General features: G+C 44.4%; 9 protein-coding genes across 13 annotated transcripts in view; 5 read left to right on the top strand and 4 right to left on the bottom strand.

Moving 5' to 3' along the window:
* The first annotated feature begins 6,906 nt into the window (after positions 1-6,906).
* Positions 6,907-7,817, top strand: LOC125010332 (monocyte chemotactic protein 1B-like). Of its 2 annotated transcripts, none has more exons than XM_047588875.1 (4): positions 6,907-7,157; positions 7,332-7,437; positions 7,530-7,610; positions 7,703-7,817. In XM_047588875.1, exons 1-4 carry the CDS (start codon positions 7,094-7,096, stop codon positions 7,719-7,721), a joined length of 270 nt encoding a protein of 89 aa, XP_047444831.1. In that variant the 5' UTR covers positions 6,907-7,093; the 3' UTR covers positions 7,722-7,817. The 2 variants fall into 2 exon arrangements, with proteins under 2 accessions (XP_047444831.1, XP_047444830.1); XM_047588874.1 differs by having other exon boundaries at positions 7,700-7,817.
* A 1,486-nt stretch (positions 7,818-9,303) lies between these two features.
* LOC125010333 (monocyte chemotactic protein 1B-like) lies at positions 9,304-10,157 on the top strand. Its single transcript, XM_047588876.1, has 4 exons — positions 9,304-9,456; positions 9,620-9,725; positions 9,818-9,898; positions 9,988-10,157. The coding sequence occupies exons 1-4, from the start codon at positions 9,393-9,395 to the stop codon at positions 9,995-9,997; spliced, it is 261 nt and encodes an 86-aa protein (XP_047444832.1). The 5' UTR covers positions 9,304-9,392; the 3' UTR covers positions 9,998-10,157.
* Positions 10,158-11,263: 1,106 nt separating this feature from the next.
* Positions 11,264-19,012, top strand: capn10 (calpain 10). The gene is made up of 13 exons (XM_047588868.1): positions 11,264-11,557; positions 11,663-11,897; positions 12,529-12,660; positions 12,943-13,139; positions 13,227-13,465; positions 13,541-13,679; positions 14,106-14,272; positions 14,351-14,607; positions 14,679-14,881; positions 15,080-15,326; positions 17,796-17,989; positions 18,068-18,113; positions 18,523-19,012. The coding sequence occupies exons 2-13, from the start codon at positions 11,760-11,762 to the stop codon at positions 18,550-18,552; spliced, it is 1,989 nt and encodes a 662-aa protein (XP_047444824.1). The 5' UTR covers positions 11,264-11,557; positions 11,663-11,759; the 3' UTR covers positions 18,553-19,012.
* A 700-nt stretch (positions 19,013-19,712) lies between these two features.
* On the top strand, positions 19,713-24,163 carry eif4e2 (eukaryotic translation initiation factor 4E family member 2). 3 transcript variants are annotated; one of them, XM_047588871.1, is made up of 8 exons: positions 19,713-19,871; positions 20,766-20,877; positions 20,964-21,098; positions 21,240-21,344; positions 21,420-21,572; positions 21,676-21,812; positions 22,872-22,948; positions 23,045-24,163. In XM_047588871.1, the coding sequence occupies exons 1-7, from the start codon at positions 19,852-19,854 to the stop codon at positions 22,918-22,920; spliced, it is 711 nt and encodes a 236-aa protein (XP_047444827.1). In that variant the 5' UTR covers positions 19,713-19,851; the 3' UTR covers positions 22,921-22,948; positions 23,045-24,163. The 3 variants fall into 3 exon arrangements, with proteins under 3 accessions (XP_047444827.1, XP_047444828.1, XP_047444829.1); XM_047588872.1 differs by having other exon boundaries at positions 21,676-21,816; XM_047588873.1 differs by lacking the exon at positions 19,713-19,871 and having other exon boundaries at positions 20,766-20,881.
* Positions 24,164-24,255: 92 nt separating this feature from the next.
* LOC125010329 (phospholipid scramblase family member 5) lies at positions 24,256-28,042 on the bottom strand. Of its 2 annotated transcripts, none has more exons than XM_047588869.1 (8): positions 27,844-28,042; positions 26,780-27,122; positions 26,621-26,698; positions 26,345-26,537; positions 25,266-25,377; positions 25,084-25,183; positions 24,664-24,722; positions 24,256-24,389 (listed from the first exon to the last, which is right to left on the bottom strand). In XM_047588869.1, exons 1-8 carry the CDS (start codon positions 27,865-27,867, stop codon positions 24,363-24,365), a joined length of 936 nt encoding a protein of 311 aa, XP_047444825.1. In that variant the 5' UTR covers positions 27,868-28,042; the 3' UTR covers positions 24,256-24,362. The 2 variants fall into 2 exon arrangements, with proteins under 2 accessions (XP_047444825.1, XP_047444826.1); XM_047588870.1 differs by lacking the exon at positions 27,844-28,042 and adding an exon at positions 27,547-27,633.
* Positions 28,043-28,264: 222 nt separating this feature from the next.
* Positions 28,265-34,076, bottom strand: chrng (cholinergic receptor, nicotinic, gamma). Its single transcript, XM_047589744.1, has 12 exons — positions 33,849-34,076; positions 32,939-33,075; positions 32,812-32,856; positions 32,607-32,731; positions 31,915-32,070; positions 30,231-30,328; positions 29,939-30,139; positions 29,724-29,838; positions 29,524-29,638; positions 29,210-29,438; positions 28,994-29,127; positions 28,265-28,871 (listed from the first exon to the last, which is right to left on the bottom strand). Exons 1-12 carry the CDS (start codon positions 33,910-33,912, stop codon positions 28,668-28,670), a joined length of 1,623 nt encoding a protein of 540 aa, XP_047445700.1. The 5' UTR covers positions 33,913-34,076; the 3' UTR covers positions 28,265-28,667.
* Positions 34,077-35,198: 1,122 nt separating this feature from the next.
* On the bottom strand, positions 35,199-41,244 carry prss56 (serine protease 56). Its single transcript, XM_047590068.1, has 14 exons — positions 40,888-41,244; positions 39,508-39,666; positions 39,165-39,419; positions 38,868-39,057; positions 38,638-38,746; positions 38,352-38,508; positions 38,079-38,221; positions 37,828-37,987; positions 37,503-37,691; positions 37,219-37,410; positions 36,886-37,088; positions 36,138-36,711; positions 35,929-36,035; positions 35,199-35,847 (listed from the first exon to the last, which is right to left on the bottom strand). The coding sequence occupies exons 1-14, from the start codon at positions 40,988-40,990 to the stop codon at positions 35,674-35,676; spliced, it is 2,715 nt and encodes a 904-aa protein (XP_047446024.1). The 5' UTR covers positions 40,991-41,244; the 3' UTR covers positions 35,199-35,673.
* Positions 41,245-48,401: 7,157 nt separating this feature from the next.
* vwa5b2 (von Willebrand factor A domain containing 5B2) lies at positions 48,402-61,183 on the top strand. The gene is made up of 22 exons (XM_047589562.1): positions 48,402-48,614; positions 49,853-50,062; positions 51,258-51,473; positions 52,529-52,754; positions 52,846-53,003; positions 53,767-53,898; positions 53,977-54,101; positions 54,221-54,397; positions 54,495-54,605; positions 55,187-55,389; positions 56,265-56,379; positions 56,569-56,754; positions 56,848-57,064; positions 57,145-57,479; positions 57,575-57,797; positions 57,883-58,233; positions 58,315-58,452; positions 58,795-58,923; positions 59,001-59,051; positions 59,527-59,638; positions 59,886-60,009; positions 60,417-61,183. Exons 2-22 carry the CDS (start codon positions 49,924-49,926, stop codon positions 61,173-61,175), a joined length of 4,227 nt encoding a protein of 1,408 aa, XP_047445518.1. The 5' UTR covers positions 48,402-48,614; positions 49,853-49,923; the 3' UTR covers positions 61,176-61,183.
* A 462-nt stretch (positions 61,184-61,645) lies between these two features.
* Positions 61,646-64,231, bottom strand: part of alg3 (ALG3 alpha-1,3- mannosyltransferase) — a 3,714-nt gene continuing 1,128 nt past the window's right edge. The window contains exons 2-9 of the mRNA XM_047589560.1: positions 64,230-64,231; positions 64,001-64,148; positions 63,753-63,913; positions 63,538-63,658; positions 63,243-63,448; positions 62,736-62,812; positions 62,446-62,590; positions 61,646-62,341 (exon numbers count right to left, since the gene is read on the bottom strand). The exon at positions 64,230-64,231 is cut by the window's right edge and continues 98 nt beyond it. Of these exons, the coding sequence (XP_047445516.1) occupies positions 62,173-62,341; positions 62,446-62,590; positions 62,736-62,812; positions 63,243-63,448; positions 63,538-63,658; positions 63,753-63,913; positions 64,001-64,148; positions 64,230-64,231 (1,029 nt within the window). The 3' untranslated portion in view covers positions 61,646-62,172. The remainder of the gene's footprint in view (positions 62,342-62,445; positions 62,591-62,735; positions 62,813-63,242; positions 63,449-63,537; positions 63,659-63,752; positions 63,914-64,000; positions 64,149-64,229) is intronic.

Here is a 64,231-nt window from a genome sequence, read left to right as displayed (position 1 = left end):
CACGCCCATCGCCAGGCTGCAAGGAGACATCACCTGGCTGCGGCCGCAGGTACAGTGGTTTAGTGTGACGTGCCAAGAGGAAATAGGAAATGCCAAGGTGAATTCAACCTGTGTTTTTTCTTGTCACGGATGAGATGTTGCTCAGCACGTGTGAGTACTGCTCACACGGCGCTCAGGCGTCGAGGAATTTCCTGAATCAGGTGGTGGATTTGACTATGAAATGAGATGGAGCAAAGTTATTGTTCAACTTACATAATACTTTAACCTGTCTGGAAACAATGCAGACTTTCAGCTGGACTTTCTTGAGTTTCTCATCAAAGTGTAGAGTCTCTTTACTATCCAATACCCAACTGCAATTAGGGGACGTTGTTCAAGCTAACCACCTACAGATGTTCCAGATAGAGAAAAAAAACCTAAACCCCTTACCAGTCATTTAGAACTGAAGAGGCCACTTGAATGATGGTGACACGTCTTCAAGATGACTGCAGTTTCTTTGTTTTGGTTTTGTTCTTAGACACATGACCTGGATGACTTAGAATCTTTTGTCTCCTGTTAACTGCCCTTTAAGTCCATTTTAACTAATACTTTTGAAGCCAACACTCTTTGTACTCTTTTCGTATAGCGAGTCATTTTATTTTATTTTTAATTTCCACACCCCCAGGAGATCTGCCAGGTGCCAGCTCTCTTTCCAGACAACATCAACCTGGCTCACGTGAAACAAGGCCTGTTAGGAGACTGCTGGTTTCTCTGTGCGTGCACCTTCCTGCTCAAGAGCAAACAGCTGCATGTGCCGCCCTGGCGGTTGATGTAAGCTACTACAGTAGAGTTGTCCATTTTCACTAAGACATGACGACCGCTGAGAAAGGGCAGAAAATGTCACAGTGCTCAGAACACTGCTTGTAGCTCCAACACATTTATGTGAGCCTGAGCCATCCACTTGGACCAAACCCCGTTCACTGCTCTGCCCATCAACGTCCCGCCCCATCCCCTGAGGGACGCGTCCGTTGTCACGGTTACCCTGGATGTCACCGTCCCCAGTGGTACCCCTGAGGTGAGAGCAGATATTAGATAGTCGTCTGTATATGAGAATATTCTGATGCCGCTGTTTCTCAATGGGGACAGCGCTGCCTCCACACACTTGCTGAATACCCTCGGAGCTAGTGATAGACCGAATGGGATTTTCTGAAACTCATAGGTTACGTCTTGATACGCAAACCTGAGAAACTTTCTGTGTGCGGGATAAATGGCAATGTGAAAATATGCATCTGAAAGATCGATCGTCACAAACCAATCTTTTGGACGTATCGAGCGACAGAGCACTATGTGTGTTAACATTCTGAACGTGTACTTTCGCAAGTGCTTGTTTAATACACGCAGGTCTAATATGGGGCAAAGAGATGCGCTGTCTTTCTTTGGAATAAAGAAGTAACGGGAGTAAAAACCCTGTTGCGCTCCCTCATTCGGCACCTTTCTTGTAGTGCCCTCAGCAAACTGCCTGGCTGCAGAAATGTAATTTTTTTTATTTCCGTCTTCCCCAAAACAAAACCCTGTGCTTGGTGGAAGTCTAACGTGTTTGATGACACTGAGTGAATTGTGGAACACTTGTGCTTGGTGACACTGTGAAACCTGCCCCTGAGTCTGCTTTCCCTGAACCCGTGGGGAGGGAGACTGAGAGAGGACTCCTGGAAAACTGTGAACCATAGGAGCCTCTAAACACTGAACAATGGGGCTGATCTCCTCCCTTACTGTTTTTCTTCTTTTTAAGGAGAAGAAGGTGTAGGAGAAGACCGCGTTAGGATGGCTGCTTCTTCTTCCCCTCCCTGGGGTGAGACAGGGTTTTCCTTTTACTGCTGCAGCTATTGCTGCGAAGCCAGGTCTGGACGTCTGGGGTGGGTGAAGAGTGGGTTTTTGAGGTAAGCTTCTCCTTCCTGCTTCCTATGGGTGTCTCTTTCATCTTCTCCAAAGCCGGGCCAAAGAGACCCTTGGTGGGGTCATAGGGCGCATCCATGACCTTAGCCTTCTGAGAGTCACCTAAGCCTGACAGGTTCAGCCATAACGCTCTCTCACCTGAGACTGCAAGCCCCATCACACGACCACAGCCCTGGACTGCTCCTCTGGATGAGCGCGAGATTAAATCGTTCACAACGCATATTTCATCCCAGAGGGCTGGGTTAGGTATCCCTGAATCCAGCTGCCGCCCCATCTCCTCCAGGATCTCACCCTGATAGGCAGACAACAGTGTGACTGCATTGAGCGAACACACTGACTGCGCAGCATATTTATACATTCTCTGATAAATAGCCGAAGTGACGCGGTCTATTTTATTGGGCAGAGAAATGCAAGAAGAAACTGAAATGGATCGGCGGTTAGGGTGGAGGTGATAAGCCACTGAAGGTTCCACCGCTGGGGGTTCGATCAACCCCATATCACCCATACCCTCAATCTCTAGCTTAGAGCAGCCCTTGGTGGGAAGCTTGCTCTTAAACAGGGCAGACCAATAATGTCTAATTTCCTTCATGCATGCAGGCACTGCTGGTAAAAGCTGAGTAGCTACGGACGGAGCTGCTGGAAGCCTCTTACCATCATACAGGTCCTGCTCAGTCCCTTCAGGGCCCTGGGCACCCGGCCATGGGATAGCCAGCTTAGCCACAGCCCGTTTGCAGACTTCATACAAGTTGCAATCCACTGGGACGAACCATAAAAGCCCCACTTGGTGGCCTGGACGTCTGAGCCGGGAAACTGGAGTCATCCTCCTCTTCCTCCATGTCGTTCCAAATGGAGGAGGTCAGAGTTAGCGTCGCACTCTGCGTCCTCGTCTCCCTCGCCGATCCCTTCGAACAACCGGGGCAACAACGCGATAGCTTAACCCGATTATGTTAAGCCTACAAGAAAATGCTAGCCCAACCAAGACCAAATGAGCTCCTCTTGACTTGTTAGCCCAAGTTACACAGACTACCAAGTAGTAACACAGAGTAACCGAGTGACAGCTCGCCTTTACGCGGACACTGACCTTTAACCACTGCATAACTACTTCCAAAAAGACTTACTCAGCACAGTCCAAACAAAGCCAGAAACCTGTGTTCGGCGATGTTCTCCTTGACGGGACGCCTGAGAACTGAAATCCAAGCTAGCCTGGACGCGCTGAGGGAGCTGGTTGTAGTTTCTCACGGGAAGAAAGTGAGAATGAGTAAGGAGGGGTCGTTTGACAGTAATAGTACAAGGGGGCGGGGCCTGTATCACAGGTCAACCTGTCTGTCAAAGACAGACGTTGTGCCATTGGAGCTTCCGTAGTTGGTCACGCCCAAGGCGATTCCCGCAGTGAAACACCGAACGAAGTTAGAAAAAGAACTTTATTCGTGGCGCTGTTACTAACCACCCGAACACCTGCTTAATGAGCTAGAGGTTAGCATGGTTAGCATGGCATGTCTGGCCCCACATGTAACATACAAAGTGAATAACAGCAGAAACAGTACATTTGGCTTGACGTTTTGGCTGAGTGAGACAAGTCATGCACTTTGTAGCCATAGATATAAAACATGATAAGATGATGCTAATGGTTCGGAGTTGCTAGCTAGCACGCTACAGTGGTGCTAACACTACATACATACATTGTGCCTTACTGTTGCTGGTTCTAATATTTGTGGTGCAAGTTTGAAAATAAATGTTTTAATAAAACGTGATAAGATGATGCTAATTGTTCGGAGTTGCTAGCTAGCATGCTAAAGTGGTGCTAACGCTACATGCATACATTGTGCCTTACTGTTGCATGTTCGAATATTTGTGGTGCAAGTTTGAAAATAAATGTTTTTGAACTGCCAAACATGACTACCTTTTTATTTTAATAAAGTTCATTTTCCAAGTATCTTTTGTAGGATTATTTAAGAATTATATTGGTACTTTTTAAGTGTTATGGGGGTAACACTTGTGTAGTTAAGAAATGGTCCTCTGAAAGAGTTAATTTCTATCATTACATAAAAGTGTTAAAAAACACTGGTTGGTGTTAGGCAGTGTGTTAAATTTAACTACAAGAAGAGTCAAATTTACACTAACTTAGTGTAAAGGTACCAACAATTGAAAAAGTGTTAAATTAACACTCTGACGTGTGGACCCATATAGACACTTTAAAAGTGTTAAGATCAACTCTTACAGTGTTAATTTGGGTATGCTGATTTTACTGTGTATAGGCATGTTAATTTCCATCTGCCTTGGCTAAAGAAAGCCCTGTGTCTGAGCAGCACATTCTTGAACTTTACTTGTGCTACTGTCAAACAACTCATTCGACAGGTTTCATTAGACACCTATTCTGACTTCTTTGTACTGAGTTGCCACTATTTTCTAGTTGGAAGATTCTTGTTTGCGTAATCACAGACTCGCTGCTGCCACGTAGTACAAGACCCAATTGAAATCTTCTCATCAAGATTGTTGTTTTTTCAGATTGCTGCTCATTTTAAGAAGAACCTCTAGACCCATCTGTTCAGACTCATCTCATCTTCTACTACGGCTTAATCCTCACTAGGGTCGTGAGGGTTGCTGGAGCCTATCCCAGCTGCTGTTTAGATTCACTTTTGTTAATTTATTGTAAAAAATATCACGTCAGGCCAAAATCTGCTCTATTGTCAATTCTGCGGTATGTGCAGCACTTACAGAGGATTAAATTGCGTTACTCAGTGCATTTACATGAAGAGCTTAATCGAGCTATGCTCAAAATTCGACTTTCTCACTACAGTCCTTGTCCCAATTTACATGCGGCGCAAGAAAACCAAATAACTGTTCTCCTCTTTCACACTAGGTGGCGATACGTGTCTTTTCACATGTTAATACCACGTTAATACGGAAAGAATTTCTGGCTGACCTATTACATGAAATAATAAACAAGAGTCGTTCATGCAGCAGGCCGGCATTTCAAACAACAACCAGATGGATAATAGTAAATTTTTAAATCTCGTACATAACGTTCGCGCTACTTCTGGTGCAGCTAAGATCCGCGATATCCCTCAGACGGTTCTTCTAGCGGCTCCGTTTCTCTTCTTCTTCTTCTGCGACCAGCTTTCTTGGACGTTTTTGTTCTGGGGTCACATGCCAGCGCAATGGTTGTGGAGCGTGCGCATTATCCGATGAAAACTCTGATTCCAATCACATTATCTGGGTGTCTCAATCGGATAATGAGAACTCCAGCGTAACGTGTTTACATACACCTAAGTTCTCCTGTTATAGTCCGATTAAGGCAATAATCCGTTTTTTTCACGTGCATGTAAACACACTGACTGTAAGACCCGCGGCGCAGGAAGTTAAACACTTGAGATAAAAAAAATATAAGTCAAAGGGTATAAAAATAAAGGCACATAACACACAGACAACAGATTCAAGCGAGTCCATTGTCCAGTTGTGTCTAGATTAATAAACTGTTGCTGATAAAGTTGGAATGATTTTGTTTTTAGGCACGTTCCTTTTTATTCCTATTTACACAAATCACATTGTCACAATCATTTCATGAGAATAGGTAAATATACTATGTATTTTGTCTTATGATTCTTGAGAAACCCTCTTTAACTTTTATATGTTTCCCCTGGGGGACGTCATCAGGAGACATGGCGTAAACTTTCATAGTCGCACGTCGAACCTGTTTAGTCATTTCAAGAGGAAGCATCCTAAACAATATGCTGAGAGCCAAACAGCGAGGGGCCCAATGGCACCGGTACCGCAGGCGGAGGCAGCAGCTAGCCTAAGACCAAAACAGTAAACATTAACACAGACGTTTAACAAAGGCACTCCGTATGACGAGTTAAGCAAGCGATGGAAACAGGTAATAGAAGCAATTAGCCTTTATCTTGCACAAGATATGGTACCGTTCAAGACGGTAGAAAACTTTTTGTTACTACTTTTGCAAGAGTGCACTTTATTAGAATGTTGTTGTTGTTGTTTACCTTAAACTTGATTGTTTGCACATGCAGGCAAAACTGCAACTACTTAAGATAAAATCTATTGAGAAAGGTTCTTTGGACTAAATTGTCTGTTTTTCATTTTTCAATTTAAAATCGAAATCGTAATTTTATTTTTAAAAAATCGTGATATGACATTTTTGCCATATCGCCCACCCCTAATTTTCAAATATAAAAACAAAAGGTTACCTCTTGAAAAGTAAAGTGGTTTTGCTTGAAACAAAAGTATTAAAAAGGCACTTAAGGTATTTTTCTTTAAGAGTGTCCAACTGAAACCAAAGAAAGAAAACTTTTATTTTGATCATCCCTGTATTTCTATTTGGATAATTCTGTGCAATTTTATTTCATTTCAAATTTATTTTATTCTAAATAATAAGGCGCCCATAAGGTAAAGTCTTCCTTGCGTCAAGCCTCTGTGTCCTGCCGTATCTTACTGACAACTCTTAGTTTGTACACTGGATATTTAGATTAATAAACTGTTCCATAAAGTTGGAATAATTTTGTTTTTAGACACTTTCCTTTTTATTCCTGTTTACACAAATCACATTGTCACAATCATTGTCTTAAGATATGTCTTACCTGATCGTATGCATTCATTTTCTATTGTCTGTCTTTATGGTGAAGCACTTTGCCACGTTTGCTCCAGGAAGGTGCTCTATAAAGAAAATGTACTTGCCTGGATATTTAGTCTACCCATATGTTTGCAACTGATGCTCTGTTGCACACTATTGTGTTGCACTACAATGTCACCATTGTGCATTTGCCTTTTGTGGACCATGTCTTATGTATGTTTTTATACATACTTGTAGCTTTTCAGGGTTTCTAAATTTTTGGTATATATTTTAAATACAGAGCGTATATGCGATCTCAAGCACTGTGTTCTGTTCTGGGGTTGGGTGGGCGGTGTGTGTGTGTGTGTGTGTGTGTTTGTGTGTGTGTGTGTGTGTCTGTGTGTGTGTGTGGGGGGGGTTGTGGTGAAAGTAAGTAGCAAAGCAGCACGTTAAAGTTCCCACCTGACCCAAATACGCTGCTAATTACTGATGGAAATTTCCCTCAGCTACTAGTAAGTATTTAAACTTCACTACCAGAGACAGATCTTATCAGTTCATCCAGACTGACACTCCTGCTCTTAACATAATCCACGGCTGAAGAGAATGGCAAAGGTTGTTGCTTGTGTCTCCATACTGCTGGTGCTGCTGGCGACGCTCGGTGAAAGCAGTAAGTAGGACTTCACCTGTAATCATAGCGACATGATGATTGATGATGTATTAAATTTCACTATTAATATAGAGAGTATGGATTATATAGAGAACATGTGAGACGTTTCTGTGTCCGAAATGACATTACAGGAAATATGTAACTAGACTTGTGTGATTCTTCTTTTCTTTGAAGGTCCCATTTTATGCTGCACTAAATATCAACCAAAACCACTCAGTATCAGAGTACTCAAAGACTACACCATTCAAGACATCAATTACTGCAAACTTGAAGCAGTAATGTAAGATAAAATAATCAGCACAATTAAAACAATACACATGTCCACTGTTGGCACTGTCATTGTACTGAATGTCTTCCCTCCTGTGACAACAGTTTCACGACTATCAGGGGCAGATACGTGTGTGGTAATCCGAAAGACCCGTGGGTTCAGAGGGCCATGGAGAAGCTGCCACAGTAAGATCACTCAAACACAAGAACAGCACCAACACTCATTTAGTTGTGCTGTGTGACTCTGTCTAATGTGTCCCTCGTTTGTCTTTCAGAAGATCATCAGTCAAAGCATGAAGGCATCAATTCAAAGTGAATTAAAATAATATTTGTATTCCTTTAAATCTGTTTATGTGAATCCAATAAAAATATATATTTTATATGTAAATTGAAGAACCTGGGTCTGTTGTTTTTATGGATATGTTGAAAAATACCAAAGTATAATTTTTGCAACTCCATGAACAAGCAGGAGTAGTGTAGACACATGCGGAGCGTGAAGTAAAAATACTCACTGTAAAGAAGGAACAGAAAGGAAATAAAATACATAAGAAGACATAAGAAAACATGAGGAAAGGAAAGAAGTCAGAAATAAAAGAGAAAGGTGCTTAAGACATTATGAAAAGCCTGTTAGTAGATGTGTTTTCATATATAACTTGGAAAAACTGAGTGGTTATGGTTTAATTGTGATGTAGAGGAAAACACTGCTGCCGCAAGACAGTCTGTGTATTTATTTATTTATTTTTTAACTGGCTCGAATTAAAAAGAACGAGATCCTTACAGGGTCGGGAACAGGTTATGATTTTTAACTTTATGTCGACTAAAATACATTTTAAAAACAGGGCTCCAGTAGAGGCAGTATTCATCCGACAGCCCCATGTTTTATTTTGGGTTGTTTGACATAAAAGATACAAGTGTACAAATACCTGGACTAAGAATATCTCAGACAGTCAACCTTACTGTTTTTAATCATGATATACACTCACTTTATTAGGTACACGTAGTAAAAGGTTGGACCCCTTTTGTCTTCAGAACTGCCTTAATTCTTGGTGTCATACTTTCAATAAGGTGTTGGAAACATTCCTCGGAGATTTTGGTCCATATTGACATGATAGCATCACACAGTTGCTGCAGATTGTTCGGCTGCACATCTATGATGAGAATTTCCTGTTCAACCACATCACAAAGGTGATCTATCTACTGGACTGAGATCTGGTGACTGTGGTGGCCATTGGAGTACAGTGAACTCATTGTCATGTTCTAGAAACCAGTTTGAGATGATATGAGCTTTGTGACATGGTGCATTATCCTGCTGGAAGTAGTCGTCAGTAGATGGTCCACTGTGGTCATAAAGGGATGGACATGGTCAGCAACAATACTCAGGTAGGCTGTGGCATTTAAACCATGCTCAGTTTGTACTAAGGGGCCCAAAGTGTGGCAAGAAAATATCCCCCACACCATCACACCACCACCACCAGCCTGAACCACTGATACAAAAAAAAACACACATTGTGTGCTTGGTATATGAATCAGAAAGGAGATTGTGGTGGCCAAAGTAATGCACTGATTTACGTAAAAACTATTTAAATAAAATATGTAATTTGTTCATATTACTTTCTGCTTCTCAGGAAACTAATTAAAGTAAATACTTGTATATGTGTAGTTTATTGCCTAATATTAGTCTTCTGATATCATTGTTTTTAGTAACCCAGAGCATATATGCTATTTCTTTACATCCCGTGTGTCTCAAGTACTGTGCTCTGTTCTGGGTTTGGGGAGGGGAGAGGAGGTGTGGTTGTGGTAAAAGTAAGTAGAACGTCAAGTTCCCACTTGACCCAAATACATTGGAAATTACAGAGGGAAATTACCTTCAGCTACTAGTAAGTATTTAAACTTCACTACCAGAGGCAGACCTTATCAGTTCATCCAGACTGACACTCCTGCTCTTAACATAATCCACGGCTGAAGAGAATGGCAAAGGTTGTTGCTTGTGTCTCCATACTGCTGGTGCTGCTGGCGACGCTCGGTGAAAGCAGTAAGTAGGACTTCACCTGTAATCATAGCGACATGATGATTGATGATGTATTAAATTTCACTATTAATATTGATTCATGAGAACATGTCACACGTTTCTATGTTTGAAATGACATTACAGGAAATATGTAACTAGACTTGTGTGATTCTTCTTTTCTTTGAAGGTCCCATTTTATGCTGCACTAAATACCAACCAAAGAAAATCAGTCTCAGACTACTCAAAGACTACACCATTCAAGACATCAATTACTGCAAACTTGAAGCAGTAATGTAAGATAAAATAATCAACGCAATTAAAACAACACACATGTCCACTGTTGGCACTGTCATTGTACTGAATGTCTTTCCTCCTCTGACAACAGTTTCAGGACTATCAGGGGCAGATACGTGTGTGGCAATCCACACGACTGGAGGGTTCCGCCGGCCATGAAGAAGCTGCCACAGTAAGATCACTCAAACACAAGAACAGCACCAACACTCATTTAGTTGTGCTGTGTGACTCTGTTTAATGTGTCCCTCATTTGTCTTTCAGAAGACCATGAACATGCACAGAGGTCGCCTGAGAGCTTAAACACAGAAGATGAAGTCAACGCATAAAGGCATAAATTCAAAGTGAATTAAAATAATATTTGTAATCCTTTAAATCTGTTTATGTGAATCCAATAAAATATATATTTTATATATAAATTGAGGAACCTGGGTCTGTTGTTTTTTATGGATATGTTGAAAAATACCAAAGTATAATTTTTGCAACTCCATGAACAAACACGAGTAATAGACGCATGCAGAGCGTGAAGTAAAAATAGGCCTACTCACTGTAAAGAAGGAACAGAAAGGAAATAAAAGACATAAGGAAAGGAAGGAAGCCAGAAATAAAAAAGAAAGGTGCTTAAGACATTATGAAAACCCTGTTAGTAAATGTGTTTTCCAGTTCATTAAGCATGACCACTGCACTAAAACGCAGCCCTGAGATAAATTATACTTTATTCAAGGTTATAATGCTCTTGTTGACACTATCCCAGCTGCTGCTTAGACTCACTTTTGTTAATTTATTGTAAAAAAACAAAAAACAAACAAAAAAAAAAAATCACGTCCAAAATATCACATCAAGCCAATTATTGCTCTATTATCAATTCTGCTGTATGTGCAGCACTTACAGAGGACTTAATTGCGTTACTGTAAGACCCGCAGCACAGGAAGTTAAACACTTAACTAGAAATATAAACATCTGAGATAAAAAATAAATAAATAAAATAAGTCAATGAGTATAAAAATAAAAAAGGCAAATAACACACTACCAAATTCAAGTGAGTCCAATGGCCATTTGTGTCTAGATTAGTAAACTGTTGCCCATAAAGTTGGAATAATTTTGTTTTTAGACACTTTCTTTTTTATTCCTGTTTACACAAATCACATTGTCACAATCATTTCATAAGAATAGGTAAATACTATGTATTTTGTCAAATATTACATTTCCCAGCTGAACAACCCACAGAACTCATTAGGACTGTCTTCTTCAGACCTAGTTGTATGCATTTTGATTTATACATACTTGTAGTTTTTCAGGGTTTCTAAACTTTTGATATACATTTTTATATCTTCTTTCTTTGTTGTGGCCTCCACTGATTTTAACTTCACTGATGTTTATCTAAAATAATTTGAACATTATGGCATTCACTGAAGCCGTGACCTGTCACAGGGTTGTTGCTGTATTATTTTTTATTAATTCACACCGTGGCATGTGTCCACACAGAGTGTAATTCAGAGGTTCGGCGGTGGGGGGCACTGCCCCTCCAGCCCAGGAAGGATTCACCTCATGAGGGACCGGCTGGATGTCCGAGGCGGAAGGCACTTCCCGTGTGTTTAATTTCTCCAAGATGACTGCAAAGAGTCTGGTTTGGGTTTAACTCATAGCGAAATGTGCCACGCTGATAAAAAGTCGCTGTGGTTAGGTGTCTGAAACCATGATAAGATGGAGCGATATGAGGATGCCAGCACGCCCGGTCCCTGAACGCAGCACCAGCTAGCTGAAGCTAACTGTGCTAGCCGTGTCGATATCAATAATGACAGCTACGAGGGAAAGATGCTTACAAGGGAGCAAAGTAAGAGCCATATAATTACATTTGAGCCTTTCTTTGCAGTGTATTGCGTGTACAGCATCTCTTATTAGCCCCTGTGCATGTGTAACATCAGTGTTTTGTTTCTAGGTGTAATGCAGGTGTAATGGCTGCAGTGGGGGTGGTCACAGCTGGCTGAGGTACACCCACAGACCTGGCAGGTATCCAGGCCCAACGCGTAGCAGTCATGAAAGAGGAGGGCAGGACAGAAAGTGGGGGTCTGTTTGAGGACCGGGACTTCCCCGATGAGGACGCGTCCCTGTTCTCTGACAGGTTCACGCCCATCGCCAGGCTGCAAGGAGACATCACCTGGCTGCGGCCGCAGGTACAGTGGTTTAGTGTGACGTGCCAAGAGGAAATAGGAAATGCCAAGGTGAATTCAACCCGTGTTTTTTCTTGTCACGGGTGAGATGTTGCTCAGCACGTGTGAGTACTGGCTCAGTAACACCCATCACAGGATGACGCGCTCAGGCGTCGAGGAATTTCCTGAATCAGGTGGTGGATTTGACTATGAAATGAGATGGAGCAAAGTTATTGTTCAACTTACATAATACTTTAACCTGTCTGGAAACAATGCAGACTTTCAGCTGGACTTTCTTGAGTTTCTCATCAAAGTGTAGAGTCTCTTTACTATCCAATACCCAACTGCAATTAGGGGACGTTGTTCAAGCTAACCACCTACAGATGTTCCAGATAGAGAAAAAAAACCTAAACCCCTCACCAGTCATTTAGAACTGAAGAGGCCACTTGAATGATGGTGACACGTCCTCAAGATGACTGCAGTTGTCTTTGTTTTGGTTTTGTTCTTAGACGCATGACCTGGATGACTGAGAATCTTTTGTCTCCTGTTAACTGCCCTTTAAGTCTATTTTAACTAATGCTTTTGAAGCCAACACTCTTTGTACTCTTTTCGTGTAGCGAGTCATTTTATTTTATTTTAATTTCCACACCCCCAGGAGATCTGCCAGGCGCCAGCTCTCTTTCCAGACAACATCAACTTGGCTCACGTGAAACAAGGCCTGTTAGGAGACTGCTGGTTTCTCTGTGCATGCACCTTCCTGCTCAAGAGCAAACAGCTTTTGAACAAGGTACACAAACTGCACTGCTGTGTTATCTGACAGATTTTAATAGGTCTTTAGTGATCAAGTAATCAAGAGTCTTTATTGTCACTATGAGAGCATAAGACCCCTGTGTTAAACGCACACAATTGTTTGATTGTCAGCAGGAGAGCGTGTGTGTGAGAGAAGGTGTGTGGGTGTAAAAGGCTAGCGGGGTGAGGGTGCATGTAGATTAGGATCTGCAGCTCTGACTTTAAACTGAATCTGAAGAGTGGGCATTAAAAAGGACCTTTTGCGCTTCCCTTGCTGTAGGTGTTGCCTCCAGACCAGCCGCAGTGGGGTGACAGCAGCTACAGGGGCTCCTTTAGGTTTTGCTTTTGGCAGCGGGGACACTGGACAGAGGTGACAATCGACGACCGACTGCCTTGTATTAATTCCTCTCTTTGCTTCTCGCGCTGCCACTCCCCCACTGCCTTTTGGGTGGCCTTGCTGGAGAAGGCCTATGCTAAGTAAGTAGCATCTTTAAACTGACCACATCATGAATTTTGTTGTGTTTTACTGCATATCTCACCACTTATCCACTGGATCCTCTCCAGGCTTTATGGTTCATATGAGCAACTGTGGGCAGGGCAGGTGTCTGAGGCCCTGGTGGATTTGACTGGAGGTCTAACTGAGCACTGGAGCCTGGGAGACTTTGGTTTAGAGGAGGAGGAGGAGGGGGAGCGAACAGAGCAGGACAGTGACCAAGTAAGGAGGAGAAGGCTGGACCTGAACCTCCTGTACCCCGTGAGGGACGACTGTGCGCTCAGCTGCTCCACTCACAGCACCCCTGGAGGTCAGGAAAGGGTTTCCTTCTAGTTGATGCGTTGAGTGGTTCCCTGCTACCTGTCAAACCTCTTGTCTGTCGTAGGAGTGAGTGAGCTGGATCAGTACCACGCTCTGACTGTCATGGAGTGGCTGGACGTGAAGAAGCTGTCAGAGGGTGAAGTGCGGCTGCTCAGGATCAGAAACCCTTGGGGAAGATGCTGCTGGGGAGGGGCCTGGATATGGTAGGCGTGTGTGTTTTAGAGTCAGCGTCTTCAAAACGGAGTTTAGCTGAATCTAGATGTCCATCAGTCAGCTTTAAATGTGAAAAGTAAGCCAGGCTTAATTCAAGTGACGGCGTGTTTCATCTCATTGTCACTATGCATTTAAAGCTTTTCTTCAGTTTCACAACCATTTACTGAAGAATGTTGACTGTGAAAGTAGTTTTGATAGAGACGATCCACACACTAAAAGAATAAACAGTTATAAATAGTCAAGTTTAATAATTGAATAAACAAAAACTCTGAATGTGGTTGTTGTTGGCAAGTATTGAACCATGTGAAACAGTGACTTTAAGGCGTTCATAGTCACACACCCGTTATATCAACAAGTTTGTAAGTGGTGGAAAGTCCAGACAGTCAGATCCATCTCTTGTCTACGTCTCTCTGCAGTGGAGCAGGTTGGAGCACTGTTGACCCTGTTTGCGCCTCAGACCTACGAGCCAGGGTGGCCGAGGGCGAGTTCTGGTTGGACGAGGCCGAATTTATGACCCACTTCGATGATGTGACGGTGGGATATCCCATCAGTGAAGAAGGGCACTTAAAGAGCATTTATACAGGTCACTTCAAAATCATTTAGCTAAAGATATTTCCTAATCTCAGTCTCAGATTTTAACCTCCTTTAACCTTTTTCACAGGAAATCTGCTGCCACACAGTCATCAGCTGACTGGTCGCTGGGTTAAAGGACACTCTGCTGGTGGCAGCCGAAACAGCAGCGGCTACAGCAGCAACCCCAAGTTTTGGCTCAAAGTGTGTGAGAAGGGAGAGGTACTGGTGACCCTGCTGCAGCATCGGAAACGGAAAAACCCTGAGAAACACGCACAAACGCCGCTCGAGGACAGCAAGAACACAAAGCACCAGCACTACCAGGCTATCGCTCTACACGCGTGGAAGGTTTGTGCCGCCTTGTGACGTGCCCGTGGGCGGCTTTGTGCCATTTCACTCAAATGTGTAATTCTCTCCAGGTGGAGAAGAAGCGTTTTAATCTGAGCCGGATGTTGAACAAGCCCCCTTGTGCTTCTACTCACTGCCATGCCTACGAGAGGGAGGTGGTTCTCCGCAGGCAGCTGGAGCCTGGATACTACCTTCTTATCCCCAGCACCTACCAGCCAGGAGCAGAAGCTCGCTTTCTCATCCGGGTCTTTTCCTCCTCTGCCACATCCCTCAGGTTCGAATGACTTGCGAGGAAGAGAGAGTCAACAAGTCTGTCTTATTCCTGTAAAAAATGAATGAAAACACTGAGAATATCAAGCTGCTGAACACATGAATTAAGAGACCAAACACTAAATGTCATATTTCTTCGTGTAAAGGATGTTTGCTTGTGATTATATTAGTCACAACATAACAAAGGTCATGTCATCCTCAGTGCCCTGAAAAGCCCAGCACCCTCACTGCCATTAACAACAGATGGTGAGTGGGAGACCAGTTACTTCCGGGGCTCGTGGGTGGAGGGAAGGACGGCCGGAGGAAGCAGGAACTTCCTGTCTCACTGGCAGAACCCCAGCTTCCCGTTTACAGTGAGCGATGAGCCATCGGGGGTTAATGTCAGGATTACCCTTCAGCAGAGTCGCCCTGACACCGACCTGCACCCTATTGGCTTCCACGTTTATCAGGTCAGTCACACATTAAAGGGAGAATGTCGATGTCGGCTAAAAGCAATGAGGCATCAGTCATTCTGGAGTGAGCTGTCTCTTAGTGGGCAGCTGAATCTCTAAATCTAGCTGTTTTTACAAAGACTAATTTATATATATATATACATATATATATTTACACCAATCAGGCATAATATTATGACACTCATGTGACGATTCAGTGTTCTGCTGGGAAACGTTTGGACCTGACATTTGTGTTAATGTTACTTAGACATGTAGCACCCACCTAGACCAGACCAGACACCCCCACCCCATAGCAATGACACTCCTCGATAGCAGCAGGATTCAGCCTGACACAGACAAACAAAAATGGTTTAGGAACAACTCAAAAAACATGAAAAACAGCACAAGGTGTTGACCTGGCCTCTAAATCAACTAGATCCCAAACTGATCAAAAATCTATTGGACACAGTGGAACAAGCCTGATCCACAGAGGCCCCTCCCCTGAACCCACAGCACCCAAAGACCCCCACTGACAACATCATGTTAGCAGACACCACAGGACACCTTCAGAAGGCCCATGTCCATTCTCTGATGAGTCACAGCTGTCTTTGAGACACGGGAGACCTACACAATATTAGGAAAGTGGTCATAATGTTATGCCATATCATGTGTATATATGAAGTTACACTGACTTAAAATCCTTTTCATACACAAAGAAGTTAAGAAGAGGAAGTTAATACTTCCTATATGGGAGACTGAGAAAACAATGATGCCACTTTTAGACCCCAACACTCACAGACTGATGATATTAGTAATAAATGAGGCTAAAGGATCTTTTAGCTCTTAAAATGTATGCGTAGTTCATCCAGGTCGTGCAAAATAATTACTACTACTACTGCTTGATGCTTGGACAGCATTTTAAGATTTAAATTTGCGACTGAGTGGTGTAAAGCATTAGTGGCGTAAACACAACGGAGCAAAAATAGATACACATATACAAATATTCTTTATCTGCTGCAACGGATCTTTTAAACTGTTGTAGTGATTTACATACTATTTTTAACCAAGCTGCACATATTGTGCTGGAAATGGAAGCAGCTTTCCACATTCCAGCATGCCATTTCTGGTGTCGGAAAATCCTCGATCTTTATCTAGAGTTTGCATGTGCAGCGATGGCCATGGGTCATCGTGGCACGACCAGTGGAAAACCTTGATTTTTGACATTTAAACAGCTGAACAACAGTGGAATAATGTTAAATAAAGAAACTGTAGCAGAGTATGACAGCGGCACCCGCCATCCTCCAGGAACAGCCTGTATACCCTCACCACATAAGGCCTGCCATTGTAGATCAGAGTAGATACGCTGCACCAGTGTCGTGTATTAGACACCTGATGCAGTCAGCGTGCCGTTGTCTAGCCTGTAGATTTGTGTGGGTCCCTCCATGGACATGCCTCAACCGGTCAAGCTGACCCATGATACAAGCAGCGTAACATTCTCCACGGCTTCTCCAGACCCTTTCACATGTGTCAGATGTGCTCAGGGTGAACCTGCCCTCATCTGTAGCAACAAGGCGTCAGTGGCAGATCTGCCAATTTTGGTGTTCTTTGACAAATGTCAATCGAGCTCCACGGCGCTGGGCAGTGAGCACAGGGCCCACTGGAGGACGTCGGGCCCTCAGGCCACCCTCATGAAGTCTCTTACTGATCTTTTTGTCAGAGACATTAACACTAGTAGCCTAGTGGAGCTCATTTTGTAGGGCTCTGGTAATGCCCGGCTTGATCCTCCTTGCACAAGGTAGCAGATACCCGTCCTCCTGATGAGTTGAGGACCGTGTACTGTCCAGCTGTCCTAGAGTAACTGCCTGTATCCTGGAATCTCCTATGGAGACTGTGCTGGGAGACACAGCAAACCTTCTGGGAATGGTACATATTGATGTGCCATCCTGGAGGAAGTGGACAGCCTGTGCACCCTTTATAGGGTCCACTGTAGTGACACTGACCCTGGTCAAATATAAAACTAGTGAAAACCAGTGAGAAAAGATGAGGAGGGAAGAAATGTCAATACCCCCAAAGCAGCTGAAACTGTAACGACTCCCTCCGCTACTTAACTGACCAGATCAATGTCCCAGAAATCGAACTGACTTAAAGTTTGAGCAGTGCACACATTGTTTTCTGCCTCTGTGCTCTTGTTTGTTCCACCTCCTTCTTTTTTTCTGTCTGTACTTGGCCAGCCTGAAGCATGTGGTCCACTCATCTCAGACCTTGAGGAGAACTGCTTAACACAGAGTGCGCAGAAATAAACATGGACATTTTTAAACATCAAATACCAAAAATCAATGTTGATCAATAAAAAAAATTAAAATTCAAGCCGACCTTGCACCATCAACATTGCACCATTGTACTTTTATTTTTTGTACTTTTATATTTATTACTATTTATTGCTATGCTGCCACTCTTAAAATTGTGCACATTTAAAAATGTACCCAGGTACGAGAAGGGGAATCTGAGCAGACGATTCCCAGGGACGAGGATCCCGTAGCCAGCTGCATCCCTCACTGCTACACCCAGGACGTCAGTCACGCCTGCTCCCTCCCTCCTGGAGCTTACACCATAGTGCCGTCCACCTATCAGCCTGACTGCTCTGCAAACTTCACCCTCAGTCTGGCTCGCCGAACACACCGGTTAGCTTTCTTCCCCTGAGGTCTCCCACTTTCATTGTGTAACTGTTAAAAGTGACGGCGGGTCTGTGTCTCTTTCAGGAAAGTGGTGAAAAGCCAGGAGAGGCTTGGGAAAGCCATTCAGGAGGTCGGTTCATTTTGAGTACACATCATATTCTCTTGCACTGGAAGGATTTATGATCAATCGATTTGTTTTGGGGTTTCACGTTATTGGTCAGACAAGCCAAGCAATTTGAATACCTCACTTTCGTCATGTGTGGAATTATGATGGGAGTTTATCACCGTGTCTGATGAACGTTTTAACCCATTAGTCAAAATATTTGTTAGTTGAAACATCTGTATTTTCTAACATCATGAAATTTACCTACAAGCTGATTCATCAGATATTAACGGGAGTTTAACATGTAGTGGACGGTTCACATATGAATGTCTTATTTTTACATGTCAAACTTTAATGATTGTGATCAGAAGATGGCAGCACTGAATAATCCCCCTCTCCGTCTCCATCTCTGTCTCTGTCTCTGTCTGGGCGGCAGGTCTCTCACATCTCTGTGATGCAGAGCTAGTTCTTGGGGACTGTTGCTGCTCCACTGATGTCGACTCACCTCCCTGTGCCTCTTGGCCCGCGATGAAAGAACCAGTTCTAGCATCCACCCTCACCACAGAGGCCGTGCGTGTGCGTGTGCGTGCGTGCGTGTGTGTGTGCGCGCGCGCATATATGTACACGTACCATGAGTGGCTGAGAAGGCAGGAACATTCAGTGGGAATGCCAGAAAGCCCTTTACCCAGAACCGCTGAGGCTCGGGGCTGATGGGCAGCTACACACTCATCAGCGATTAGGACATCAGAGGTTGTCGGTGGGCTGGGCTGCTAATGAAGTATGACGGGACTGGCTGGTGTAAACAAACAGCCGCCACTGAAGAAGGCCGCCGCTGCTCTTGCTCATTCACTCACTGGTGCGCCTGCCGGCCCGGAACAAAGGGCTCTCTCATGAAGGTCCTCGCAGAGGCACAGGGGGCAACGGGCGAGGGGGTGGTCTGCGACAGCAGAGCCAACCAAACCACACCGCACCATAACGTGCCATACTATCCCAGAGCTCCCCGTCCCTCACCCCCAGACGCTTCTTATCGAGCTTGCATTGTTTACCTCTAGACACAAACATGGGGTTTCCACAGTCCCCTGTCCACAAACCTGCTCACAGTCACGGTGAAGGCTAAAGTCAGGCCGCACCTAATAAAGAAGTTCCTTTCCTTTTGGCCCCGCAGACTCGGCCCGTGGCTTTGCTCGGACCCGAAAAGAGCCACTCTTTGAAGTTGGCGCAAGAATTGATGACAAGCAGAGGGACGGGAGGGATGAAACAAGGGACGCGGAACATCAGAGGAGGCCGCTTCGTGTGAAGATGCCGCCGCTCCTCTTTGTGCACATGGTGGTGTGTGTCCGCCCGCTCACGCCGTCTGTGTGCGCTGAAGTCACAGGGTACCTTATTATTCGGCGGAGCCAGACTGAACGTACTTTTTAAAAAGCTCAAATTGACTGATCAGAGTTGGAGTGTATTTATTATGTTTGGAAGTTTGGAACAAGATGTGATGAATAAAATGTTCTCAGACACAATATGGAGATGACGTGTCTCTTGTTTTAATGTGGTGCTCGCTTGATATATATACGTGTGCATTTAACCAGTGAGTGTAAATGAACACGGGAGGAAATCCGTGTCTCACCCCTGACCTTCCCACGATCACCACCTCCTCCTCCACCACCATCAACACACGGCATGCGCGTCCACGTGCCTATGCTGTGCGCGTCGCCGTTCCTGCGGAATTCAGGAGGCTGTGGTCGGACTCCGAAAGGCTCCCACCTAGAAAATAATGAACAACAAATTTGACGCGTGAGTAAATAAAAGTTTCTGCGGAATATCTACCCGATGTTGGGCTCCCTGTCGCGTCTGCAAATTCACAACGTTAATGAAATCTGCGTTGCGTGTAGAAAAAGGAAAAAAAAAAAGAGAGGTGTGTCAGCTTTATTGCATGGTCCCGCATGCTCCGTGTGCGCTTCTAAACCCACATGAGAGCGAGGTCCACGCACACGGGTGCATTTAAGACGAGTACGTGCAACAGCGGTGAGAAATGGCTGTTTGTAAAGGGTGAAGGTGATGTGTTGTTAGCCGTAGCTTAGCCTGGCGGAAGGCTGGCAGGCCCCGGATCCTCGGTGTGGTAGTTGTTGAGAGGCGGGGGAAGGTGCGTTCAGGCTCGGCTCAGACTAGACACACGTGGGCTAAGGGCATGAGCAGATATACGACATGCCTGGCACTTGCTAAATGACGTCCAGGTTAGTTTTAGTGGAGCCGTATTCATAGTTATTATAATGAGTCAACATCTTTGCAGGACACAGTGGAAAAGTACACATAATTCCCAGTTTATCAGGTTTCTCGACCTCTAACTAATGCAACACACCAGCCCTGCTGTAAATACTCCCTGCCTCAAGGGTACACCTCATTCCCAGCATGTGCATTATTATCATTATTAGTAGTATTAGTATTTTATTTAAACAACTGTACACTAAATACTATAACCACTTATTCTTGTAGTACAATATATTTAACAGCAGTGTTACAAAGTACAACTTCCAAAGTGACAGTAAAGTTCATTTAAAACCTTTCTAAAATAAAATGTGAACTCTCCTTAAGTTACTTCACTGTCAAGCCTAACACGCTGTAAGCGCTGTTTATTTCCAACTAAGAGATGTGATTTTGTTCTGGTTCTCGTGCTTCCACACAACCCAGACTAAAAGATGACGACAGTGGAGATCACGACCAGGACCAAGGCTCACCGAAAGACGGTGAGAAGGAAAAGACTGAAGACGAGGACAAAGAACAGAGCACCGCCAAGAAAAAAGTGAGTCGTTGAATTCGCCGACGCACGTGCATTCGTTGCTCCTGTGTTAAACGCATGACTAAAGTTGGTTTTGCTGTTCTCGATAGATGGTGGTTCCAGGGGCAGGAGAGCACCCGCTTCAGTACAACTACACCTTCTGGTACTCGAGGCGCACCCCGGGGAGGCCGGCCAGCACTCAGAGCTACGAGCAGAACATCAAACAGATTGGCAGCTTCGCCTCGGTCTGTGGCTCCTCGTTGTGACCTCTTTATAGGGCATAGGCTGGGAGGGGACGCTGTTTGTTTATCACCTTTGCCAGACGCAAGCTTTGCTGACTCATTCTCACACAGTTGTCAATTTAAACATTTCTTGATCCGTCCAAGGTGGAGCAGTTCTGGCGTTTCTATAGTCACATGATCCGACCTAGCGACTTGACCGGTCACAGTGACTTCCACCTCTTCAAAGAAGGCATTAAACCCATGTGGGAGGTGGGTATATTTAGTATTTTTCCTGGTGGTGTATCTGTAATGGAAGGCCTGTTCTGAAAACGTGCATGTGTTTAGGACGATGCCAATAAGATGGGTGGGAAGTGGATCATCCGTCTGAGGAAAGGCCTGGCGTCTCGATGCTGGGAGAACCTGATCCTGGCCATGCTGGGGGAGCAGTTCATGGTGGGAGAGGAGATCTGCGGGGCTGTGGTGTCGGTACGCTTCCAGGTAAACCCAGTAACAGACATATACGCCTATAGACACCAGCCGCCCGGTCTCATCTCATCATACTCACAGTCGGTTTCTTCTCTTCGTGCTTTGTTTCTCTCAGGAGGACATTATCTCCATCTGGAATAAGACCGCTAGTGACCAGTCAACCACGTCCCGCATCCGAGACACCCTGCGCAGAGTCCTCAACCTGCCTCCCAACACCATCATGGAGTACAAGACACACACAGACAGCATTAAGTATGTATGTCTAAGCGTTTTATTATTTTTCTCTCCAACTTCTCTCTCTCTTTAACATTTACCTGAATGTGCATTTTCCGCAAACGTCTTTTCCTGGGTGACGACTGTGATGTTTTAACGTTAAAGACCACAGTTTTACATTATTTCAGTTGATTGACTAATCTGATTTGTTAATCAATTTGGCTCTTGGCCCTTTGATTGTACTAAAAAAGATGTCACCTTATTATGTTTTAACCAATAATTTAACCAATAACTCATTTGGAGTGTTACTAACTTTTTCTACCATTACCTGTTTTGCCAGTCACAATTATCTAATTAAATGCTTATGTCACAACATACACACCTATTTACGGACAAAATGTTGGTTTCTATGTTCCCATTACACATGGGCGAGGCTGAGACGACGTTAGCGTGTTTTTCCAACAGTTGCACAGAACAATGACACTTGAACTAATTAATCTGTGCTTATGGAAACCAAACTTGCAAAAGACTGCATCTGTGCTATTTGTAATATCTGAAAAATGTTCATTTAAAGTAAGGGTGGAAACACCAGCAGTAATTGGAAACATCCTATTCTATCCTATACAACATGAGCTTTAATTTCAGGAATGCCATGTGTTTTTGCTGCACTGTGTAGCACACGTCACAACCCAGAGTGAATTTCCTGTGTTATAATAAGGTTAGCACCACGTAGGCAGGCTTTCCTTCGACTGAGAAACAAAATTAAAATGGAATTATTACCTAATTTTCATCAATTTAGATGGTGATTTTACACTGTGAAGTGCACAGAAAGAACTGATTAAGGATCAATCACAAAACTGACAAAGAACAAGTTTGTAATGGCATCAGTAATTTTTTATTTTATTTTATTAATTCCCATCTCTAATGTTAGTTTTCTTTGAACCATAGGACGTATAATCTCCACATGGCAGCTCCCTTTTAAACCATGTGTTTGTTTTGCATTAAATGAATGCAGCTAATCCATTAAAAAGCCACGAATTTCTGAATGGTTTGTTTTTATTATGAATGATGATGTTCTGCATCCTCCTCTGTTTGCAGAGCATGGGAAGACTTCCATGGTCTGGTGAATGCTAGTGGAGGACGTTAGCCCCTCGCACAGAGATACTCCGAAAAGAGTAAGATGCAGTGGTTAAATGGGAGCAGAGTGCTGTAGTTTGTTTTTTTTCCTGTGACGTCATATCTCACATTCTAACGGTGTCTCTGCTGTGTAGGTGTAGATGTGACATGTTGGAGGGGGTGACGAGTCCAGGGAAGGATACTTCTGCGTGGATTGCCACTGTGTATTATGAAGACAGCCAAAGTCCTGGGACAGAGACCAGAAGACTATTCCTTCGTTGCTTCAAATTGGAAATGAAACAGAAAAGTCTTTCAACCGAACACTGAAAGAAGCTGAAGAAAGAGATATTTTTAATCAACCGGAGAAGAGAAAAGCCTTCACTTTTTTTAAACTTCTTTTTGTTTTTTTTTTCTTTTATGCAAGTTGTAACATCTGTTAACTTGCCGCCAAAGGGAGGCTGTGTGACTGGCGTCTGCTGATCTGGTCATTAGTTGATGACAAAGTGTACTTGATAAAACAACAAAACCAATATGTTATAAAACTAGATATGACACTCGCTGTTGACATTAAGTGTTAATTTGTTTTATTGGGACTCAAACAGGGTTGCAGGTAGATGTTATTTTATTACAGTGCTGTATTTTAACTACAGTTCCTCTGATCACTTGGAACTAGAAGGGATTCTATTATTGTGTACGATATAATTGTAAATAATGTCCACTTCAGAGATCACTTAAGTGAATCGGCAACAATGTTCCATCTTTTGACATGGAAGTTGAATCCCAAAGGACAAGGAGGATCATCTTGTGTTGGGCAGAAGGTTGTGTAATTGGCATCCTTAGGATGAACTGCCACGCTGCCTAAATCACTGTGCCTGGCCTCGAGCCCGACCCGAACCAGGTTTCCCTTTCTGTCCTGATCCCGCCTTTAACGAATCCAAGGGAAGGGCTATGCTTTATCGTTCTCATCAGAGGTGTATAGGAGTCCTGAAAACACTGACCTTCACTCCTTTTCCATTTTGTAGTAAAAGAAACGAAACTGGGCCGAGGATCGGGGTGCGTTACAGTTTTTATCACGAGGAAGGTGTCGGTTTGTTTTTTCCGGATCTGTGCGAGCAAAGCGCCTGTGGTTTGTTGGAGGACTGTGATGCTGCCCATATTTGGTGGTATGATGATGGGTGCAGGTGTGTGTGTGTGTGTCTGAAGTGAGGAAACACTGTTGGATGTACACCTGCTGGATTATAGCAATAAATGTTAAATATGCATCTGCTGCTAAAGCTGGGTCTGAGTCACTTTCTTTCATACATGAATGACTGAATAGAAGATGGTGAGTTTAAGAAACCAAAACTGCTTTATTAACTTTTATTTATTTATTTATTTATTTACACCATTTAAAGAGACAGGAGCCAGGGTTTATATGGTGTAGGGTAGATGTAGTCCATTAACATGTTAGTAATGACGGATCCATTTCACCAATCAGCTCATCTCAAAGAACATGTGATTCTGCAGAGAAATAATTAGAGCGCGTAAGGATGTGGAGATTGGCAATTTTTTTCTGCAGATTATCTAAATATGAGATAATGCATTATGTAATTCAGTTAAAATGAATTAGTTCCAACGAATCCCACTAGAACTTGTTTATCCAATATTTGACAGGAAGCATTTTTCTGTGCCTGAGTAATAGCATTTAGATGTAGCGTTTCTGTACCACTACTGTTTTCATCACAAAATATTATTTGAAACCACAGCATTTATCAAGAGAAAATCGTGCACTTACCAGTAAGAAAGTGGCAGCAAGAAGCAGGATTTTGTTGTGTGAATCCATACTCGGTGGCACTAGAGATGGAAACACATGAAAATGGCACGGTTACGGATTTCAAATCGGAAAGGAGGCTATGGAGTCCTGCATGTATGCTAAATGGAGGCATTGCTAGAAATTACATCATAACGGCGGTTCCCAAGTGGGAGCAGCAGACATTTCTGCTCAGCAGTAGGCTAATTACTGGAGCAGCCGTTCATGTTGTTGCTCTATATGTCCATATGTTGCAATAACGAGTCAAAGTTTCTGCTGCAAAAGAGACACGTTTGATGCTAGCAAGGCTAAGGCATACTGTTTAGCAAAAGCTATAAATGTTAAGAAGCCAAGTTCCTGTTGAGATCCAATCAGTGCAGTAGAACATTTTGAGGCAGAACTCACCCTCCAACCCAAAATACTCGTGATCCATGTTGCGTTCATCGTTGAATCCGGGCCATTTCTTCCATATTGTGCCTACTTTCTCGCCAATGTTGGAGACAATCTGTTGTGTGACGCAAAGCCGTGTGAAAATGATGGTCAATGAATGTACAGTTGTACATGTGCTGCGGGTTATATAAATAAACCTGGAACTGCTGGTTGGATAAGCAGCGGCACGGACAGCATGAGCCCTGGATTCTGTGTTTGGACGACCCTTCTGAGTCGCACACTTCCAGGAGAGGGGTGAACATGCTCCACCTGAAACCGGCCGACACACAGAAGCTTTACACGTTTCCTTACATAATCACGCAATAAGAAACCTGCCAGATACGCTGGCTGGGACTTCACACGGTGGCACAGTCCGGTCTTGATGGTTGGTTGACCACATTTTCAGCTGTCATGATTCTGCAGCACCAAAATCATTGTTTGCTCAGTGTCAGAGGAGTTCAAATTGGGGCACGCTTTATTCTAGGAAAACTGAGAGAATATTTATACCATGTCGATCTCTGGTCACTGAAACCTCTGCCAGGTCAGTGCTAATTGGAAACAACTTCATCGAGCGTGTTGCTCCGGGATAATGCTAAATTTGACACACAGGGCCACACTATTTAATGCAGGAGTCAGATTTAGGCCAGATGAAGAAGAACAAATAAATACGGTGTGACTGCTGGAGATGGGGTGTCGACGTGCCTCCCATTAGCCAACATTCCCATTAAGAAGGATGCCGCATTCCTTCCCTCCTAGCCCCACGCAACTCGGCTGGTGCGTCTCTGTGCAAACAGCTGTTTTGTGCATTAGCTCTCCCAGGTTTAGACTACACCCGGGCTCAGTGGAACAGTAAAGGCCCACAATGCTATTTACAGATAGGCCTGGGAATCTAATGTGGTCGGACAGAGGCTGGGAGTGACATGGAAAAAAAAGGCTCAAATGACAAGTTGTTCAGCCCAAGATCGTGAAGTATTAAAATTTCTGCAACATAAATATTCTTGACTAAATTTAGGTATCTTTTATTCCTGTTTTTTTATGAGACTGAAAGAAGCACGGCCACTTCAACAAAATACTCAACATGAACAAAAAAATTCCATAGTGAAATAACCACTGAGAAAAGCACAAACAAAAACCACATAGACAGATGCCTCAAAAACCTCAAATGCCTCTTTAATAGTAAAACGTTTGAAGTTTGCACCAAGACAGTAACACCAGAACAATGATCAAATTGTCCTACCTCTGACATATGGTACCAATGAGATGTTTTTGGGCCGTGTAGGCTCTCATCTCCATCAGGCAGCAGCCGAGACAGCAGGCGTCCACCCTGAGGGGCCTTTCAAAATAAAAGACCTGACGCCCCTGACAGTCATAGCCCTGCAAGGAACAGGCCCGAGCTGGACCGCAGCACTGGAGGCACAAACAAGAGCTCTCTGGCAGAAACGAGAGGTCAACAAATGCTGAGAAACATGGTTATTGTGCACGAGGTCAATATTGTCAGTCAAGACACGCGTACCTTCTACGGCCACAAACAGCTGTGACCTGCTGCCTCCTGTGGCGATGCTGTAAATCCTCCTGGAAACACACTGTGGACCTGCACCCAGAAGCAGACACAGCTTTGTAATGCAAGTGGCAGTTTTACACATAAAAGACAAAAGTAATCCCTCCTACTCACCCTGCAGCTCTGGCCTGCCAGTGACTCGGATCCGACTCACTGTTTCCAGCGCAGACATAAAGTCCGACCCCGCTGCAGCTCCAAGTTTCTGTTCCTCCGTGCCCGTTGGCCGCTGACAGTCGTTCTCCATCCTCCCCTCAGGAGCCAGATCTGACAGCTGCTCTTCAGGTTCCCAGTCAGGAGGTCCTTGGTGGGATTTGGGTCCAGGTGGGTGAGTGCGACACTCAAAAGAAGGAGGGCCGCCGCGGCTCTGGAAAGCTCTGAAGATCATCTGGATGTGCTTCTCTCGTTCAAGTTGACCAAATGAAAGAGGCTGAGTGGTGACCGCCGACATGGTGTTAAACTGAAAATATCCAAACATGAATGTTCATTTTTACACACACAGTGAGTAACAAAAAAAGCAGCTTACCCTGTGAAAAGAAGTGGACTGCTTAACCCTCTGAATCCCAAGCCATTTTTGGCCGATTTTGGTATCTGTCACATTTTTACTCACTGTGATCTCATTTTTCTGTGCACAGTGGGCTATAGGCCATATTATTTTCCACTAAAAAATTCCCTCCATTTCTTTGAATTTGTAGCCCGGTCCTGTGATGTAACCTTGTTCATTTCTGATTCCCATCTCTGCTTTATCTGTAGTTGTGTAAATTCATAGACAGAAAAATATATTTTAGGTATAATTTGCTAATTAATTTCTCCATTCCCTGTTAGTATTTCTATTAAAAACTCTTATAAGAACTTTTTTTATATATAATGATAAGAAGCCTTACCTTAAAATTTGAGCGGACTCCTGATGTTTTAGTTAAAAGTTAAAAGGAAAAGCCTTCTTCCCTCTACCCTGTGTTTTCTACAGCAGGATAAAGACAGTCCCCTGGTAGCAATATAAACATCATCCTCACCATAGCAGCCGGCCTCTTCTTTATTCACATCACACTCTGCTAATAGTATCAAATGCTAATAGGTGATGACAAAAACAACTGGCTAAAATCCGGCTGCATCTCCTGCCAGATAAATAAAAGATAAACAGAAAACATCTCTCAATGAAGCATTAAAAGTCTCTTGCTCACCATCAGTGTCCAACCTCCAGGCATCTACAGACTCTGGTCATCTAACAGTGAGAGGGAAGATGCCCCTCCTGATCTTGACTTGTCGTGATCAGGAGGGGTGAAGCCCCGGCCTCCTTCCCACCTGTGTGTGTGTGTGTGTTACTGTTCACGTAGCAATGTTTGGCTTTGCTGAATGTTTCTGGACAACTCACTCCAGCTCTTGTCCGCCAGCTCTGTGTCACCCAGACTCCGTTTCCATCCCAACCGGCCGGATCTGCCTTTTGTTGGGCTAGAAAGGCACCACTCAGCCATGTAATTGAGATCCTGCTTCCAGAGGTGGGGGGCTGTGCAGTGCATTCATGTTTCGGCTGCGGACTGGGAGTGCCTCTGCTTTCTGTGAGCCTCAAAACTAACGCAGGATGTTTGAGAAGTTGAGAAGTTTTCCCTTATACTTTTTATTGATAAAAAAAAAAAAAAAACTGAGTTGGAACATTTGGTTGTACAGTACTTACATGTGTGATCAACACCATGGCTCACGATGGACATGAACTTTATATAAACATCAGCAGCGAGTGAAGCAGCCAGCAAATACAACTCCTTATTCTTATACAGCAAAACATCGTTGTCTGTTACAGCTGATACAAGCATGCATCCACACAACTGTACAGCAGTCGTCATTAACAAGAGTGACATGTAGATGAAGTTCTGTGACAGTCCACAGACCCCCAACTGACACAATGCTGAAAATACTGCACATGCAGCTGCATCTTCTTAAATCTCTGTGTCTCAGTCAGACACTGTCAGATTTCCATTTTTGGGTGATATCCAGCGATTTTCTTCCTGGTTCACACCAGAATGTCTGCGATATCAGTAACATTGTTTAATGGAGGGAGGTACTTCTTCGGATCCCCATGGAAAGGCGAGGAGGGCGGCTGGTTGAAATGGCCCATCAGGAAGATGGCAATGGTGCCGATGAAAAACACCAGCGCCATGACAATGAAGCAGGCCCTGTCGATCACCCGGGCAACCAGGAACCATTCCTCATTCTCCTGAGGTCAGATAAGATAGATTATGGCATTTGGTTGCATTATATGCAGCTAAATTTACCCCCATACAGACATATTTTGAACTAGTAGCGTCAGATGAAACACATTTAAAGAGAAGATCTTACATTCTGGAAGTTGTTCTGCTGACGTGCGGTCTCTGCTATGTGTTTGCAGGAGGCGACGCACTGCTTCAGCTCCGGAGAGGCCTTCGCTAGGCTGGTGCTGAGCTGCTCAGCTGTGCCTCCCTCCAGACCGACACCTTTGTGCAAAATAATTCACTGGTTACGCACTTTCCTACACATTTGAACACACACAAGAAAAAAAAAAAATCAAATACTTACGTAGCTTCTCTAAGACTGACTTCATCAAACCGTTTCTCTCTTTGAGTCTGGCAAACATGAGCTCAGATCGAGCCATGTCCGTAGCATATTCTTCTGCCTTGGTGATGACAGTCACGGAGCTGCGGCGTCGATACACGGCCTTCTTGCCTGTAGACGGAGTTTCTGATGCGTCTGGTGTCCACGGTTGCATCTGCATCCTCAGCAGCCGAGGCAGGATGTTTAGGAGGATCTGAGGGTGAGGCAGAGTTAGACGGGCATCTGAGAGCAAGTAGACTTCTGATCAAAATCCTCAAACAATGATGACCCGGTCTCACCTTTCGGACTTTGTCCGTCATTATGTGAGTGTTTGGTGTTCTCAGGGACACGTTGAGAACTATCACGCAGTTCATCACTACCATGGTGGTCACGGACATCACAAACATCAGATACCTACAATCAAATGTTCATAAATCTCAGCTTGGGATGAGGAGTGAACTTCTAAACAGAAACCTGCTTTCCAACAGGAGAAACTTACTTTCCAATAAGAGGAACAGCCTTTGAAGTCTCTGGGACTTTCTTCGCAATAAGGAAGAGGAAGACAGTCTGGCCCAGAAGCGTGGCAATAGACATGGTGCACTTCTGGCCACCGGCTGCAAATAAAGTGGGAGTTGTGATGTCATGGGTTCATTTACCAGATGTAATGACAACAAAAGACGACACTTTTAAGGGAAATAAAGTGGAGTTAAGAACCTTTGGCAGGTAAGTAGTAGACCAACAAGCCGAGTGAGGAGAAGAGCACACAGGGAGCGATGATGTTGATGATGTAGAAGAGGGGCTTTCTCTGGATGATGAGGAAGAAGACAACCTCCTGGTACCCCAGCTCGTCTTTACTGTACTGAGTGTTGATCACCTTCTTGGCTGGTCTGTGTTTTATCACCCACTCTCCGTTCTCTGGAAACACCATTTTTTTTATATTCTGTTTTCATCCTAGAATATCTATTTGTTCAATTATTCAAAATCTCTCTCTCTGACATTGGCGTACCTGTAAAAGCCTCCGGGTCAATATCCACCCACTCCAGTGTGTGGTTATCCTCCTCTTTGAGAACCAGCTCGATCTCATTGGCGCTGTAGGTCTGGGAGCTGAACACAAGGAGAAGACATGTGGTCTGTCACCACAGCAAACATGGCCATCTATTCCCTTTTACAAGACAGCAGGGTGTAAAGGGACCATGAATGGAGGAGGCACTGTTCTTGGTTTGGACACTGTGAATTTTATTTAAACACAAAGCAACCTGCCATATAAACATGTTGGCTAATGGCCATGAGTCCAGATATCCCCAGTACAGTCCTAGCGTCCTTAGAAGCATCAACCAAAGTGTGTCAGATTTTCTCTCATTTTATCCAATCATTTAACAGTTCGATGCAATGTTACAGAAATTCTGTTTTACGTAATTTTCTAAAAATGTCTTCAATTGGCAAAGAGGGCAAAAATAAATCCTGTTGTACCTTTTAATCTTAAGTCCTAAGACAAAGCTTCTCACTGTTCAACTTGTAAGTAATCTTAACTGGCTCACTATGTCTTCCTTGTTGTTTGGTCGTCTTAGCAAAAAAGTTGACCCCCTAGTTTTTGATAATGACCCAGACAGTTCCAGCTATCTGCTAGCTAAACCTCTCGTTTCAAAGTGCTCATTACATCTGCTATAACTGGTATTATAACTTCACAGGTTGGCTTCTGTTCTGTTGGCTTCGCCTTTCTAGAACCGCTTGTCCTCTGGAGGACTGTGGGGGGGCTGGAGCCTGTCTCTGCTGTCACTGGGCGAGAGCCGGGGTACGCCTTAGATAGGTCTATTCTAAAGTTACTAAAGGGTGAATAGTACACAGAAAGCCAACACTGTATACGTGAATGAGTTTTGCCTGTAAAATTACTGGTATTTATCACCGACACTAATATGTCACCATTAGGTTTCCTGAAGAGTGATTCAGAAGCTCAGTGTTATTTCTCTGACTGTCACCATCACAGCTAATTAATTAATTCTAATTCTGTGTTCACATCATAAGCTACAACATGGTCAGCGTGACTGGCCCCAGAGTTGCTGTTAAAGTGTTTTAAATCTTAACTTAAATGTTAGCAACAAAGACACATGATTGGTTGAAAGTGCTTCACCACATCCATCGATCACCAAACAAAGTTGAAGCCAGGCTGACTCTGATATATAGAGCATCACGTCCATTACATAGTTTGGTGTCAGTTTGATGCTTCATGTCCTAATTACATGTTTTCCAATCACCACTAGTATGAATGCAACATAACTCCCTGGTAATACAAAAATGATCAAAATGGTTTTGTGTGCAAGAAACTATATAGCTTGATGTATGTATGTAAGTTTAAGCCTTGATGTAATTTAAACAGTTGAGTACTCCTCACTGCTTCGAAGGCAAAGATCAGCAGAATTAAATATTACAGAGTCTTGTAGTTACCACATCAGGCCACAGGGGGCACTGCTCAGCAAACATTGCATAGTGTTGCTTTAAACTCCCTAAACTCAGGGCTTAAAAGAGAAGAGATTTAGCCCAAATCCATTTCATCTCGATGATTACAAATAATTTGACTAAACCAAAGAATCTTTTGAAGATGAATGAACAATATCAGGTGTTCATGTTGTTTAGAGACTTCTACTTGTTCACTGACAGCTCATCAACTCCCAACAGATCTCGTGGAAACGTACCGGAAAACCATGGTGCAGTTCTGCCAGTCAAAGGGAAAGTAGTTGACAGTGATGGCGCAGGCGCTCCGGTAGATGGCGGGAGGCAGCCAGTACACACAGCCGTCAGGAGACACCAGCGCATTGCAGTAAAGTGCCACCTCAAACTGTCCATCCACACTGCAGAGAAGAGGAAAGAAGAAAAGGAGACTGATAAAGGTTTCCTTGCAAAAACACACAAACAAAAACATATATTCAGTCTGCTGCCAGCCCCTGTGGTAGTTTAATATCGTCTAAATGCAGCTGTTATGCTCTTTTTAAATAATCAAGGAAGGGTTTTAAAATTGTGTCATGATAAATATCTCTTCAAACAGCAGTGAATGTGATTTATATTCAGTTAATAATAAACCAGCTACTTTCTTCCATTTGTGGAAGTAAGTCTTTGGCTAACACTGAGAGGTTTTAGAAAACACACTGTAAGATTTAACTTTAGATTTTGGTGATTACAAGAATTATTCCCCACATTTGTCTTGTTGACTGGTGTGATGTGGATTACAGAAAACAAAACGTTTGCTCAGCAAATGGTAATGCAATGCTCCGCTTGTTTGAGTTTTCAAAAGAAGGCTATTAAACATTTCTACTTAATATTGAAGACAAAAGGGAACAGAGACAACTTCTTATTTCCATTATTATTTCTTTAAGCGTCTTCCACTCACTTGTTCTCCAGTATGACGTCAGGCAGCCAGATGCTTTTAGAAGGGATGCGAAGCTCAGAGGTGATGTTCCCGTACAGAGCCGACCTGGGCGGCTGGTCCCACCTGAGCCTGTAGTCGCACCATTTCTACATACAGAAATACTTTTATCTGTCAAATAACATCTGCCGCTACAAAGACAGAAGCTGAGGTGTGTGTGTAGGTTTACCAGCTCTATCCAGACGCTGGTCGTCAGGGCCTCCTCCTTTTCATTCTGAGGAGAGACAGTTTGGAAAACAGCGTTAGCTCAAGGGGCTGCGGCCCCCGACAGATACACCGCACCAAGCTTCTCTCACCAGAGAGATGAGGTTGGTGAGCGTCATCTTGATGGTGACCTCAGTGATGTCTCCACTCTTCTCCATGGGCCGAACGTTCTTGTTGTAGCCCTTCATCAAATCCTTGAAAAGTTCTCCCTCAAGGTTAACGGCCGATGCTGCAGAGGAAGCACAGAAAACACAGCACGGACGGAAAGTGAAGTAAATTGGCACATGAATTTTATAGTTTACTCTGCACTGGGACTAAACTAGAGACTCTTTGCTTTTTATATGCATCTTTTGACTTATACATTGAAGGAGACATGCACGGTGGCCATTTTCAAATAAAAATTACAGTTCAATTTCTGGTAGAGAGTTTCTTTGTTTCTTAACATGTCAGAACGGGCGTGGATGAAGGAACTTTCTTTAAAGACATTTAAAAAAAAAAACACAATTAGAACAAATGAAAAGCGAGACAACCCTATAAACTAATTAGAGCAAGGAAGTGAGCACATTACCTGCCTGTGATTTGTAGATTTATGTTAGTGCTTGATTGGAGAGTTTCTAATCCGTTATTAACAACCGATGGATATCAACACTCGATGGTATTAATAGCACAGATAAACAAACACAAACTCACTTCTGCCTTGTTACCAAGAGCAACAGACTTATTTATGACATACAGTATGAGCACAACAAATTAAGTCTGTCAGTCAGTGATATGCGGCTATGTATGCTGTACATGTCCTGCCAAATAATGAGGCATGATGAAGTTCAGGTCCCTGTTGTGTTTTTAAAACACAAGTAGATCTTTGTCGTTTTACTCTTCCCTTACTGAACCTGCCAAAGACACATGCTCTGTAAAATAAACACAATATTTTTTTTTCTAGCAGTGGCCTGTCTATGCCATAGAGATTTAAATACACGTTGCTCCTCGTACCGGGGTCCCTACCTGTGGCTGAAATCATGAGCACCCTCACAAAGAGTGTCAGGGAGCGCCGAGGTCCAGAATCCATCAGTGTGCGTGCGTGCGTGTGCGTTTGTGCAGCGCTGTCTGAGAGGAAGCCGTGATCACTAATCTGATGCACAAAGACGCTACTAGACGAGGCTGCTGGCGCTCTGCCTATGTGTGACTATGTGTGACTGTGTGTGTGTGTTTCCCAGCAGAAGTCAGGGCTCGGCTTAACGGGAGGGTGGAGGCCTGTGGTGTGGGGGTCGCTGGGGGAGCTGATGATTGTTAGGGTTAAATCCAAAAGTGTATTTCCAGTACGGCATAGCCAGCTGTCACTCACACTGGGAACATGGCATGCACACAGTTTGGGCATTGTACATGGCTGCCCTCCAGTGTTACACACACTGTATTGTAATTCCGCTCACTGCACCTGGCCATTGTCATTTAGTGAGTCCACACGAACTATGTAATAAAGCTGATGTGGGGCAAACTTAGCACTGGTCTATAAAAAGCTAGTTAACAGCATTTCCATCAGGTGTTAGTTAAAAAAGGATTAGACATACATGTTGTTGCTGTGTGCGTCTCAAAGGCAGATTTCTTTCTTTCCTTTTTTTTTTCTCTTTTTTTTTTTTAACAGTGGACACCAGCACAGGTGGCAAGACTCATCCATTTACAGCAACACCCCCCCCTGTGATGACTGACCGGACTCTGTACAAGTTGCCAGGACACTTGCGACTTGTCATTTCTTTGTGTACGAGTAACAAAAATACTTGTTCCTGCCACGATAGGAAACACTTCCCAGACACAAACAGCGTCAAGCAAGGCCGGCTGATGTGTCGCAACAGAAGTACGAGTGTGTTTACTCAGCTGTTAACACTCGTAGTCCTGTGTAATCCCCTTTTAGGTCTTGAGAAAATAATGAAAAAAAAAAAAAAACGTGAAGTTGCTGGTTTATTCGTCTCTACTTTCTGGCGGCGGCTGAGCCTTGGAGAAGGTGAATGGGTGTGTTCAAGCAAATGTTGCTCTGCTCTGGCCGATGACAGACACTAAGAGGCTCTAAAGGTCAGTGTAGTTCTGGGTCCGGTTACAAGTCCGTCCTGGAAATGAGAGAAAACAGGGAGGTAATGGTCACCTCGGCACAGCAGCTGTTGCGTTGATGTAAAGCTTTAAGGGGGCGCGGGCGCTGAGGTCAGTGTGGGGTCACAATAGAGGGGGTGCGGTGGGGGGGTTGTCATCCGCTTCAAAGCCGTCTTCGTCAGAGCGCTGCAGCTGCAAAATGCTGGAGGATTAGCAGCATTACTGTCAGCTAATTTGAATGTCTCACCTTAAAAGATGCTCAACAGAACATGCCAGAGCGGTAATAACAAGTTTATTTTATATATAGAATTTTTTTTTCTTTTTTTTTCTTTTTTTTTACAAAAATACAAAGATTTTTTCTCTATACAAATAAATATTGTAAGAAAAGGAGATGACATGAATAATATATACAGTCTGTGCTTCACAAGAGGCTCAACCTTTGCAAAAGACAACATGAATAACTTATCATTTTGTACAGATTCATAAGTTAGGCAAGGCTGCATCTCCAACCACCACTTGGTGTGTGACTGCTGGTCGATCGATACATTCATGTTTTTAGAGTCAGCCTCTCAGTTGGGGGGCAAAAAAAAAAAAAAGTTTTTCACAGTAGACAACTGAAGTTTGAGTGAGCTTTCGCTTTACAGTGTTCGCGTCTGTCTTTAGTTTTCAGTTCCATGTCACCTCACTTGAGGAGGCTCCGCGCCATCTTCTGCCATGTGAGTCCCTGTGTGCATTGCATTCTCGCACGTCAAGACTTGAGAGTCTCCAGCGCCAGAGCGATGATCCTTGGCACACTGCGGTAAAATGACTCGTTCTCCAGGCCAACAAGACTGTAGAAGGTCACGGGTCGTCCTCCCACTACAGCTCTGATCCGAGCCTGGTAAAGACCTCGGTCGTTCTTGGAGTTCAGATCAACTAACACCTGAGGAGAAAGGAGACGAATTTAGAGGCAGCTCTTGATAGTTGCTGGGAGATTTAATTGCCTTCATTTGTAATTATTTACCTCTTGGAAGTTCATGCGTAGATTCTTGCTTGGGAGGTTTAAGACCCAGCTGTAGGAGTCTCTGATTTGGCTGACACGCTGCGAAGACTCTGTCACTCCAGGACAAACTACAAGGAAACACAAAAATATTTAATTTGAGACATACCATCCACATGGAGACATGGAGCACTTAAGTTGTAAGTTTCATCAGAACAGGACGTGGAACGTACTTTTTCCACTGGCACCAGGTGTCTGCCTCTTACGGAGAAGGCTCCTGTATTTTCTGTGAAGACTTAAAGGTTTGTCAGCAGTCAGTCTGGGGTCTCCAGCCTCTGTGTGAGGGCTCTCGGCGACCGGCTGGACCACAGTTGTCGACTGCACCGGAAGCAGTGACTCTGAAGGTTTTTCTGTTACGTCTCCGTTCTCAACAAATGTAAAATCCTCTGACGTGGTGCTCCATTTCACATCAGGAGGAGCGTCTCTGCTGGATGAGGCTTCGCTTTGTGATGGGTTTTCACCTCCAACCCCGTCATGTGTTCTCAGTTTCTGAATTTCATTCATCAGGGCTGTCAGAAGTGACCAAGGCTCTTGTGATTCCTGGAAAGATGAGAACAGGTCGGTGCGAACCGGTGCTTCGGTGGAAAAAGAAGTAAGAAGAGGCTGATTGCTGCCAGACTCCCACTGGAGGTAGACCGGGTCCAGGTGCAGGAGAGGAGGAGCAGCTCTCGAGTCCAGTTTGGAGCGCAGAGCTGAGATGACAGATCGATATTCGACCTCCAGCTGTTGTACTGAAGAGTCCTGCATCTGGAGATGACGTGCAAACAAAAACATGGGTATTAAGATTAGACTGATGTTCATCTCAAGTGTTGAATGTGGACAAAAACAAAAAGAAAACGACACATTTTTAGCATCATGTAAAACTTTGAAGAGAATCACTTGGCGTGATGTGAGATCATTTGAGACCATAAATCAATCTACCTGTGAGAAAATGCTGTCCTCCTGTCTTCTTTGTGCGGAGGAGACATCAGTGGATGTGTCAGAGTCTTGTTTGTCCGAATCACCAGCCATGTTTCTCAAGTATTTCTCCCAGTCGTCTACGGAGGGTCCCACATCTCTGAATAAGGCCGGAGGAGCCGGAGAAGTGTCGTGCTCCACTGGCACCACAGCTCCACCTAGCTGTTCTGCAAGTAATAAAGCACTTGATATAACGGTGACCAGCAAAACAAAGCACTTCAGCATTATTTCAAACCACGTATGCAGGTTGTTCTGTACTGTATGAAATTATCTACACATTTTTTCGTAGTCCTGTACCTTCAATCTGTGTGAGGCCATGGCTCAGGCCCAGGTCCCTCCTCTCTCTAATGTGTGTGAACGCCGTGTTGTAGACGTGCTCCACGAGCTGAGGCAGAGTCTGGGTGAAGAAAGTCAAGTCCACTTTGTCCCTGATGTAGTCCTCGGCCCTCTGGAGCAAGTCCAACAGTGTCTGCAGGAATGAGCGTAACTCTGGACGACAGAGGGAGAGCAAAAGATCAGAAAACTCAACAGCAAACAAACAATACATTCAGTTTTTATTCCACATCTATAAGAGCACTTACGACATTTCTTGAAGCGGGTGAGGCATTTGTCCTCTGCCATTTGGCTGCATGCGCTGGCAGCCTGACCAGGAGGACAGGTCAGGGTATAGAAGCGACACAGAGAGCTGAACTCTGACCGCTGCTCCCCTTCTGTCATTTCAGTTGTCTTGAGGAGCTCTGGACATGTTGGCTCCCGGCTCCCAAATGACTCTTCAAAGGAGAAGCAGAGAGCGAGAGGGTGAAGTCAGAGATGATTCAGCAGTTTTACAAGTCCCACGTAATGATTTTCAAAAGACTTTGTGACAAAGAAAGTGGTGAGTAGTTTCATTCTCGCTTTGAAACTCACTCTGTATCTCGGCCTGAATCCAGTCAGAGAACGCAGACACGCGCGTGTAAACTCCAGGCTTTCCTTTCTCCCCACAGCCGTCTCCCCAGGAGGTGATGCCATAGAGCTGGAATCGACCTGAGATCCGGTCCTGGTAGATCAGAGGGCCTCCAGAATCTCCCTGTGGGTGACAGAAAAATCCCCAAAGATTAGAAACGCTGGTCTGTTTGCAGAAATAATTGAACCAAAAATACTGAAACTGTTCTTCCCACCTGACAGGAGTCTATGCCTCCGGAGAGATAACCAGCACACAGCATCGTGTTGGTGACCAGTTCTTTGCCAAGCGTGCTCTTACAGGTGCTTTGAGGCAACAGGGGCACTTTGGCCTCCATCACCACATCGGCAGATGGACCATCTGTAGGGACGAATACACACAGGAATACTCAGGCTGAGTATTAATAGGTTCATCATGTAGAAAGAAATACTTGCTTATAATGACTGCAGGATAAGGAAAAAACAAAAATCCATTAACAGCTGTGACTCACCCTCATAGAGGGACCCCCAACCTGCCACTAGACAAGGGCTACCAGTGGGGGGGTCCACGCTGGAAGGGAGGCACACCGGGGTGACATGCTCAGACAGGACTGCTGGGGACGTCAGCTCTACCAGGGCTATGTCGTTGTTAAAAGTCTTTGGGTTGAACTGCAGGAAGAGAACAATACAAACTTGATGTTTCAGCTGATTAATCAGGTTATATCATTGTCTGAGGGCTGTTAGGGTTTAAATGATAATAATTAAACTGCGTTTTATTCACCAGGCTTAAATATTTACCTTAGGATGTGGAATGATACGGTTCACTTTGAGAATCTGCTCATCAGGGTCAGTCTTGGTGATGTCAAACTCGCCCACTACAGCTGTCCAGGAGCTCTCACTGTGACTTCTGTAGAGGTCAGAGCAATAAGAAAAACAGAGAGCGAAATGAGGGAGGGAAAATAACAATAATAATAACAATAATAATGAAAAAGTCAAAGAGGGTCTTTCTGAATAATGTGTTCACTTACCCAGCAAAACAATGTGCGGCTGTGACCACCCAGGAGCTGTCCACTAGCACCCCTCCACACATCAGGGCTCCATCTAGCTGCAGGTTGACGAGCCAGGGCCAGCTACCTGGAGGAGCGGGGGAGCCGCCCACGATCCTGGAGCGAGGCTGCGTGATGTTTTGCACAGTGGATGATCTCTGGCCACACACTGCTGCTGAGACAGAGAGACATGGACGGTCAGGACATGCAGCAAGGATGGCTTTTTGTAGATAAATGTATAACATCCATAGCAGTAAGTGAAAACATGTATCTCCTCACCCTGTGCACGTGTCTGCATGGCAGGTTCCAGGTTTTGCATCGTGTTGAGCAGGCTGCACTGGAGGACACGGGCGCTGCAGCTCTCACCCATGATCCTGATGCAGCTCTCGTTATCCTGTTCACCAGGTGGACAGCGATGCTGGTAGTACGCGCAGGCTTGACTCAGAGCCCAGCTCCGCTCTGCTTCGTCCTGAAGCTTCTGGGCCTTGCTGATGGCGTCGCAGCTGGGCTCTGATAAGGCACTGGATGGAGACGCTGTCGGACAAGAAGGGGACACCTGTCACGGACAAGGCTGCGAAGGGCATGGGCATCGAGTGGTGCTGCAGGGTAGTATTTTACTTACAGCAGGAGCCCGACAGCTGTCCACAGTTCTGAAACAGACAGGGAACACAACCCCGGCAGCCGGCTTCAGCCCGACTTCTATCAGATGAGGCACGTTCAAGAGCGGACAGCGCACTCGTCATGGCTGCTTCCAAAACAACAGTGCCACGGTCAGACAGAGCTGCAGGAGAAGACGTGACGAAAGCTTTAAATATTTGAAGGAGCACACAGAAATAGAGAATAATATAATACATATAGTTTGTCAGTGCTTAGTAGATACTTCACGTCCAAAGTTAGGAAATCTCCACAAATAGTTTTTGGTATCTGCCTCATCCGTTAATTGCTGGGTTGGACTGTTAAAGCAATACCTTTCTTAGAAAGAAAGATCTTCTGACAAAACTACTAAACTTTTAAACTTTTGCCTAAAAGATTAAAGGAAGGTCGTGTAGGTCATTTCATGGATGTCATTTGCTGTGGGAACACTATGTGTGACCGTTACCATGGACCGGTGCAGCTTTCCGGTGTGTGTGTGTGAGTAGCCCCCTTTTTCTCATGCTGCTCTTTGAGCTCATTGGCAGCGTTTTAGGGAAGCCTGCTCACGCTCAGCGCGCTGGTGAGGCTTCTACAGACACACTTCAATCGGGCCGCCGACCCTGCCGCCCCCCTCTGTGCCGCAACACATCACAGGATAGGCCACTAACAACAACAATGCTGATTGAAGACTTAATTAGAAGGCCAGGGCTGAGCGGGCAGAGCCCGGTGGGCAGGGACAGGCCCTAAGGGCACACGGGCTGGCAGCCCCGGGGCAGCTGGGACCCACAGTCTCTTGTTCTAAAACACACCAAACACACTGCCATCACCAGCCGCCCGCATGAAGGCTTCCGCTGTACTCGGCACTTCAACCAGATAGGGCCAGAGGTCTCTCAACACGGTGCTCTGCTGCAGTAAATGACCACTGGCAAACTTCCTATTCTCAAACTAGTGAAATGAATTGATCTTAATGTGGATTTTTGGTCTTATTTGTGTGTTGCTATATTACTACTTCATGTTTGGACACTTGTTCCATAACACACTATACATTTCTGCAGGAATATACGCAGTCATCCAACTTAAATGAAGGACAGAAAAACTTCAGACATGCGCAAACTATGAAACAGCATCATATATACATATATATGACATGAAATTTAATATTAACTGGGTATCTTTGGAGCAGATTAGCAGCAACGGGGGGTATTTACCCTAAAAGCATCACCTCATGATCAGCGCTCGTTTGCAGAATTAGAATTAGTGAGAAAGTTTGAAAACTACCACCAAATATTTTGAATGAGGGAGTGGCAGGTTCTGTTGTAGCCCCTTCTCTGTTGTGGTGAATAACTACTGTTAAGTCTGGAGCATGTACCTTTCAGTGCACTCTGTGGCATCCTGTAGACCTCTCTACCTGCCGGGGCTCCCAGCAAGCAGTCCAGCCCCGTAAGCAGCAGCAGCGACATCAGCAGCAGCATGGTGTCAGAGCATCAGACCTCCACTCCACGGTGACAGCAAGCAGACAGGCTGGGGACACGCGTGACGGCCGGAGAGGACGCGGGGGCCGCTGGAGACGAGGCCGGTGCAGTGCGGTGTGTCCAGGTCTGTGTTGTCTGGCAGCTCGATGCAAACACTAACCGTCTCCCTCCTCCTGACTCTCTGGGCTCTCTCCCACACTGCGGGACAGTGCAGGGCATCTGTCTGTAAGTTTACTTAGAGGAACAATAGGTGCCTGGAGTGGTCCCTGGTATATATAGAGTCCCCAGGGGAACAGCAGTAAGAAGGAGGGGGAAGAGGAGAGGAAAGGGAGAGGGAGGGAGGAGGGAGAAATGCTCCCATGGCCAATACACAAACAGATGAATTCATTAAGACTGTGACAGCAAATCGGGCGCAACTTGCCAAGGCTGGACATTACAAAGAGGTTTGGTTCTATGAAAGGAGACAGAGGGAGGGAGAGAGAGCGAGAGATACAGATAGGAGGAGGGGGGAGCAGAGCGATTGGCTGGGCGGCAGGGAAGGGGGTGTCGTTTGAATTAATTAATGTGCGAGGAAGAGGGAGAAAGTTATGCAGATAAGGATATGTGCTGATGTGACACTGGAGAGCAGGAATGCAGAGTGAGAGGGACGTCAACAAGCGTCCGAAGCGAAGAGTCGCAGCGTGAGCGGGAGACAAGGGGGGGAAATGGGGGGGAGGTTGAGTGACAGAGTGTGAGAGAGCAGGAGCGAGGGAGAGGGAAGTGTCTGCCATTCTCCGTGCCCCTCAAAGAGGGCATTGTCCCTGGCGTCCCTCTGAGGATGCCCACATCAAAGCCGTCCCCCGGGCATCACTTGGCTGCCGCCTCCATTGATCACTTACAGTCTTTTATTCGCCCCATTAAAATATTGTCAGTTCACATCACTTTTGTCTTTCTCTCCTGAACTCTGCTTTTGTTACATAAAGATACAGTAAAAGAGTCCCCAGGAACATGGTGTGTTTTTTAAAAGTCCAGCAGAAATCATTCATCCAACTTACTGGAGCTTTTAATGCTTCAGTGTCGCTTTAGTCGTCAAAGTTTTCATGTATTTTGTCACGTCAAACAAAAACTATCATTCAGACTTTATTGTGTTTTTTTTTTTTTTTTTTTTTTTTGCTGTGACACGGACGCACACTCACATGCCAGTTTACTAGGTACATTAATGAAAATGAATGCACTCAACAGACCTGCACTAAATCTAAAATAATTGAGAGAGCTGTTGAATTATTTTCATTTTAGATCATTTCACATAAGTGAAATAAACAGAAATAAATAAATGACAAAAACACTTTCATTTTCATTATTCAACAATCGTTTTCACTAGTGTACCTAATGTTTTGGCAGATGAGTGTGGTGTATCATGCTAATTGAAATTAAAGTACCACAGAAAATCCAGATGTGATATGTGATTTTAATTTAATAGTGATTAATTCAGAATATCATAAGATTATGTGATCTACATCTCAGATTTCTGCACTTTAAAAGTAGGATTATATTAACTTATCCAAATAAAGTTCATGTACAACACAGTTGAGTAAACCTAGATTTTTCTTACTGAAACCCTAATGCTGAAACGGTGAGGTGTCAGTCAGGGCGAAATCTAATTACTATTGTTGTTATTATGTCAAAATACAGAAAACTCTTCTCTGGACGGTGAAAATGAAGAGAGTGATCCGTGTACTGGACTCAGAGTTCTGTACATTCAGAGGCAGCACGTGGGGGAATGGTCCTGGTCTAGATAGACACAGAAAGAAGTCTGTACTGACCACTAACCCAAAAGAAGAGTACAAATTGGAGTCAACTCCGAGCCAACTAACTGGCTGAATGATAAAAAGAGCGGCGGCTGAATCTAGCAGGGCTTTATCAAAAGAGTGCCGTCCACTGCTGCCACAAGCCAGCTCTGACGGCAGAGTTCACACTGGCAGCAACATACACTATGTGTCCGTGTGTGACCGTGTGCTTATCTTTCAGTCACAGTTTCTGCAGCCGACTTCAAGAGGTTCAGCCGCTTTGACGGTGAGCCGCAAAGTGCAAATTCAAGACCGGGACACCAAAACATATATTTAGAGAAGGAAAGAGGCGCCAGACAATCTCAAATAATTCTTCATTTTCAAGCCTCTTCTTAGTGTGTGCATGTGTTGCTGTGTGTGCTTTGCCCCAACCCCCTCTATGCACCCGTGCGGCACAATGGCCCCGAGATCTGAGAGCAGGCTCAGGCGGAGCGGAGCGGGGACGGCATGGGACAAACGGGCGGCGGTCTTTCATTTCTTCCTTTCCTCTCCTTTTCTTTCCATCCGTTTGCCTTTGATGTCCTTTGATTAATTTGCCTTCTGCCCGCTCTTCCTTCATCTGTCCAGAGAACATGGGCCACTTTCTTTTTTCCCCCGTCAGCATGTCTCTACATCCACAACCAACGAAGTGTTGTCTTTGCCAGTGGTGGCTCCACATTTAGGCATTTTTGGCCGAGTAAGAAGTCGTGTACTTGTTTACCTTGGTTACCTAGTTATCTAAATTTAGTCTACCAGTCATGTAAGATTTGTTTTTGTCGGGAAATAGTAAATGTAGATCTTGACTTGCATATTTACTAACTTTTCCAATAAATCAACTTTTAGGTAACCACAAATGATGAGTCAGATCAAGAGGTTATAAAAGATATGCCGGAACCAGAAACCAACTTTCTTTAGCATCCCAACTTCAGGCAAATATAAATCTAAACACTATTATTTATTACTTTATATCGAATCAGTTCCCAGTATGTGGGGGGATATTAAATAGAGCTAAGAGCTTCCTACCATAATGCTGTGGTGTGCTTATAATGGTGGTAAAGTGTGTTGTGTCTGTATAGCTTGTGCCCTAGATGATGATGGTTTTTAGTCCCATATTTTGTAGCACATTTATCATTTAGTGGTCTATGTGTTTATCCTCAATTTTTACTGACGCACTAACCAAACATATTTTTTTTTCTATTGTAAGTCTGTGACCTTCGCAGGAGAAGTTCTGCTGTGTGTGAAAGTTTAACGACTTTAAGAAAAAGATGCTGGAGGTGTGCTTGTGTTTAAAGCAACAATGAGGAGACTAGATGGTTTTCAGAACTGATGCGAATGCGCAATCATCTGCCGAACTGTCTATGAGAGACTTACTGGATCACCAATGACTGGAAGCTTGAGCAGGTTACATAAAGAAAACTCACAATGCACAGCACAAACTCACACCACAATGAGAACCTTAACAACAATCGTGTTGAATAACACCCAGGTATTGTGTTCAGTTATGAAACCATTTCTCCTATTGTCTCGTGCAGAAAACAATTGAAATCTAGGTCAGTGGGGTACGCAAGGGAGAAGAGGTTCCCAACATTTCAACACAGACAGACACTTGAACGCGCTGACAATAGTCAAGCAGGAGCAGCCCGTCTACACAGGCCTGTATTGGGTCATTGTTAGACACGTTGTTAATTAGATCTATTAAGACCTCGACAATCACATTAACAGCCATCAAATAAGCATTAACCACCAACTGTTTCGATTATGAAATTACCAATTTACCTAAACGGAGTGAGAAAGATGCCATGGCTGATTAGGTTTATGTGGAAACACTGCTCAGATCGGTTTTCGTGATAATAAAGAAACCAAACAGGAAACACACAAGTCATCTGAGGGCGGGATGATGATGGTTAACAGACTTTGCTGTTTCAGCCGAGAGTGGGTAGATGTTCTCAGACTATTCAGCATCTGCTGTTGAACATAGGTCACAAAAAAAAAAGAACATAGGTCACACGTAAGGAAGAACAACAGTCTAAAATGTGTTTCTTCTATGTACTCTGGTGTTTTCAAGCTTGCCTCTTTGCACATGTTCACTCTGCTCACCTGCTGGAGGTTGTGACAAAAACTCACATAGACATCTAAAGCAGCAAAGAAGAGAAAGAAAATTAGTTTGGAAATGATTTGTTTCAGATTCACACAAGAATAAGACTTGATAAAATAACTGCACAATGTATTGGTAACTAAAATTGTTTTGAAGCACAGTAAAAACAAACAAACAGAACAGACTTGTTTAGTCACTGCTAATAATTGAGCCTTGGTAAGAAAGCGTGTTCCCGGTCGTTGCTTTAACTTGTCCAGCTCCCCTTCAACTTTCAAACTGTAGACAGCTCCATGTCTTCTATCAGTACTAAGTACAAAATGAAGCAGGAAGAACATGAAATTATTATTAATATTAATATTATTATAATTAATAATAATAATAATAATAATAATAATTTTCTTCTATTTATTAATGTCCTAATACTGACAAATATACTAGATGATGTATTCTGGTAAATTTATCTTTGGAGTCAAGTCAAAAATTGGTCAAAAAGTACCTAAAACAAACAACAACGACGACAGTATTACAGATTCAAGTCTGGTCTAACATAAGCGACACAGACAAAACCTACAGTTGGTCCACATTTAGATCAGCAGCCAACTGAAAATAGACAAAAGGGTAAACATACAGAATGATCCGCTGGTTCAGCTGATGTGAAAAGGCTGACATCTAGTGTCACAGTACGGAAACGTCTCTGAACAGTCCTGTAGCGCGGGCTAAGGCCAAGCAGGTAAGAAGATAAACACACATCTGTCATAGATAGAAAACATGTGGAATTTACGACGATACAAATAGAAGGTATAGCTGGTGATGTTACATGACAGTTTGAGAATATAAGAGATAGACAAGTTAGAGAATAGTTCATTCAGATAGGAGTGGATTACTGCAGGCCATGAAGACTGGGCAGGTTAACAAGACCATGACAGCAGATGTAGTGTGGAGCTGTAATCTAAACGTGTAGTAGCTCATGACTACATCGACGTTTAGCACATTTTAGCACAGTTTTTTCCTTGGTGACATAATATGCATATGCTCACATCTCTCTAAAGATGATTATTCAGCCTCTGCCACATCCAAAAACCCGTTATTTGGTGGTTGATGAGTCAAATTAACAAAAGGAGTAATTAACTTAACAAGCTTTTGTTTGGGAATTCTTCATTCTAAGTAGCTCGCCTTAGCTATTTATTATTCACAGAGCAGAGCTAACTTTATTGTAAGTGACTCTAATAAGAGCTTAGCTTGGCTTCAGCTAAGCTCAAATAACTACAGCTTGGAGGTCTTTGATAGCTCAGAGCACATTAATTAAGTTACAGTTTATTGCACTGGACTAAAGTTAGTAAGTAAAAATAAATAAATAAATAATTCATACACATTTCTGTACGTAACTCATGGTAATGTGCTTACCTGTTCAGAGCAAAATGAAAGCTGAGATTAATTAATATTTGTATAGATAAATAATAAAGATTACTGAACGTTGGTAGCTAACTAGCTAAGCTATGCTAAACTAAGCTTAGCTAATTAGGTTAATTAAAAATTCACTCAGCTCATTTGTGCACAGCACAAAACAAAAACTGAGAAAACAACAAGCAAATAAATGGTGCACTTTATGATTACTAACCAGGTGAACTTGTGATGGATGTTTAATATCATTTTAGCCAGAAAAGGACCAAGAGACAAGCAAATAATTATCTAACTACATCCACCAGGTCATCATTACTAGACCAAATTCGAATATGAGTAAATTTCCTGTTAAATATTCTATTAAACTTATTATTATAACTGATGTTGTTATTTTAACATCATTTAGGCACAGTAAAGGTCCTGACCCTGTATAATTTTTTAAAGTGCACGCAGAAACATTCAGAAATGACCTATTAACGTTTTGGTTTCTAACTATAAATGCTAAGCTGTGAAATATAATTTAAAGGTTATTTAAAGACCATGACATAAATAGATGACAGGAAATGAAAAGGACCACTTGGTGGCAGGATGGGACACAGATTGAATATATACCGACTATGTATATCTCACACACACACACAAAGAAGCACAGAAATGTATGACTGAACATTTTTTGTGATGCACACACATTGCTGTTGTACCAAACACAAAATACAATAAGATAAGATAGGATAAGAAATTGTCATTGCTGACGATGATAATGGTTTGATGTGTGTTACATGTGTGTGAACATGAGTGACATCAGTGGATGTGTAGCTCAAGCCACAACATGAACATCAAAACAAACAGCAGAGTGCTTTCCAGCTGAAGCATCACATAGAGGGTATTCCACTATCCTGACCTCCACGGAGCCTTTCATGCTCTGTTTCTCAAACACGCACCTGCAGGACCTAAAACTGACAAATAATACTAAGAATAATAACAAAGCAAACAATCTTATGTCCAAGCCTGTGAAAGGTAATTTCAAGTTTAATTACTGCAACACAAATTTGCTCACTTGTGGGTGATCATTTGTATTGTTATATTCCAAACAGTGGTATATCTCATCTCATCTCATCTTCTGTAATCGCTCATCCTCACTAGGGTTGCGGGGGTTACTGGAGCCTATCCCAGCTGTCATTGGGTGAGAGGTGGGCTACACCCCGGACAGGTCTCCAGTCTATCTCAGGGCCAACACAGAGACAAACAACTATTCGCACTCGCACTCACGCCTAGGGAGACACATGGAAAACATGCAAACTCCACCCAGAAAGGCCCGAGGCATCAGTGCTAACCACAGAGCCACTATACTAATGATAATGTACAGAAGAATAAAATGAGGTATAGTCAGATTTTGGCTCTGATTACAATAGCTGTTTCAATTTTAGCAAGTCTCCGCCATGTGTTTTACTAGTTTCCTGCTTCATATATTCTCATATATACAATGCAGCTTTACTTTTCTTTCACTGTGTAGTGTTGGGCCCATTAAAATGGTGTCTAGAAGACGGGAAGCTGCTGCTACTTTGGTCTCACCTACCCACGCCTTCTGCTGCTGTCTGACCGACCTGTTGGGAGAGGCAGAACACACCACCCCCCCTCCTCTCTCTAGCCAAGCCATTAGCCATGAATTATGGTGCTGCTACCATCACGGCCAATTGTCTGGATGAAAAGCAGGCTCTGCCTCGCTTACCGTTTCTGTGTTAGCTTACCCCTGAACAGCAGGTCCACGATCGTACTTTCTGATCAGCTCTGAGGCTCAGGTCAGAGCAGGTAAGCGGATGGCATTTCACATAACAGCACAGTTTGTGGAGAGCTGGGCGCCGGTGACGGATCACAGCACAGATACATTTTAATTTACACGTGCTATACTGAATGGCCGTCACGGTAGGTCTGAGTGAAAACAAATTTTATGTTAAGTAGATGCTGTAGATTATGCAAGGATGCCTTACGTTACAGACGAATCGGCCGAACAACCTGCAGATAATATTCACGACATATAGCTTTGTTCTCTGTCAAGTCGTATTGATGTAGATGACTCTGCTTTGAGAATTGACTCCCTCTTTATAGGGCAACTGGTGGATCTGAGACGAGAGAGCGAGAGAGAGGCAGAAACAGAGAGCGAGAGAGAGGGAGAGAAAGAGAGAGAGAGAGGGGAGAGCAGTGTCTGTCACCAGGAAAACTCCTAACGTTGTATCACTGGGAGACCTGCGAGCAGATGTGGCGGTGGAGTGATGCAGAGGCTGGATGCAGAGGCGAATCACCAGACACTGCACTAAACAGTACAGTAAGTGTTCCTGGACGTTTATTTTGCTTGTTATCTGGGGCTTGTAACAGACTAAAGGGCACTGCAGTGTAGTACCAGAGCTAACTGTTGGTCAGCTATACTACTGCAAACACCAGAAAGATTAGTTAAACATCACAGAACAAAATGCAGGATGTTTACTTTGTAAAATCCATTTTTAATCCTCACAGTTTGAATAACAGATGTGGTCAGAACTTGACTAAAATGTTATAGTCAATGTTGTAATGTTATGTTTCTGTATAAATTGAGTTTTTGAGTTTCAAACTCAATGCAAACTCCACATCTGTCTCCAGATGTTATTCTATATGCCGTGTAAATCAGGATGATTCAGAAGCTCTGCCAGAAGGAGTGTGATCAGTCTCTAAAAGGGTGCAATGTTGTACTTTTCACTTCGTGTGTGTTCGGACCGCATCGGTTTGTCCTAGTTTAGCAAACCAGGCATTTATTTGCCCGTTATGAGCTGAGGGCACAGTAGCCAGATGGAGGCTGTTGATCTTGTTAGAAAGGTAGATGTGAAAAGACCATTACCTGGACCACAGCAAACACACGCAGACATGCACACGCAAATGCATGCATGCATACTCAAACACGTACGCGTACACACACCGTGTTGTGCAGTGTACCATTCGCTAAGTGATCTGCACACTGGTCTCAGCACCTGTTGCACTTAAAGTTATTAGGAGGTCGGTCATGAAGAATCATTGCTTACAAAAAAAAAGGGAAACTCTGAGAGAAGGTGAGCATAGCTGGTGGTTTGTCACCAAGTTGAAAACAGATGAGTACAGCCTGCCATCACTTCTTTCCATTTGTTCTCATATCTATGTAAAAGGGCTGTGGTAGCTCCTTGTGCTCGTGGATTTGCATACAGTTTGACCACTGATTGCAGATGCTTAGCGTGATGCTTAGCGTAATAAGTGCTGACCTGCAATGTTAATGATTGACTAAGCCTGTTATACTAAAACTATCACAGTTGGTTGCTAAGAGCCTAAGGACAGGAGATAGCTTGTTTACATGGCCAATAGCTGATGTGTACATACAGTATAAATAATTATCTGCCCAGCATATATACGTGAAAATGGGATCTCGTTCATTTAGACGCTTTTAATCCACGCAGCAAAACTCTGGTGTGACTTAAAAAAGATCACTGTGATTGTGCACTGAACAGAAAATGAGAGGATTTAAATGCACACTCACATATGCCTCTTCCTGTCTGTTCACAGCATATCTTTGGCCCGTGCACTTGCGTTTTCATGCGACCAGCAGAAAGTAGAGGCTTGCTGCTACCGAAAAGATGGCGGGCCTGAGAAACCGCTCTACATGGGAGCCATTGCTACTCAAGGCCTCCTGCATCAAGTCCTGTGCCAACGGCTGCTCCATGGGCATCACAGCGCGCCTTACTTATGCCAACGCTGACACAGAGTCTGTGGAGGGTTAGTAGAGTGATGATCATGCAGAAGTGTAACAGTGAGCTGGAAAGAAAGTCAGCCTGCTATACATAATAAACAAAATGTTGTGGTGTTTGGATTTTTGAGCCGTGGACTTAGCACTGGCTAAGCATTAGTAGCCTTAGCTACCATATTATAAATAGTAGAGGACCAAGGACTGAATCTGGAGGAACACCACATATAATATTGGCTTTACAGGATTTTGTGTCTACTACAGTGAGAAAGGTTGTATTAGAGGAGTGGGAAAGTGTTAGGTAACTGGTCTGTTCTTAGAGAGGAATCTGATCTTTTTGAAGAAAATTTCAAACTACACAGAGCTGTGAAATCCACCTGGAAACATACCAACAAACAAGTGGAAGCAAGAAACATGAGGCATGCTTCGTACAACTTCTAAATACACGTAACTGCGCTCCAGTGGAAAAACAATAAGAAACATTACCTGTAACATAACCTCCTGAGACCCTGCGTCCTCATATGGGGACGTTAAGGTTTAGGTTTGTGGCAAATTATTCTGCTTCACTTAAACTTTTATCCTTTTAACTAGATGCTAGTTGGTATAAAAACACGATAGCATCATTTCAGAGGATTCATTCTGCAGATGATTACGTCACAAAAGTGGGCAAGGTACAAAACCTCATGAAATTTTACAGTTGAAACTTGTTTATTTATGATTATTAACTTTTCTAGTTTAATATGATGCAAATTATATCAATAGTAAGGAGCTATAACTTCATTATTTTGTATTTTGTATAATATTAAAATAGTGAAATCATGTCAACAAACAAGGACATCATTATTTTTTCCAGATATGACTTCCAGTTCAAAGACAAGGCTTCGTTTTTATAGTTCTTAAGTCCAACTAATCACAAGTAAGAGAAATGGAGAAATTAAAAATGCAAAGCAAACAAAAGCTCAGGTCTCAGGAAGTTAAACATATATTAAAATAATTAACTAACTGTCAAATAAAACAAACACCTGTTATATTACTACCTTCTTGCCTGAAAGCAATTATTGTATTCATGTGATCCACAAATGTGCAAAGCCAGAAGAGCATAAAAACTATCTTTTGTATTTTCAAATATCCCATTTCTTATTGAAGCAAAAGTCTGGTTTAATCTTAGCTGTAAAGAATTTGGGGACTCTTTTGACAAACCTTATATTTCTGTATCCCTACGTCTAGGTGTGTTTGTGTACCCTCTCGGAGAGAAGGAGGTTGTGGTGGACTTTGAAGCTGTGATTGCTGGCCGCTTGGTCGGGGTCCAGATCCAGAACCGAGGGAAGCTGAAGGATTGCTGTCTGGATTGTTGCCCTGGTTCTGGTCTTGAAGGCCACTGTGGGAACGGCCAGGAGTGGGGCTGCTGTGGCAGCTCAGGCCTAGACATGCAATGCACCAACGGTGAGAAGGGAGGATGGGGGACTGCCGCCAATAAATACAATAAACACATCTAAATTTAGACATATTCATCTGATTATCTGAATCATATAAACCAAAGAATTAAAATTGTAAACATGAATTCACATAGAGAGTTTAAATCACTAATACATTTGGGGCCATCAGCAATCAACAGGCAGCATTTTAATGAAAAAGTAAATCCCATTTATTGAGCGACTATTTATAGGTGTTTATAGATGCTAAGATGGCTAATCATTGGGTCTGTCTTCCAGAGACACTCTAGCTTTACAGAAAACAGGCCTGATGAAGGCTCTCTGAACAACGACAACAACATAATTATTATAAAACGCCACTAATATCAATTAATGATGAAAATAAACACAGGCGAGATCTATATCTACTCGTACTAAACGCCTTTTTATAGCACTGTAATCAAGCTGCGTACAATATCAATGGCTTGTTTTGTAGTCGACTGATCTCAAGCAGGTCCAGCCAGAGTGTGTCCCTTCTCCGTCCTCTTCTAGGGGATAGGAAAGGACAGACGATGAATGCGGATAGATCTGGCTTCCTGCCTAATACCGAAGTAGCATTTACTTAGAACATGTACTGTATATCAATTTGAAGTCCACAGCATTCATTCAGAAATGGTTCGGAGGAATTTCTGTAATGCTTACTACTTTTATTTTATTATACCGGACTAATTCAAAGTGATTGACTGTGTCCTCGCAGAGTAACCTGAAGCAAATGTTTCCCCCATGCCTGCCCATGGCAAGTCAGTGATCATGTATTGATTTGATTATGATGGGTAACCAGGCATCAGATAGCATCAGTTCTAAGGCAGATTTGTTCACATTCATTTATATATTCAAATATAGGCAGAGGCTATTTCACCATTTTGATAAATTTGCCATATTATGAGGTATTGGGAGGAGAAGCAGTCAAGACTAGGACCCCAAAACCTCAATTAAGCCTCAGTCTAAACCTAAAACTGTCCAGATTGTTCCTCCGACATTTTTATGATACAACTAACCTTATTTTTTTTTTACCCTTTTTTTCAGGACATCTCATCCTGGATGAGGACCTGGAAAGAACCACCTTCATTGTAGGCACAGGGCTCATTGGCCCCATGGATATAGTGTCTATCATCATAAGCACCACCTTAGAACTCCCCACGTTAGAAAATGGAGCAATCCGCATCGTCTACCCCACACTTCTTACACCGATTGTGAGAGGCCAGATGACTCCAAGCAAGAGTGAAAATGGGGGCAAAGCAGACGAAACTGGGTATTTATGCTTTTTAACTGTGGCAATACTCCTCTACCGGATTCTGTCTTTTGTCTGCAGTTTTCCTTAACAATTGCTCTCCTCCGTATAGAGCAACCAGCTGTTTTGGTGCCACCTCAGGAAAACAGGATCGGGCCTCGGACTCTGAGCAGCGGTGTGCCCACGCCATGTTCACCAGTCCAGCTGCCAACCTGGCACCGTATGAGCTCAACTTCCAGCTGCTGGTCAGAGGGGCCTGTCTGCTGGCTGGTACCGCCTGTCTTCTCGAATAAGTTTGATTCAGAGGATTTTAACTCAGCTTTTGTGAAACATTCTCATCAGAAAATAAAATGAATAGGGTAGCAGAGAGGGCGAGTCAAAGCCAGAACTTAAACTCTAAAGCAGAGATATTCAATGTTTTTCAGGCCAAGGACCACAAACTGATGGAGAGATTAAATACTATATGTGTTCTATATTAAACTATGAATGAATATACATTATTATTATCATTCTGCATTCAACATTAAGCTATTCAGACAATACACAGGTTCAAATGTTTTTTTTGTATTTTTGGTTCAAGTGACAAAATGAACCATTTTGGCCATTTCAGTAGTTGGCTGATGGGAGTGAGCTTCTCTTCTCCTAATATTCAAGCACACCTCAGGGATTTCACCTGGGGACTCAATAGGCTCTCGGAACCTGACAGAGCCAGCGTGTACTATGTGGCCCCATGATTGGCCCAGCATCGATAGGGGCCGGGCCTACGCTTAGATTGACAGGTCTCATTTAATGTGCGCTGCTGAGACGGCTCCCGTATCACAATGAATGAGTGAAGCGTTGAATGAAAGATAATGTCCATTTATCTCTTTACTAAAATATGTTGACTTCAAGTTAATGTGTACTTAAACAAATTTAAAATTAATTTCCCCTGTTGTGTGCTGTTACAATGTAAATACTCATTTCATTCTGCAACGTGGGCTTTAATGAAATCACCAACCTGAAAAAACTTGTATTCTCCTAAACTTTTTTGTAGGACTGGAGAGCCCCACTCACGCTCTGAGGGCAGATGCGGATCCTAGTGCCCAAAGCGCCTCCGCCACCTACATCACTTTGGCACAGGAGCATCTGTACGACAGACACATAGAGATCATTTTGCACCTCAGCGGTGAGTAAGGAAAGAACATTTGTAATTCTTTTTGTCAGTCATGTTTGTTTTAACCTTTATTGTGAAATAACCCGACAGAACCCCACAGCCCACTGGTCATCCTAGAGAGGGGCAGACTCTCTTTCACCCAGTATGAACAGCAAATCTTTTCCCGCCGTGATTTCATCCGCTGCACACGCAAAGATTCAGATCCAGAGAGGAAGGCTAGTAAATACTCAACAAACGCTTCGGTTTTCGTTGTTTTTCATATCTCGTGCATTTACAAGATACGATAAAATTGTTATATAAAAGTGTACATGCGGATGTTCCCTTTGCTCTGCAGCTGGAGTTTGTGAGGAAGCGATACCACAAGGATATCCTGAGCAGCCCCGTCTTGATGCTCAACTTCTGTCCGGACCTGCTGTCTGAACCTCTGGAGGTGCACAAAGCCACCAGAGAGCTGCTGTTCCTCGTCGATCGCAGCGGCAGCATGAGTGGCACCAACATCCAACGCGTGAAGGTGACCTGCAGTAAAAAAAACAAAACAAAACATGCACATGAATTTTAGCTTAGTTTTAACATCCTTACATTCTGTTATTCCTTTCTTGTTTGGACAGGAAGCCATGGTGGTGGCCTTGAAGAGTCTACCTTCTGGCACTATGCTCAACATCGTTGGCTTTGGTACCACCATTAAGCCCCTGTTCACCTCCAGCAAACTCTGCACTGATGTTAGTTCTCTCAGAATTACCTGAATCCGGCTTAATTGCACGTCCTTCTCTATACATATGAAAAACAACGTGGAGTTTGTAGATCGTGTTTCCTGAGCACAGATGTTGTTCAACCATGCAAGCCAATACAATCTGTTCTATTTTGTCTGCTCTTTAATCAGGGAATAGGTCAGTTCCTTGGGTTGCCTTAGTAGCAGAGTATCAGGTTTTAACCAGACAAGGACAAACAGTCTTTGCACATTCTCCTCACCATATGGTGGCCTTTCATGCATTTCCACGTAGGCAGGAGATGTTCTCCAATCATCTCCTGTCCTGCCGCTCATGTTTGTCCACGGCGTGAATTGAGGTAATTTTAATGCAGGTGCTAATGTGTATGTGTGCGTTTGTGCTCTCTTTATTATGGAGGGACTGATTTCATTCAGCACTGCCCTCACAGGCTAATTGGGGCATCTGATATCAAACAGTCAATTTATCTTGACAACGTAGGTGCTGTTTGCACAGTCAGACAGGTGTTGTTTGCTTCTTCCACCTTTACCGTGGATCTGTTTTCATCCCCTCGCTTTAATCGGCTGCGCTCCTAGGTGACGCTAATGCAGGCCTACGAGTACGTCCAGAGGATGAGAGCCGACATGCGTGGCACCAACCTGCTGGGGGCGCTGTCCTGGCTCTACCAACAGCCCATGCAGCGCTCGTACCCTCGGCAGGTCTTCATCGTCACAGATGGGTCCATCAGCAACGTGGCTAAAGTGTTGGAGCTGGTGCGCAGGAACACATGCGCCGGCAGGTATGGAAATCAGCTGGACGTCTGACGCGAGGGGAGACATTAATCTAAACAGCACGCTCACAGCGTGCAATACATGGCTTGCGTGAGAAAGGACATTAAATCACTGTGGGTGACAAGGAAGCAGAGAGGACCGGAGGCAGCCTGAGGTGATAAACCTGACAGAGACAGTATGCGTCGGAGGGAAGGAGCAGGGGCACTGAGAGCAAAGCACTGTGGGAGAAAGAAAAAAAAAAGTATTTTCCAGCCCCGCCCAGTAATCCTGTTAAGTGCTCTCCTCTGCAGTAGGAGTCACGCCCCTTCTGGTTTCCCCCAGGCCCTCCACCGATGCAGAATATCTCCATTTAAGCCTCATTAGTATTCCCCTCTTTGACTGGCTGTCTCTGCTCTATTTTGGCCATCCCTCTGCAAAACATACTTAAGTTTGTTGTTTCTTAATTCGCACCCAACACATCTAATTCTTTAATGAATGTTAAATATGTAGCCTACAGCTGGAAAGGTGTTTTTTTTCTCTTCTTTCTATATCATTTGGGTTTTCTGTTTCTCTCTCTTCATGCTGGGCTGACAGTATCTGGCCAAAGACCTGCTGTTTTCAGAGACAGCACTCGAGGTCTCAGCCTTTTCTATTATTCTGTCTCCTGCTCTTTCCAAACTCTCAATTAGCCAAATGGCCGATGATCCCTCTGAGGGCATAAATAACAGTGTCTGTCTATGTTTCCCCTTTCTCAGAGACACGTGGAATCAGCATTGCATGTTTAGTGCAGGCAGGGTGTTGAATGAAAAAAAAAATGAAGATAATACTCACATAATAGTTGTGGCGTTCTTATGCTTTCTCTTGAGATGTCATAAATATATAATGTACTGTATTACCTCTGCAGATGCTTTGGTCTGGGCCTTGGTCCCCGAGCCTGCAGGAGACTCCTGCAGGGCGTTGCCAGGCTGACAGGAGGGACCACTGAGTTCTTGGATGATGAGGAGAGACTCCAGCCCAAGGTCAGCAGCGCTGCAGCACTGACACCTATTGGACAAACTGCGAATTACAGAACGATTACACATTTTTTACACATTCCTTGTTTGTACATATGAAACTCATCTGAACACTTCATCCACCACTTGTTACACCATTGTTGTGAAATCATTTGTGTAAACAAAACTTAGTTTATTCCCCGACTCTCGCCTCAGTTGATCAAGTCTCTGAAAAAAGCCTTTGAACCTGTGCTGACTGACGTTCGCATCGACTGGTATCTGCCAGAAAACATGGAGGCTCTTCTTTCACCCAATGAAATCCCTCCGCTCTACCCCGGGAACTGCCTCATTGGATACTGCACTCTGTACGACATGACAAATTTCAAAACAAGGAAGATAGAGGTATATAGTAAAACCACTAGATTAAAAACACGAATTTGTCTGTATCTGTATGTGTCTGAATATGGAAAACGATCCCTTAATTTTATTTTGTAGTCTCAAGGACGGGGCTGTAAAGGTTTAAATCGTGGCTCCAGCGGTTCTGTGTTTGGCCTATCAAGTGAGGAGCTCTCTCCTCCTCCTGCCTCCGAGCTGATGCCCATGGTGGCATGTGCAGAGGGCACCGACTTGGAGGAGGCCCTGCGGGAAATTTCAAGAGAAATATCTTCTGAGTTCTCCTGTGCCAGAGACACAGATCCTGGTATCAGTCCAGGTCAGTCACTCGTCACTTAAACTTCCATTTGCTCGTACTTATATCCACGGCGGTGAACAGCTGGGTTCTTTCCACTCCAGGTGTGGAGCTGGACTGGTCCAGTGATGTGAGGAGGAGGATCCAGCAAAGCTCGTACATTAAGGAGCAGTACGTCCTCACTCGCTGCTCCCTCAGCAGTGAGCGAAGTCTGCAAACTCAGTCCCATACACACATACACGGCTCAAACTCGGACTCTGCAGGCGGGTCCTTTCTCACTGACCCTCACTCCTCTGATCCAGTGCTGGATACGGGGTCTCTGCCCCAAGGCCTCGAGAAGATGCCGCCTCCAGAACAGAGGTCGTCCTTGTCTCGCTGGGCAGATCCATCGTGGCAGCAAAACCTTTCGGCTGAAACCTCAGAGAACGGGTCCAAAAAGGTAAGACAGAATACAGAAAAGTATCACCACCAGTTAGCGGTAAGACTTAGATTGAACAAGTCACCACTTCCTCCTCCTCCCTCTTATTTAACCAGAACGGTCATCTGGAAGGAGGCGAGGAGTCTCGAAGAAGACAGAAAGCACTCGCCCGTTCGACCATGGCTGCACGGAGCTTCTCGTCCCCCCAGGGTGAACTCGAGATGCATCGGCTGAGGAGGGCTCTGGAGAGGGTCTCCTTTGACCAGACGCTCGGAGGGAGGCTGGACGAAAGCGACGGGGAGACGAAGCCCCCGTCCCACAGAAGCCTTACTGACTCCAGTAAGCTAGAGTGCAGATAAAAGTGAGTACGTGCCTTCACAAATTCAAGTAGACTGACATTATTCGTTGTCGCTCCGACCCTCAGACGGACTCTTGTTCCCTGCGTCGCCTCTGGACTGGGACAGCTTCACAGACCCGGAGTACCTCTTCACCGCTCTGCCGCCAGACAATCCTCCTCCAGGTCAGTGCCGCTCCCTCATCCACGGCCTGCTGAGCGGCAGGCCCGTGTCCTGGGAGGTCACTGTGGACCTGGGGCACCTCTGGACCCCCGAGAGCCTGGAGGTCGGAGGGGACGAGGGATTTGCTGGAGGAGGAGGAGGGGGGGAAGAAGGCAAAGGAGGGAAACCGTGGGAGGAAATAATTCACCAACTGACTGCCCGCTCAGTCATAAGAGACTTTGAGAAAATGGCAGAGAAGGAGAGTGACACTGGACATGGTGAGGGTTTACTGGTGTACAGTTATCTCTGAACTGAAACTATCCATCCTCTTACCGTTGATGATTTTTTTTTTTTTTTAGGTCCGGCTAAGCGTCACCGTATGAAAGCTGTCCAGACAAGTAAGCACTGCAACATTGTCTGCATGTACACAGCCTTCACCACCACTGATAACAACCCCAACAAAGGCTTGACCGAGAGCTCGGACGTCCAGAACACAGGTGTGCTACCAGCTGACACACACACACAGAGGGAACAGGCACAATCAGATTTTGCTGACGTGTCATGGAGAGTGTTAGAAGACCTGTAAACATGACAAAATAAACAAATTAATTGTGTCATTAGCATCATGTCAGACTGTGGGAAACTTTGAAAGTTTGAAAGATGAGGCAGGGATAGGATGTTGTTTTTTTTTTTATCTGTAGGCTGGATTAAAAATCTCACCCACTGACTCCTCATTTCTTAAATCTGTCACATGTGAGCCCCCTAGCCCGACAATGTGCGGGCATCCAGGTGCAGTTTAAATGGCAGGTTTCAGTCTATCTGTGTGTCTGTGTGTGCAGGGATGCACCTGGGGAGCAGGCAGACGTCTCAGTCCAGCAGTCGTAGGCAGAGGACTTACTCTGTCGGTCTGGGGAGACGGCGCACCAGCAGAGACAGCGAAGAGGCGGAGGACACCTGGAACTCCACAGGTAGGACGACTGAAAGAGACCACCACCCATTTCTGTTGTCAAGACGTTAGGTCATCAACGATCTTTGTATCTCTCAGACAGAGATGACACCCCCGCCTCACCCTGTAGCGTTACTTCCTGGGACTCTAGTAAGTATTGCTGTCCGTTCACTCAGCGAAAACACTCCCGAGTCAGGGTAGGGTCAGGGACAGAGGCCTCTCACTGGAGTCCAGACTCTGGTGAGTCTGAAAGGAAGGAGAAACAGGAGAGCTCCTCCCAACCGACCTGATCACACAAAAAACAGCTTGTTCAACGGACATTAAAGGAGCAGTTCAGACAAATTACAAATACGTCTCTGTTGGTATCCCGTCACGCACATAAACTTTCATTTATCTTATTAGAGGACTTCTAAATTGCCTTCACACTATCACACTTGACATTTTAGGTTTTCAATCATCACATTTCTTTGGAGAAACTCCACAACTAAAACCATTCTTAAATGTTTAAAGTAATTCTAAATCTTTTTGCAGTTTGTTTGAGCTGATCCTTTATCAGAAAACCACCTCCTATCACCGCGCAGACGAAACAGTGGAGTAAAAGATCTTTGTTAATATGTTGTTTCAGATGTTGGAGGCAGTGCCTACTGTGCCACAACTCCTGGGATGGCCGGCACCCCCTGCACCCGCTCACAGCGATCGATTGAGAGCAAATCGATGGAGAGCTTCTTTGGCACCAGGCGAGACATTCACATTAAATCCTTAGAAAAACACTCCTAGTGGCTCCTAGCTGGCACAGAATGCTAATGCAGAACTTGAGACTGACATGTTAGATAATTTATAAAGACCTGAAGGGGTAAGACATGGGAACAGACACTTTTGTCTTTATTTTAAAATTCCCATCGCATACAGCCACATGCAGTCTGTGTTTTATTTAGAAAATGTAGAGCTTTTAAAAAAACAAACACCTGTTTTAATACGCTCCAGGTTCCCGCTGGTCAGACTCAGGTCCTCCATTTCATCAGGGAAGCAGGTTCCTCTCAAGTCCAGCTGTTTATCTGCAGAGACCGAGAAACAACCTGAAAGCGAAGGTCCGGACTACGTGCCTCTGGTGAGCTGCACCAAAAACACAACATCTGTAGCACATTTCAGGAAGATGTTTTTACCCATCAGACAATATTATATCAGACATGTGATCGATCCCAAATTCACTGACCCCTAAAACACAGTCAGGGTCATGAAGAACTATTTCAAGAGCAACGAGTCCTTCGACAGATGCAACCGCCCCTCTGTGAACCCTGGTCTCCACCTGGTGGCGTCAGTCAGGGATCACATAAAGATACAGAAGGACTGCGCCAAGTTACTCAAGATGTTCAGAAACGCCTTGAAAAACTAGTTGTATGAAGCCATAATCCTCACTTTGCTTTTTAGTGTGCGAAGCTTTTGCGAACTACTGCAAACTTGAATACACGCAGGCATGTGACCGGTCATTAATCCAGGCCTCTGACGTTCTCTCAGGTGCGTCTGCAGCTGGCGTCGGGCGCTTTCCTGCTGACGGAGATCTACTCCGACTGCGTCCAGATCCCCCTGGACCGCCTTAAACGAGCGTCGCCGTACAGCCTCCACCGCCGCAGCCTCAGCCCGGCCTTCCGCTGCACGTCCCCCAGCGCTCCGTCTCTATCCACCGCCGCCAAGCCTCCCGGCGCTCCCGCCGGTCACCACGTCACCTTCTCCCCTTCTTCCTGCTCCCTTGTCAAGCCGGCCACCCCTCCTTTCCACCACACGCCAGACGACACTCCTCTGATACTGGAGTCGCGGGTTCGTCGGAGACACCTGTCCGACCGAGACCCCGCCGTGACCTCCCCTCCCGACCTCCCCAGCTCTGAAGAGGGCTCCTTGGAGCTATCGGTCGGCCCCTCTCAGAGCCACGGCCAGGCGGACAGCGGTCGCGGATCGGAGACGGACATATGTGAAGGCTCCTCAGTGGAGCCGGCTGACCTCCAGGGGAGCAGCCAGTTGGCCCAGGAGGATCTCGAGGGCTCGAGCTGGGCCACAGCTGTGGCTCTGGCTTGGCTGGAGCACCGGTGCGCCGGCTACTTCATGGAGTGGGAGCTCGTGGCGGCGAAAGCGGACTTTTGGCTGCGCTGCCAGGAGCTGCCGGAGGGGGTGGACCTGGCAGGGCTCAAGGGAGCAGCCAGACAGCTGTTCCTGCTGCTGCGCCACTGGGACGAGAACATCAAGCTCAACATGCTGTGTTACAACCCCAACAATATGTGAGACAATCACCTCAGAGGAAACTGAGCCACGTCGACTGATTAACACACCCGCTTGTTACCAGTGAGCGACTCCAAGTACCTTTACATGGAAATCTAAATGTGTATTTTACTAACTGATACAATAACCCAGTGCCAAGTTCAATCCAATTTTACACGACCAAGTGGCCTTTTATTATCAATATGCTTTATGCAATCACAACAATGCCTTGACCATCTGAATGGGCTTTTTGTAGTCTAGGTTTTAGCTCGTAGCCAGTATAATGTGTTACTATGCCAAATGTGTAATCACTGTGTCAAATGGAGGGAGGGGGGGGTTGATTATCAGGATGATTGTTCTGTAGACTAATGACAGATTTACTGATGAGGAAATAAAAACGCTGCAATTTAAACGTTTGTTGTCATGCCTAAAAAAATCTCCTAATTTCTCACATTAAATGCTGGTACAGTATGTGCTAATGAATGTAACTTCTCAAAACAGACAGAAAAAAGTGGCCATGATTGTCCAGAGCGAATAGTGTGTGTGAATATGATGAAGTTCTTCGTATACCACTTCCTTCAGTTGACAAGATCTCTGAAGTATCCGAACATGAAATCACAGTATTGAGTTTTGACCGATTAAGACAGGACTATTATGGACAGAATAGTTTTGACATTAGAAATACAGCCCATGTAACAAATTCTTCCCACCAACACTGTTCTCCGTTCTTCCTGTTATGTATCTGAAAATGAAACCTGAGAATCTATTTTTGTTTCCTCTCATCTCTTCAACTGCAAGTGTGTCATTTCATCATGCAGCCACCCGTATGCATCGGCCCGCTTCACTGTAAGGAGCGAGCCGAGATGAGAAGCGTCCAATGGCTCCTTTTACTGACGTGTTAACAGTCTTATCACGGTGACCTCCCTCTGCCCCACAGGGAGGAGGAGGGAGGAGGAGGAGGAAGATGGTGGATGGAGGCCGTTCTACAGCTGATTAGAAACGAGCGCGAGTTCGGATCCGATCAGTGCTGCTTGTCCTTGTCTTGTGTTTGTGCTGGGGCTGAATGCAGGGGCGGAGCCAGCCAGAGGCAAAGGAGGATGATGAGGTGGCAGACGTGGAGGGCCGCTGAGCTGCCATTAGTCGAGGGGTAGGTGTTCCACGAAAGCTCGATCAGACCCAGGATCAGAACCCTGCACATGAGAGGCAAAGAGCGTGAAACTGAGGGACGTGCTACGCCGCAGGTCAATCAAAATCTGAATAAAAATTTGGTTATTTTTTTTTAGTCGCCTCTTACCTGAGCAGGTGGGCCAACTTCTTCACTCCTCCACTCCACAGCAGGTAAGGGAGCGTGTGGAAGTACCAGACGTAGAACTGGTAGTGCAGCGAGCGGCTGAAGCACATGCCGATGAAGTTAGACGTGAACAGGATCAGTACTATCTGTGATCGTTTGTTAAGGCCTGACGCAAGAAAACGGTGACACTTTATTATATCACCTAACAGTAGAATTAATAATTTTACCAAGGACCCCGGTGTGTCTTTTAAAGGACAATATCTCTCTGATAAACAAATAGAACGGAAGGATATGATCCACAGTGTTTTTCTGAGGAGGGGTTTTCCTCTTTCCTGGTTCCTTAAGGAGTTCAAGGATGTTTTCTCCCGGTCTGGTGAGAGAAACAGAGGTACATTAGAGGCTCATTAATGAAAAACTGACTGATCAAGAGCGCCCCGAGATAGTAAAAATTTACAAGACTTGCATTACTGCACAGAAACCATGAATTAAATTGTTCTCTACGGATGAATGGATAAGCCACTAACAATGTTTCATGTGCCTTAAAGCTTTCAGCAAAATTTACAGAAACCTTAGAGTCGAAATAAAAGTCCCATCCTTCAGAGACGGCGCAGTTGAGCTCTCTTTGCATTTCATAGTGACACGTGGTTTGGTAACATATGTTAGCAAACAAAACTTTAAAACCACGCAACAGTCTCCCTGAGATCAACTACAGGCCGAGTCAAAGCCTGCCGCGCCGTCACTGTAAACCTTGACTTATTCCAGCGAATCTACAGTTACTCAAGCAATAGAATCAGTCTCACCTCTTCCAACGGCGGAAAGCAAACAGCAGCAGCACGAGCAGGTGAGCGGCCAGCAGCAGCAGGTGGAAGGAGCGATTCAGGAAGAGCCATTCAGGCAGGAAGCGCCAGTTGACCGTCCACTTGAACATGAACTGACGGCCCAGGTCGAAGGCCCGGCTCACATAACCGACGGGATTCTCCAGGAGGAACGGGAGGCCCAGCAACAGCTACCGTAAAAGAAAGATAAATGTGTTGTTCAAATATGTTTCCATCACAGTAAACGTATGTCTGGTTTTACGGCAGAGGGAATATTTACCTGGATTCCTGCACACAGTGCAAGCTTGGGGATGGTCCTGATCAGGCCGAACTCAGACAAGAGGAGGAAGAGCAACCCAGGGGCAAAGAGAAGCACGTTCATTTTCACAGACACTGCTAAACTGTCAGAAAGAGAGGGAGATTGAGTTGTAATTTCATCATGTCGCACGTTTCTCTTGACTAAGTGGAAGCAGTTCAGTGAGAGTCCACACTTGCCTGTAAATGCCGCAGCCCAGGGTCCAGTATCCATCCATGAAGAGATTGACAGCTGCAAACAGCAGCATCATGGCCACTGGGTCATTGAAGAGACGTAGCACAAAGATGGAGTGGATCCGATAAGAGGCGCAGCACACAAAGAAGAACACATACGGAGGGACCTGAAAGACATTTAAAAGTATGTAATTCTAAAAATAAAGAGGCCGTGGGATTTTAAACTGTAGCAAAACACATAATGTAAAAATGACCTTTTTAGTACGGTAGTAAATTCTGAAGACAAGCAGTAGCGTTACGAGGTAGAAGACAGCAAATATGTACTGGCCCAGACGGATGTTCACCCCATGGCTAGTGATGTAGTACAAAGCCGTGAAGATGTACACAAATCCAGCCGGGTACCTGCAACAACAAGGTGGAAATTTATCCAGACCTGCACTGAAAATCGTCAGATGGCGAGACTTTAACGACTCTGAAACTCACAC

Source organism: Mugil cephalus, chromosome 7, assembly GCF_022458985.1.
Source record: "Mugil cephalus isolate CIBA_MC_2020 chromosome 7, CIBA_Mcephalus_1.1, whole genome shotgun sequence".
In the NCBI taxonomy this organism is placed as follows: domain Eukaryota; kingdom Metazoa; phylum Chordata; class Actinopteri; order Mugiliformes; family Mugilidae; genus Mugil; species Mugil cephalus.
This window is presented reverse-complemented; position numbering and strand designations above follow the sequence as displayed.

Coding starts and splice junctions, on each gene's coding strand:
- LOC125010329 (XM_047588869.1), bottom strand. CDS start 27,867: ATGCCTGGAGGTTGGACACTGATG. Junction 27,123..27,843: donor CTGGAGGTTGGACACTGATG/GTGAGCAAGAGA, acceptor GGATATTTTCAG/TTTAACACCATGTCGGCGGT. Junction 24,723..25,083: donor CGAGTATTTTGGGTTGGAGG/GTGAGTTCTGCC, acceptor TTCCATCTCTAG/TGCCACCGAGTATGGATTCA.
- capn10 (XM_047588868.1), top strand. CDS start 11,760: ATGAAAGAGGAGGGCAGGACAGAAAGTGGGGGTCTGTTTGAGGACCGG. Junction 12,661..12,942: donor GCAAACAGCTTTTGAACAAG/GTACACAAACTG, acceptor CCCTTGCTGTAG/GTGTTGCCTCCAGACCAGCC. Junction 18,114..18,522: donor TTGGGAAAGCCATTCAGGAG/GTCGGTTCATTT, acceptor TCTGGGCGGCAG/GTCTCTCACATCTCTGTGAT.
- eif4e2 (XM_047588871.1), top strand. CDS start 19,852: ATGAACAACAAATTTGACGC. Junction 19,872..20,765: donor ATGAACAACAAATTTGACGC/GTGAGTAAATAA, acceptor CACACAACCCAG/ACTAAAAGATGACGACAGTG. Junction 21,573..21,675: donor TGGTGTCGGTACGCTTCCAG/GTAAACCCAGTA, acceptor TGTTTCTCTCAG/GAGGACATTATCTCCATCTG.
- vwa5b2 (XM_047589562.1), top strand. CDS start 49,924: ATGGCGGGCCTGAGAAACCGCTCTACATGGGAGCCATTGCTACTCAAG. Junction 58,234..58,314: donor GGAGAGTGACACTGGACATG/GTGAGGGTTTAC, acceptor TTTTTTTTTTAG/GTCCGGCTAAGCGTCACCGT. Junction 60,010..60,416: donor GTCCGGACTACGTGCCTCTG/GTGAGCTGCACC, acceptor ACGTTCTCTCAG/GTGCGTCTGCAGCTGGCGTC.
- LOC125010332 (XM_047588874.1), top strand. CDS start 7,094: ATGGCAAAGGTTGTTGCTTGTGTCTCCATACTGCTGGTGCTGCTGGCG. Junction 7,158..7,331: donor GGCGACGCTCGGTGAAAGCA/GTAAGTAGGACT, acceptor TTTTCTTTGAAG/GTCCCATTTTATGCTGCACT. Junction 7,611..7,699: donor GCCATGGAGAAGCTGCCACA/GTAAGATCACTC, acceptor TTTGTCTTTCAG/AAGATCATCAGTCAAAGCAT.
- chrng (XM_047589744.1), bottom strand. CDS start 33,912: ATGGATTCTGGACCTCGGCGCTCCCTGACACTCTTTGTGAGGGTGCTC. Junction 29,439..29,523: donor TGACGGACAAAGTCCGAAAG/GTGAGACCGGGT, acceptor CCTCACCCTCAG/ATCCTCCTAAACATCCTGCC. Junction 28,872..28,993: donor AGCAGAACAACTTCCAGAAT/GTAAGATCTTCT, acceptor ATCTGACCTCAG/GAGAATGAGGAATGGTTCCT.
- LOC125010333 (XM_047588876.1), top strand. CDS start 9,393: ATGGCAAAGGTTGTTGCTTGTGTCTCCATACTGCTGGTGCTGCTGGCG. Junction 9,457..9,619: donor GGCGACGCTCGGTGAAAGCA/GTAAGTAGGACT, acceptor TTTTCTTTGAAG/GTCCCATTTTATGCTGCACT. Junction 9,726..9,817: donor TGCAAACTTGAAGCAGTAAT/GTAAGATAAAAT, acceptor CTCTGACAACAG/TTTCAGGACTATCAGGGGCA.
- prss56 (XM_047590068.1), bottom strand. CDS start 40,990: ATGCTGCTGCTGATGTCGCTGCTGCTGCTTACGGGGCTGGACTGCTTG. Junction 39,420..39,507: donor ACAGCTGTCGGGCTCCTGCT/GTAAGTAAAATA, acceptor CTTGTCCGACAG/CGTCTCCATCCAGTGCCTTA. Junction 37,692..37,827: donor GATTCAGGCCGAGATACAGA/GTGAGTTTCAAA, acceptor TCTCCTTTGAAG/AGTCATTTGGGAGCCGGGAG.